Below are 72,089 nucleotides of genomic sequence, written 5' to 3'. Positions count from 1 at the left end.
TTTCGCTAAATCGTGGGTTTATTGACCAGCAAAGGATTATCAAAAACCTACAAAATGTCTTTAATAACCACATTCTTGTGAAGAATGCAGCGTTGCCAATGTGTGTGTAATTACACAAAATGTGTGCAATTTTGCCCTGTGTGTGCATTTTGTGTGTAATGCCAATCTGTGTGCATTTTGTGTGCATTTCGGTCAATTCAAAATTTTTATCATTTTTGATTTTTGCGAAGTTTCTTTCATTCAAATATTCATTGTTTCCATTTTTTTCTGGAAATTGTTTTTCAAAAACTACGAGTGCCAACATCTGACTACAGGGCGGCGCAATAAAACCTATCTTGTTTCTTTGGTACCCCACTTCTCGTTTTCCAGAAGCGGGTGTCACGACCGTTAGCTCACATCCCTAAGCAAAGCCGCTTTGTTCAAGCCAAGCAATAGGAATGAATGTTGACCCTTGATGTTGACCAAAACATGAAGTGCAGGGGGGGTAAGATTTTTTTTTTTTTTGTCTTCTCACCATTATCAGTAAAATGCCATTTTGCAAACAGATGAACGACAGAGTGAACGAGAGGGGTGGGAAATCTTTTATTGAACGAAGGACAAAAATAGAAAAAAAAAAGAGAAGTTAAATCTAAGATTCAACACTCTTTCTCTGACAATGGGCGGGAAGAATGTGACGGTTTTGCTATAATAATAATAATAATAATAATAATAATAATAATAATAATAATAATAATAATAATAATAATAATAATAATAATAATAATAATAATAATACAGGGTGGCCCAAAAGTAGGTAGGTTCAGTAAGAACAAGTAATAAAGAAACTAAGTCTGCTTGATGGATAACAATAAGAAATTATATAAAAAGCAATGAGTAGATCAGTACGAGGCTGTATACCTACTTTTGGACCACCCTGTATAATAGTAAATCATACGATGAATCTTTGAACAGTGGCTGGTCGATGTACGTATAGGTATGTGCATCATCAGACATAATATGCATATACATAGGTAGTTATGTATTGTACAATTTTGTGTGCAGTAGGGTGTGCCGATTTTTTTTTTTCAGATATTCAGGATTGAGTAGTTATCAAAAGTTATGCATTGGTACGAAATGAAGCCATGTCAAATATGTTGATTTTAAAACAATATTTAACCGGGCCCCCGTGGCCCTAAAGTGCCTAATTTTTTTGTTCAAATAAAATGATTTTAGGTAATAAGAACATTTTACCAGACAATCCTATTAATACATAGAACATGAAATACATGGTTTTAATATACGCAAATAACTATTAAGAGCTTAACTAACTTTGATAACTACCATATTAACACACGAAAAACCTTCGAATTGAGCCCAGCTCAGAACTCTCAAACTTTAAGAGAATATCACTTTTTCGCATCTGGATGCAAAATGCACAACACTGGCTTTCCGAAGGCGGCGCTTACATTGCTGAATTCAAATAAACTAGAAACGATATGGCTGCGAGCCTCTCTTCTTGTATTGTCTTGCCTTCGAATTAAGGATATGATTTTGAACAACTCAAAATGCAAAACGATCATTAACCCCATTAAGAAACAAGATACCTCCATTAAGAGCCAAATTAAAGAAATTTAAGAACGGTGCTCAGAAGTTATTTGATATTTTCTCTTGCAAATGCTGCGATAGATTAACCTGTAAGTGTAATAAATCAAATTAAACACCGCCGTGGGAGCTCACATTAGATCAGAGAAATCAGAGACAAATGACGAGTTGGAATGTAGATAAAGCAGAAACCCATAGGTTTAAAAGAAAGCATGACACACAGATCGATAATGATGCTGCGGTACAAAATACAAGAGGGTTACAATCGTTAGCCTCAATCCCGCACTTGGAACATACATTAAGTGCTTCCACCCCGAATTCAGACGATGAAGAGTTCGCATGGAGCTATCGTTTAGAGAATAAAATCTAAAGTAAACCTAAATAAACAATAATGAGCCCTAAACAAATGAGTACCGCAAAAGATTTAACAGATGTCTCGAATCGGTCGGCTGCTAAAATTGTATCCGCTGTTTTAGAAGATATTAATTTACTGAACAAAACTAACCCCGACAAAGTAGTAGATAAAGACAAAATCCGTAGGAAACTAGCAAAAAAGGAAAAAGAAAGAGAAAAAAGAAATCGTCTACAGTGTAAAGCTACTAATTTTAAGGGTCTATTTTGATGGCCGAAAATACCAAACTATAGATCTAATTGACAATTGCAGTAGGCAAAGCTCTAAACAATATGCAGATTATATCGATTTGACCGATTGGTCAGAAGTGACTGTAACGAAACTTCCGATTTTGGCTAACGTACCAACAGAAGAACTAACCGAAATGATTGTGGAAAAGAGGAGGTTTCACAGTTTGTCACGTTCCACTTCCACACACAGGCTTTGGAGAGGTGTGTAAAGGTAGTAACAGAATCTTCTTTAGAAGTATGCGGTACTGTTGCACGAGACGGTTATATTCGCGCAAAACTGGAAGCACGAAAGTATCTACCAAGCTTCGAACATAAATCTCAATATTTTGTTCCAAGATTCAACTTTAAGTAAGAGGAAGGTGGGTGGGAGGAACTCGCTGTGTAGCCATCTCCACGTGGTGAGTTCTGGGCTGGTTTGGTGTTTGTTGGTCAGTTTTTCAATCTTATCTTATGTATTTGTATCCATGCTATTATATCTACTAAACACCAATCATACGAAGACCTGCAGATCAGATCAGAACATTTAAAACCCTGGGGTCAAGTTAAAGTATTAGGAATCTTAACCAATTTTCTATACATACTTAAAATAATGGTATATATTTAAAAAAAAAAAAAACCTTCTCGGACCCGCAGGGCTTAGTGAAATATTTTTATCTGCCTCTGTTTTGGGGAAGAAACATAGCATTATACAACTTTTGCACGGTATTCAAACTTAATTTTCTGAAAACAAATATTTCAATCATATTTTCACTACTCACAACCATATTTTTGCAGCATTAACGTTCTTTCGGGCTCCCAGGGCCCGTTTAAATATCTTTTTATCCGGCTCTGTTTTGGCGAGGAAACATGACATTATAAATTTTGCACGGTACTGAAACTTAACTTTCTAAAAAATATATTTCAATAATATTTTCACTATTTACAACTATCTTTTATTTTTTAAAAAATAAACGTTCTTTAGGGCCCCCGGGGCGCGGTTAAATAACTTTTATTCCGGCTCTGTTTCAATGAAGAAACATAACATTATACAACTTTTGCATGATACTGAAACTTAACTTTTCAAAAATATCTTTTAATAATATTTTCATTGGTCGCTACTTTTCTTCAAAATTAACGTTCTTTGGGGCCCCCGGGGCCCGGTTAAATATCTTTTTATCCGGCTCTAGTTTGGTGAAGAAACATAACATAATATTATACAACTTTTGCACGGTACTCAAACTTAACTTTCTAAAAATATTTTTTAATAATATTTCCATTGGTCGCTACTGTTTGTTTTCAAAATTAGCGTTCTTTGAGGCCCCTGGGGCCCGGTTAAATATCTTTTTATCCGGCTCTATTTTGGTGAGGAAACATAATATAACATTTTACAACTTTTGCACAGTACTCATTCCTAATTTTCTTAAAAAAAAAAAAAAAAAAACGGCCGTTTTCGACCCACCCTAGTGTGCAGCCTCCTCCAGTTTGTGTGTAAAATTGTGCAATTTGGACGGAAGGTGTGTGTAATTTCGCATACCATGTCTGGCAACACTGTTCCTTTATGAGGGTAACAACTGCAGTAAGAGTAGAGTGTTTCGTTGTCTGCTAGCTGCTGTAATATGTCGACACTTAAAAATGCAAGCTGGCTACTAATAAGGACACGAATGTCTCATTTACTGACATTGCAATGGAGAAATCTCTACCCTGCACCGATATATGTAGCTCTTTGTTCAGTGGATGAGCTCTTACTGGTTAGCAGATTATAATTAGAGTAAATAACAATATTATTTATCCTGTACAACAAAGTCAGAATATCCGGCAAACGTAGTCGCAGACCAATAGTCGAAGTGAAGTAGCATTGGGGCACATCGGAGACTAATTTCACATTCTTTTATTTTATCGTGATATCAATTGCACATATTGTTAAATCTATATCGTGCCGCTAAGCATGCGGCATAATCATATAGAATTCAGGAAATAATCAAACCTCTAAGAGCGACTGTCTAACAATACTTACGAATAAGGCAACCCACATTATGCTTTATTTTTTGCTTAATTATGCTTTATATTTATTCAAATTATGCTTTATTATTAACTTCAATCATTGTTTAACATAAATTGTGTATAATGTATAATTTTACTATACATTAAATATTCTAAATATCTTCATCTATTTATTAATATTTTATGAAACGAATTTCTTTCGTACTTAATGAACTTTCGTTAGGAGGGAAGATAAACGGGCCCTCGGATTGTCGGTTCAAAAGTGACCACAACGTCTTCCTTACGTACCAAATACTGTTCCCTGAAAATTTCAGACCGTGGAAACTTCAAAAAGGTGAACAAAATTAGACAGGTTAGATAAAAGGGCTCGCAGATTTTGGGTACAAATATGATCTTAATATGTTCTTGAAGTCCCAGTGTTTGTAGAAAACTTCAGACCGCGGAAACCCCATTTGAGACCTAAGGAGAACATTGTTATCAGTTTCGAACCAAAACTCCGACGGTCCGTTTATCTACCCTGCCCATATATGGTAAATTCTAGTTTTTTTTTTTTTTTTTTGAGTTTCCGCGGTCTGAAATTTTCAGGAAATACTATTTAGGACCTAAAGAGCACGTCGTGGTCAATTTTGAACCGAAAATCCGAGGGCCCGTTTATCTTCCCTGCCCATATCTGGTAAATTCTATCCTAATTTTGGGCATCTTTTTTAAGTTTCCGCGGTGTGAAATTTTCAGGAAACATTATTTTGGACCTAAGGAAGACGTTGTGATCAATTTTGAACCGAAACTCCGAGGGCCCGCTTATTTTCCCTGCCCATATCTGGTAAATTCTACAGTAGTTTTGGGCATCTTTTTTATTTTTCCGCGGTCTAAAATTCTTAGGAAACCCCATTTGGGACCTAAGGAAGACGTTGTGTCCAATTTTGAACCTAAATTCCGAGGGCCCGTTTATCTTCCCTGCCCATATGTAGTAAATTCTATAGTAATTTTGGGCATGTTTTTGAAGTTTCCGCGGTCTGAAATTTTCAGGAAACACTATTTGGGACCTAAGGAAAACGTTATGATCAATTTTGAACCGAAAATCCGAGGGCCCGTTTATCTTCCCTCCTACCGAACTTTCTACTTAATGCACTTGTAAAGAGATATGCTTTACTCTAGTCAGTTCTTTTATCACTTATGTGCGCCTTAGAGGTGCATATATGCAGAAAAGGAAATTAAAAAATGTCACGAAAAGTGCTCAGGTTCAAGAGGTACACCTATGGAGTTCTTGTGCACTTTTTGTACATCTCGAATCATCATACATAACATCATAACATCATATAGTTACACTTAGAATTAAATTGTTGTTTATTCATTGTTGGCGGAAAGTTTTCTTCTTCTTTTTTTTCTTTTTTTCACTACTAAGGATTACACCGAAAAGTTTATAGAAATAAAAATAAGCTTTTCATTGTTGCATTGTTATTTTCCCAAATGTTTTGCATTGTAAATATTGGTTTTAAAAATATCAATATAGTATGTTTAACTTGCAGTTAAACAGAATTTTCCAGGAATTGTGCTATATATTTTAAATTGTGTTTTATGTTTTATTTTCCAAAATTATGCTTTATTATGCTTTTAAATTAGTTTCTTCTGGACCCTTTGACAACCACAGCCATGTTGAAGGTACCAACCATATGTGTAAATTGCTGTTATTCTCTTTATGGTTTTGGGTGGTTCTACTTATGAATATTCGGGGATTGCCCTGTTCATAGAGAAAATTTCTTTCGTTTTCTTTTTGTTATGGAATATTTTATATTTTTATGACCTCTGTTTTAATATTTAATGAATTTGTTTCGTAGAACTTATGTTCTATAGTTCCGTAGAATTTATATTCGATGTACCCTTTTTAGAAGTTCTATTCAAATATTTTTATGCTACAAGTAGCATATGTTGCCTATTAACCTTACCATCACGAGAACAAATAGACTCGACGCTGAATCCCAGTTAAAACTCAATATATCAAGCAGTAGTTATAGAAGGTCTCAGTTCAGAATTTATTATATCTAATATTAAATTTGTAAGTTTACTGACTACCACTTACTAAATTGTCATACTATAGGTATTGTATTTATGAAATATGAACAAAATTAAAGCAGGATTTTTGGATGATTTCGAAGAACACTCATTTCCAAAAGTAAACAGTGTCTTGTGAATTTTTAATGAGAATTGCCATAGCATATTGTACGGTTATTATTGGAGTACTTATTTATGAAATATTAGCAAAATTGCTTGATATGTTTTACGAAAAATTATCGAGAAAGCTTAACTCAAGAATAAATGTATGTTATTTTGTAAAAAACAAACCGTCTATTTACAAAATATATACAAAATAACTTCCGTTGTAGTTCAGGAAGTTTTGCCGAAAAAGTTCTACCCTCAAAGTTACAATTCCCAGTGTAGAGTTTTTCATGTTCAATCACTTAAACTACAATCTATTGTCATTAATTAAATATATACTTATGAAGATGAGAAAACTTTCCTGAGAAATAAAACTATAATTCCCCTTCGTAATTAATTATAGGTACAACATGTTCGTGTCTAACTATTATTCTCACCGAAATATTCCTGTGGGAGCACCACAACGTGATCTGCACTACTGAAAAAAATTAGCATTAAAATCATTTGAGATCTCTTTTTAACAAACAGCATAACAAGTCCGTATTTACATCAGCACAAAGGCAAGCAGGACCGTAGGGAAAAAGTTATTATTAACTACCGCTTCAGAACTTCTTTCATTATATATATATATATATATATATATATATATATATATATATATATATATATATATATATATATATATATATATGTGTGTGTGTGTGTGTGTGTGTGTGTGTGTGTGTGTGTGTTTGAAATATGAACAGAATCACTTGATATATTTTGAAAATCTTCAGAGAAAGCCGTCCCTTAACAGTAAGATTCCATTGTGGATTTTTTCCGGAGAATTGATTTACTTCTTATAGGGTCATCAAAGTAATATTTATTTATGAAGTATGAACAAACCTGATTCGTTTACAACAAAGTTGTTTCGAAAGAATCAATCATCAAGAGTAAATTATTCTTTGTTACTAGGAAAATTACTTATGTCATATTATATGGTAGTTAATGAAATATTTCTTTATAAAATATAACAAAATCATTACAGCCGTTTTAGGAAAATTGCACCAAAGAATTCCTTTTTTTGGGATGTATACACCAGATGTTAATCAGTTGATATTTCAAATACATTTTTTGTTTCCATTGAAATAAAACACTAAACTGCTGAACAAGACTGTACTACTCATAAAAAATAAACACCTTACATGTTAAGTTTCAATCTTCTAACCAAGGCCCTCATCAAACATACACTAAACCAATATACAATGCAACCATGTAATATGATTGCCACAAAAAAACTACCTGCTCCCTCATTGGTCGGAACAAATAGCCAATCAACGACGCCAGTTGAAGACAGCCTAATTCAATCACTGACTCCCAAATCTATGACGACTCGACCAATAAGAGAACATCTCAACTTAACGAGAAAAACATCATGAAGCAGCATTAGTATAAATCCCTGTTTGCCAATAAGCGTTTTCCATTCTTTATTAATACTCAAGCCTTTACTCCACTTCATAGGGTTCTTATCTCCTTCTTTTTCTATCTACCATACCTCCTTCCCTTTCCTAGGCAACATACTTTCTTCATATTCTAACACAATAACTTTCTCCCAGTACACCTTATGCCCTTTTTCCTTGACATGTTTGAATACAGCATTACTTCCTCTACTAGATTTTACATTACTCTTATGTTGGTTAATTCTTTCATTCAGCAATTTGCCCGTTACTCCAATATATTTCATATCACAATCTAAACATTTTATACAATATATAACACCTTTTTCTCCTTTTTCTTTCTATCTCCTCCTTTACTTCTTACTAAATATAACAACTTCCTACTGCCTTTTCAGTACACTCTCACACCCTGCTCTCTTAACATCTTTTTAACAACTTCTGTCTCCTCCCCTAACCCAATAATACCTTTTCGTATTACCTCTTTACCTTACTCCTCTTCTTCATCTTTCCTGGAACCCACAGAAGCTTTAAAAGTTTCCCTTCTACTATACCAATTCTCATATAACTGTTTTTAAAACTTTTTAATGTTCTCCTCTACATTTTTGTTACTAATGTTGGTGATTCTTGTCATCATATTTTTTATAAAGTTAGATTTTGTGCTTTGTGCACATTACCTTTTTTATTATAATAAATACCCGCATTGCATTCTTTCTGGTATCATTGTATTCTAATTCTCTTCCTTTCTTTACTCATCAAAATATCCAGATAACAAAGGCTCGGCTCGAATTCGGGTCGCGTTTTGAGTCGAGTCGAGCCAAAACGAACTAAATCCTGTGTGTAGTTTCAAGTACTCAACTTCAAGTATCCCGCATGGACAATATAATTATCAATGATACTACTACTACAACTACAACTTTATTATTATTCTTATTCTTATTATTATTATTATTATTATCATCATTATTATTATTATTATTATTATTATTATTATTATTATTATTATTATTAATAATAATAATAATAATAATAATAATAATAATAATAATAATAATAATATAACAACACTATATAACCATGAAAGATAGGCGGTTTGTGTCTGAATACTAAAAACTAGTTAACTGCCGATATCGGTCATCGAAAGGTCTTCAGGAAGCAAGGACGTCGTTCACGAGGTTCACGAGGTACGGAGGTGCAAGTATTATTTGGGCTGGAGCCAAAAATTGTTATAAGTTATAGAGTGCTGGCCACACATGTTCAAAACTGCTCGGTCCGGGTTTAGTGTAGTCAACTAGTCCGGCTAGGCTCAGAACCCATTCACTATCGAGCCGAACCAAGAAGTGAGCCTAGCGAACAGCTCATCCAACCGAGCCGGCTCGAGTTGTTCACTCAGTTGAACTAAGCGGAGCCGGTTGACAACACTACCCTGGTTGGGCTTCTACTTGGGCTCAAAAATTCGACGGTGCAGGTACCAGCTGGATGATAAGAATTATACTATATACTTATATTAGTGCTTACAATATCTGAGGCTGCCCGGTTATAAAAAAAAATCTATTGTCGACTCCTTATCGAGACTAGACGAGATGCAAGTAGTGTCCCCTGTCGTGAGCAACACTAAAAGTATTCCACATTACTTCTTACATTTTTCATTGCTTTCGCTTTCCAGTCTAATCAGGCTATGATTTCAAAACGAGCGAGCCATTTATCAAACTCGACTCGACTCTAAACTCGACCTCAGAAACAATTATCATTCTCGGAACTCGACTCGAGTAAATTATCTTTGATTCCTTTGAGTCTAATCGAGTTTTAGCTCGACTCGTGCCCATCGCTAAAGAAGAAGGTGGTTCAAACTTTGTAGAATGAGCAATAAAGCAAGAATAGCAAACATTGTTTCTTTAACATACCTCGTATGATGCACATTGGAGATACTTGATGCTAACTCAAAACTATAATTTATGTTTGACCACTAATAGATAATAGGATCAAATTCAAAATATGTTGATAAATTTTCTTCTCATGAATATGTTTTCACTGCATCACACATGTCTACATTCTTTCAGGCTTCGTATCTAGATAATCTAATTCATGAGAGCAAGTAAATGTTTACATAAAATTGGAAAAGAATGGAACTAACACAATATTTGAAGTTATATTTAAAGATTTAAGGAATTTTTTGAATATTGTGATGGAGAAATCGAAAATTAAATCTTTGAGCTTCTTGTACACATACAACACTTCAAAGAAAAGCTAAGAATCCACAAGGAGACCAATCCTTTTCCGCAGTTTTCCACCAGTTTCACTTAAAAAAATGAAATTAAATGAAATTTTTGAGATTTACGTCCCACGGTTATGCCGGTTAGGCTAAAGGAGACGGTGATGATGAGTAATGAATGAAATGGTTGAATGAAGAAAGTGGGAGGAAACGGGAGAACCCCGAGAAAACCCACGCACACGGTGTTTGTCCACCACAAAGTTCACTTGGCGGGGTCTGGGATCGAACCCGGAACCCCAAGCACCAGAGGTGAACGCTCTGCTACTGAGCCACCGCGGCCCCTATTTTATGATAGAAAAAGGCTATCTGAACGACATATCAATAGTGTAGCGAAATCTGAAGTGTATTTTCCGGCCATTTTGAGCGGCCATATTGGATATTGGAACTGAGAAAATTACTTTAAAACAGCAGGTATATCTTCTCACAGAATTAAGATAGGAACTTCTTTCTTGTGTCAAATTGATAGTAATAGATCATAGAAGTGAGAAAAGCTTGTAAAGTCCTGCAATGACGCCGTCATATTGAAATATGGTGGCTGTTCCCCCCAGAATTTCGTTATATTCGGTTTGTTACCTATAGAAATTGGCACATAACTATGAAACCTTAAAGATACCAGAAACTCATCCAAAATAAAAGTTGTAAAGTAGAATCTATTCTTTCCAATGATATCAAAATGGATTCGTTGTCTTAGAAATTAAACGAGCTAAACCATTTTATATGGTAAGAGTGTTGTGTTTTATATCATTGAAGTACGCAGGCTACATATTTTTTTCTTTAAATAAATGAAAGAAATTCTTCCTGAATTAATAAGAAGAATTTCTTGAACTATTGTTATAGATAAAAGTAATAATATTAGTAAAGTATATCACTGGACAACATCCCATGTGAGATCGTTGTTAGTTTTATTAAAAACCAAATCAATCCCTTGCTGAAATGCAACATTAGCGAATAAGACTGAGTTGCATTTTCCGGTAGATCAAATAGTCCTTATCCACATTGCAGAAGTTTACCTTAATATGTGAGTGTCACCGATTTTACATGATACGTGCTCTTATTGAGTTGAGTTGATTTCGAGTTTATTGTCCCTTTCAGCAGCGTGGCTATATGATACGGGAGCTACTGATTAACGTGGCATCCGAACCACATGAGCTCCTGCCGGGATTCAAATCCGGGTCTCCTAGCCAAAGGCGCGTACGCTAACCGGAGATCACGTGCTCTTGTGTTGGGAGGTCTATTTTGCGCACTCCCTGTGCAGATGCTTGCAACTATAGTTCGCGACGTCACTTCCTCATATGGATCTTATGGATGAAAATATGTATTGTAAAAGCGTTATCGAGTACTGAAATGCAAAAGCAATTAAATGACTAAACAAACTACAATAGGATTGCCGATCAGGTAAAATATCTAATTCATAGTGTTCAAAGCATTAGTAACATAAGAAATTACGATCTTGGAGAAACCGAAAGAACCTGCAGTTTTATTTATTTAGATATTTGTGTGTGTGTGTGTGTCTGTGTGTTTTGAAGTCATAATATAGAAACTGCCAAGTTATAAATATTCACCTCAGTCGAAGAAAATATTTTATTCAATTTTATACAATTAGCAACTGAATTGAGTGACGAATATATCAAACTCCAATGAAGAAGGAACAGCAAGTTCACTGGCAGCGGAAGATGCATCTGGGTCAACAGCAAGAGAGAGACTATCTCTGTAGAAGAACATGTAACAGTAGGACAAACACAGGATAAAGTTGATGTGGCTACAATTTAGGTCAATGCTGATTTTCTGCAGGTAAGGGAGATGGTGGAAACATGGAAGGGAAAAAAGACTTCATCAAGCAGAACGTCTAGACTGTGGATACAGTACATGCAAATGGTTAGTATTCTGAAACAGTCCATAACTGCTGAAAGAACGGGTGACTGGGATCTGTACATTAGATTCCTGAGAGAAATTATTCCATTCTTTGCTCCCGCAGGAAAACTTCTATGCAAAGACCATCCACATTCATTTGCAAGATATAGAAAACTTGCATAGCACAAACCTCTATGTACACTCCATAGGATTCAGGAAGGATTTTACGTTGTCCGACGTTCTGAGAAATACTAGTCAGGACTTCCAGCAGATCATTTCATCGGACAAGTCCTGATGAGAACCATAAAATCCAGCAGAAGCCTGACAAAAGAAAGGGGAATGACGGACTCTCAGGTAAATCTATAGGTGAAGTCAAAGACACCATATGTTGAATTTAACTGTGCCATGCAAGAGTTCACTGGGGTGAAGTACAACTGAATGGAGCAGCACAAAAAACTCAGGCCCAAAGTAGAAGGGATGCTGAAGACATAGTCAAGTTGTTAGAATATATGACAGAAAACCATTACAAGCGGATTCCTCGTTTCGAAGCATAACATCAGGTGTGCGTGCATCTAACAATGTAAATGCTGATCGAGCCTAAGAAGTACGAGAAGGATACTTCCTTCTATGTTTGGTAAAATCGTGCAATCTTATACCTTTAAACGAAGTGAACAACCCGTGACAATGGCAATGAAGAAACTCATAAAGCTTAATAAAGAAGTTGTGCAAATAGATGCCTGTCTCTTGTTTCAACAACTCGCCGTAATTGCAACTAGTAAAAAATACCAATAGAAGAACTCTTAAAGCACAAACTGTGCAACTATATAGCAGCACTACGTGATTCGATCCTCTTTCCACGACAGGCGAATAAATCAGTTCTTGCGGGTGCCTTGTGGACTTCAGTTAAAGAAACACAGCAAGTCAAACTTTTCAGTGGCGTTTACATTCTGGATGGAAGTGTTCTGTTACATCGTGTACCGTGGACTCAAGGCATTACGTTTTTGGATATTTGCAGGTATTATGCAGTGCACATTCAACACCATTATGGCAGTGCAATAATTGTTTTCGGTGGATATCCTGATGGTCCTTCTATAAAAGATATAACCCACACCAGAAGATATGGAAAGAATGGCAGCCCTGATGTCCTAATATCCCTTAACATCAACCTAATCATAAAAAAGAAAACTTCTTAGAAAACAAACTGAACAAACAACGGTTCATCCACATGCTCAATTCTCACCTAGAAGGTTAGTGTGTACACGTAAAAGGAGATGTGGATTTATTAATGGCACAGACTGCAGTGGAAGTTGCTTGCGAGAAGGATGTTATTGACTTTGCTGATGATACCGATTTACTGTTTCTTCTTTTGTCACCATACACATGCTGCCTGTAAGAATATTTTTTCATCCCAGAATAAGACAGGGAATGCGAAGTCCACATCAGTGGGATGTTCAAGCAATCCAAAGCAGCTTGGGAGTCAACGTTATTCAAAAGCTTCTGTTTGTATATGCCTTTCAAGGTTATGATTCTACGTCTCAGTTTATCGGCGTGAGCAAAGGGAAAGGTCTGAAAATACTAATGAAAGAAACAGCTTTATGCAAATATGCAGACGTTTTCAATGATCCATCAGCAACTACCAAAGATGTAGCAGCAGGTGAGAATGGAATAGTTGCAATATACAACGGTTCTCAATCAGACATTCTTGATGTGCTCCGATTAAACATTTCAAGGGGAAAGTTGTAAGAAATACTTTTTCAATTAAACCGCAGTGCCTTCCATTAACGTCAGCAGCAACCAAATTCCACAGTATGAAAGCTTACTACTAAACTCAAGTATGCAGGAGAAATGATCGGCTGCTACCAGCAGAATGGGGATGGTCCATTGACGATTGACAACTACTCCCAATGATAACAGATTTATCTCCCGTGTCTAAAGATGTATTGGAAATGTTCCATTGTAACAGTGAGACAGACTATTAATCAGGTCGTTGTTCTTGCGAAGCCATAATCTGGACTGTCACCTGCATGTGGAGAATGTAGGGCTTCAGCGTGCTAGAACAACCCACATGAGTACGACATACCGCATGAGTTCGAAGATGAAGATAAAATAACGATGATTTCCAGTAAGGATTAGAACATTTTATATAAGGAAAGTTTATTATTGACATTATGTTATAAACATACACTACCTTATTTACACCAACTGATCATTCATTTATTACTGGTATCTCTTTCTTTTTGTTAATTTCTTTGGCATTCAGTATATTTGGTTGATTCGATTCTGTACATTATATATATAGGTATGTGTGAAATTCTTAACTTGTTGATTTGATTTGAAACATTGTACAGAAGAATGTTGTGAAAAATAAAATCATTACGACTTTTACAATATTTATAGCGCTACCTTACATTACAGTGACACTCTTGCTACATAACATGGTCTAGCTCGTTTAGTTTCTAAGACAACGAATCCATTTCAATATCAATGGAAAGAGCAGATTCTACTCTACAACTTTTATTTTGGATGAATTTCCCGATATCTTTAACGGTTTCATAGTTATGTGCCAATTTCTATAGGTAACAAACCGAATATAACGAAATTCTGGGGGAACAGCCACCATATTTCAATATGACGGCGTCATTGCAGAACTTTACAAGCTTTCTTCACTTCTATGATCTATTACCATCAATTTGACACAAGAACGAAGTTCCTATCTTAATTCTGTGAGAAGATATACCTGCTGTTTCAAAGTAAGGTGTTCAGTTCCAATATCCAATATGGCTGCTCAAAATGGCGAGAAAATCCATGTCACATTTTGGTACACTTTCGATATATCGTTTAGATACCTTTTCTATACCATAAAATCGAAACAAAGTTTCTGTTACAATTTGTTCCGAGTCAAACCATATTTTGACTGGACTATTATTCTATTTAAAAAAATAAAATATTCTTTCTTTCTTTATAATTTGTTTGATATTAATTCCTGTATTGTCAATAAGTATGAAAGAAAAGTCTACAAACTACAAAAAATAACAACAATCGTTGAACACATATCTTACGCTACTTGATCCTAATTACATTTATTTATTTATTTCACCTGCTTTCGGAACACGGAAGTATTTCTCTGATACTCCCGGGAAGTCTTGACCCCAGGAATAGAAATCCCGCTTTAGATTATGTGCAGGAACTCAAGACTATGGGCGAGAAAACGAAATTAATGATACTATCAGGTACAAAAGTTGATTAATTTGTGCTCCGTGCTTATACACAAGAATCATGTTAACATGTTTTCGCAATATTGGAACTGATTAGTTTAAGATTATGATCCTTAATAGCATAAGACGTTTTGATATATTACTTTCTTCTCGATTTATAATTGCAAAGTCAAGAATTGAAATATGATTCGGCTATTCAATGACTCTCAACTTCAACAAAAACTACTTGTTTCACAAATGATTTATCATATTTCCTGTAGATATGTAATGCTAAAATTAAGCAACATATTAATTTTCTATTTCGCATTCATTATTTTATATAAGGTACTACGTCAATTTTTCACTGAAATTAATTCGTAAGGAAATTGACTGTTTCAAATTCTTGTCTGTATCATTATTCATTTTAAGGCCAATGTATTAAACGAAATACTGTACTTACAAAACCAAATAGATCAAGGGATATACTTTTCTGTAAATGTATAGTAATGACGATATTATATTAGTTAATTAATTGTGTTCATTATATGGCTAACTATATTTTAATTTGTCGTAATAACTATTTCAAATTTTATATATACACACACATATATAAATCGATTGATAAGTAGAAAGATAAAGAGAGTTGGAAATATATGCAATTGTATAAGTCATTACACATTTGATTTGATTAGTTGAACAGATTTTAGTGTCCCTCTCAGTGGAGAGCTTTATGATTCGGTAATGAGACGTGGTCTTACAGCATACCATGGGAACCGAAATGCTTTAGCTCCTCGGGAATCGAATCAAATCTTCCCTGCTGAAGACGCTTACACTACCATATAAGCACAAGGGAATTTCCAGCACATTTAAGTTATCATGTTTGACGAGATATGTGAATGTCAGTTGACAGAAGGGTTGAGACACGGCATCCTGCTTATACAATGCAACATTTTCCTAGGAAGTGCTTATTTTAATGTCAATATGGACGTATTCTTTAAAAGGAAATCTGATTGATTTAGACCACTTTGAATCTTAGAACCAGACTCTTCATATTGTATACACTATCTGAAACGTCCATTTATCGCACAGAAAGAATGCATTTATCGAAGGGTTTAACTTCTTCGAGAAATTTAACTTCTTCCCCTCTTGTTAGGGTATACGTCTTAGGGCTATCGCACACTGCGCCACTTCGTGTGTCAAAGACGCGCCACAGGCTGTGTCGTCTCGTCGCTGATATTCGACTCACACCCGCAACGTCACAGACGCTAGATCTAACCTCAGGTGTCGCGGAAATGTGACAATTTTTTAGCCAGAAGAAGGAACAGAACAGGAAAAAAGCAAGCTGTTGAAATTCCATTTTTTAAAGTTTTTTTAAACCAAAATGATTCATTTCTCTGCCAAGCTTGCTTACAAATCTTGGATTTCTCTATAGTGCAGGGGTAAAAGTGCGGGATCGCCGTCCCCCCACCTCCAAACGGCGTCATACAGTTCCTAAGAAATTACAATCGGAAAAGATAGGCAGGGGGACGGCGTGACGTCATGCCGCTACCTATCGTACCCCTACCTTTTCAGATCCACATTTACCCCTGCTATAGTGTATTGTTCCACTATACCTTATATATCCCAAATGGTACTTGGGGTATGCTTATCTTACAAATAGGTATCCTAATACTTTCATATAATGTTATATGTGGACAACAGCTCCTTTGTACTTTCTTTACTACATGTTGTGGGATTGAGAGACTTTCGGCCCGAGGCTGGGTTTTCTATCCCCCCCTCCCTCGTTGCTCTGTGAATTTGAATAAAGTAAGTAATTCATAATTTACTTGATCTCAGATTAGTAATATAACATTTAAAATAAAACCAGTGGATTACTATAAAAGAATTCAAATAAAATTTGACTGATTTATTCATAATACTAATTTTGTGTCCGTCTTTAATGGCAAAGTGCAAGCACATCCATAAGAAGTACGTCTGTAGCCAGACGTTTGCGGTTCCCCTTGAGCTGCGGACTAAATCTGGGGCCTAGTTAGTATATTACTAAATCCGCCACTGACTACATGAGATATTACCTTCATGCCTCGCGGCATCTCCTTATAAATTTCATTGTGGAGTGTTAGACATCAGTGTTATACTTAAGTACTTCCTATAGTGTACATATTGAACACACAGAACACATAAAACGTATTGAAATGTTATAAAATTACATATTGGCTTAGGAGATCGCAGTTCGTGAATATGTAAAATATATATTTGGGAATATCTGGTCATTTGTGATATTTTTCAAAGTCTAATTTGAAATAGTAAAGTGAAGCGTTAAACAATGTCGTTTTATATTGCAATTTCCACCAAACTGTTCCTACGGCTTAGAATGGAATTTTGAAAAATGAAAAAAAGAACAAAATGGCAACATACAGTGTATTTACCGATACAACTCTTCTCTTTCTCTTTTCTCCGATACGACTCATATGGCGTATCCATGAATCCACTATGGAATGCACAACACACTCTTCCCCATGCTCTCATCTTTTCAATTATATTGCTATAGGAATCACTGCTGAAGTTCCGTATATTACGTTGTGTCTGAATTACTGCAATGAAAGCGTCTGTCGAAGTGGCTTCCATTGATCTCATCTTTCAGAATGAGTGTCTGGTTGCTGAAAAGACAAGTTTTGGCGCTGTGGCGCGTCTTCAACACACGAAGTGTCGTGCTGTGTGAAAGGCTTTAATCAAATTGAGGTAATAAAGACCAAGATCGACTCAAGTGTGCTAAATATGTTCAAAAATTTGTCTTTATCAATTGAAACATTTCCTCATTTTGGCCACTTTACTAGTACAAAATGAGATATTAAGGTGTTTTGGGAATTGCCCCCTTAAAAGCGAAAAACGATGAAAACCCGTGGTCAATTGGTTTTAATATGGAGTTTATATACCAGGTTTCATCCCTGTCGTATGAGGAACTCGTGAAATTCTCTATTTCTGGTATAAATTTTAGACATCTCCCCCGATCAAGATATTCACTTTGATTAAGGGGATGTCTACCCATCATCAGGGGCTTCAGAATCTCCATAAGGTAACATGTAAAATTTAATTCATAAATATCTTACAAAATACTGCACTTAGAAACTTGAAATTTTCTATACGAATGCCAAAGAGCAATACAAAGGAGGTGGTTATATCAATTTCGAACTTAATGACTTAGATTAATTGTAATTATTACTTCCGTAATGACGGAATCACTATTCCAGGTAAAGATTCAAAGACCACTTTCATACTTCATAAATTACTACGGATGACATACTTTGAAGAACACATGCTGGGGAGGAATGCATTGTGGCAATTTGAGAAGCGAAACTCCTGTCTACCACCTCCTTTTTCATAATCATTTACGCCTTGAGCAGCCTTCGTTCCCACCCCTACCTCCAATTCCCTACTGAGTTCCTACAACTTTACGACGGCAACTATAGAATAAAGATAATGATCTTTGAAACCTCAGTATCGAACAGATGTTTCCGATTGCTTTTCTACATCTTTTGTTGCTTCAAGCAGACAGATTATCCGAACGGCTTTCACCTCTGCCACTGACAACAATAGTACTCTACCTAGGTTCTAGGTACAACCAAAGAAAGTCTAAATGCTTCTTATTTGCTTAATTGATTTGTTGTCTGGATGGATAGCTTTCTTTTCGTTTTATATTATTCATCACAGAAAACCACAAATGATGTTTCTGCGGTTAGAACGAATTAATTGTATGCAGGGGTGGCAAAAATAAAATTTTCCTTTTTTTAATAACTAGTTTGGTTTACCAAAACTCCTTTATATATTTACCATACCCGTGTATGCATGTCTGCCCGTGTGTGTAAAAAAATAAATAAATAAAATAAAGAACCACTTGCTGGATCATCACCAAATTTGGTCAAAATATAGAGTCAAGAGTCAGGAATTGAGTGTGTTATTAAAACCATGTGTTCAAACCGGAAGGGTTTAAATAAACCATTTCCGGTTTGATCATTGATCACCATAAATCGAAAACGGTAGTATGTAGTGATATCCAGTTTTGTGTTTTGTAAGAACACATTTAATCTCTATTATTAAAACTCTACCAAAACCGAAAATGATTCAAATTAACGATAACTTTTGGTTTCAATAAATAATGATCTACCTAAAGCAAAAACGGTAAAAAAATAAATATATATATATATAAATAGATGAAAGCGGTTTCCTTCAATCGAGTATTTCTCAAGCGTTTCAAATCTACCTTTCATCTCGTTTGACCTCCAATTGAAACCTGAAGTCGTAGAAATTAACCACTTCCGATTTCATTAATGACCTCCATAGTACAGGAATGGTAAAAGCGAGAAACGGTTTTTTACTTTCTATTCAGCGTTCTAAAAATAACTACTATCTTCAGTCTTAAGCCTATATTCAAACCAAAAAAGATGGAAATCAACCACTTCCGGTTTCAACGGTAATAGCTATAGAATAAAAACTGTAATAGACAACAAAAGTGATTTTCTGCAATCAATTAGGCGTCACAAGAATCTATTTCGTCTCTAGTCTAGTCTCTCTACTAAAACCGGAAGTGGTAGAAATCTACTACAATTTCCAGTTTCAATATTAGTTGTGAAAATATCGTATCACAGAAACCAAACTCCATTGCATGGTGTACACGTGGCACTGCTACTTGTTTTTGAACCATTTTCTTTACCTTATGGATAATCGTGGCCTCTATTTTTAAACCATAAAAAGTCAAACTGGATGTCATACGTAAACTAGTTGCCAGTTGAGCACAAATTATTTACTAGTCTGCCCATTTAGCACTGTTCAAGATTGACTAAGCCGAACCGAGTAGCGCGTCTGAACAAGGGATTGTGAGTTATGGAAACTAATATATAAAATTATTTGCATGAAGTTAAATCTACTTTAGATTTGTAATAAGGGATAATAAATTGTAAACATCTAAGATATTATTTGGTTCATACAGTTACAGTTAAGAAATAGATAAGAGCCTAAGATAGATTGGGTTAGAGCTAAGTTAGGGTAAAGCTGGAAGCATAAAACCTTCCATTATGCTATTCTATCACAACCAATAAGGTTACTTAATCTTCAGTAAAATTCGTAAGCGCTTACACATTTTTGTAATGAAAGTCTTGATTCTGAGCGAAAAGAGCTAGTTGATCTTTGACCTCGAGTTGGACCGGTTTGCGGTTATTAATAAAATATTTATTTAACAAAGTTGTCTGGGTCATGATTTTTTAGAAAATCGAAACTTATTTCCAAGAGTAAACTACCCAGTGGATTCTTTGTAGGACAAATGAGTTACACTATACTGTTAGGTTACAAACAGAATGGCCTGATTTTTTTGAATCGTCAGAAAAGAACAGGCCAAGACTGAAATACTTTTTTTTTCTAAATAACTTATAACACAGTATAGGGTTGTAAATACAATTGATGTATGAAACATAAACAAAATCTGTCGGAGACGTTTAAGAGAAAATCTTTTCCCCCCTAATTTTCATCCTTCAGGAAACTACTATTATTTTTAGATGTACAAGAAAATGCAACCCCTTTCCTGGAGAATCCTGAAAAACTGACACACTTCTTATATCCACTAGAATCTAGGCTGAAAATATAACTTACCCAACATTTCTCTCTCTAGTTATTTCTTTTTTGTACCATTACAACCAACTTTCTGCGGACTATATCTCTGAAATAACGCATTTGCGAACCAAGATTGGTCTATAGGCTTTTTCACAATTACGTGTGAGGATTCACTTCCCAAAGTTATTTCCTAACACCATGTGTATATATTACACTCACTTACTTTCGAGTAACAAGAACTAGAAATGTTCGAACCCCTAGTTCCACTCATATTTATGACCATAGTCTGAAACATTATAAAATCGCCCACGTAGCCTAAATTATGGTGACATTACTGCGTCCGTCCTTTATTAGCTTGGTTGGCTTTGTGGGTTTAGAGTTTAGTTTCCTTTTCTGTACCAGTGTTGTAAGAGACTGGAGATTACGGAGCCTTCAGTGGGATCCGTATCCTTAGTAAGGTATTGAAATTTCAAGGCTCTTCCACCGGGTATCGAACCCGAGATTCGTGCTCCACAATGTGCGAGCTAGGCACTATACCAACGGGAAGAGCTGCTGTATTTTTGAAATGTTACTTACGTATATTTATTCACATTCAATTTGGTTCCTGGGGTTCAGTCCATCGTTTCTGTTAAGTGGATCTTGAAGTAAAGTCGATTTTTTCATTACTTCCTGAAAATTTGAATAATGTTGCCAGGAAGCGGAAGTAACTACCCGCCACAAATTTCAAATCCTGGTCACTAGACTAGAGGGAATTATGTATTTTGTATTCATGTGAATGTCTCATACAAACTTAGTGCTGCAAAAGAACGCTAAATTTTAGCCATGAACTGTATCGAACTGTTGATCCTACTACCCAAAGTATATTTTTTTTACAGTTTAGGCAGTGCTATTATGAAGTTGGAACTAACTAATGCAGCAGCAGAAAATCGTAAGAAGCAAGGAGTTCAAATTGTCGTGTTCTTTCTTTCTGGCATTTACCAGAAAATCTACCTGCTCTACAGAAAGGAAGGAAACAAATAGGATGAGGGTGGCACCCCGGGGCGTTCTACCACACCCATTGGAAAAGGACTTGAGAGGGGGAGGGAAATCCCTGCCTGGCAGCAGCACATCTGTTCGTGAAGACCAAATTGGAGCAGATACTTTCAACCACTATGTAATATATAGTCCACTACAATGTTACCGAAAAAAGTTCATTACTCGCAATTTACGTTATTAAGCGTGACATTCAAACAACTACTTAATTTCTATTGATTTTCTCTATTCATATGGAAAATTATATGTTGTTACGTGCCACATTTCGTTAGATATTCACGAAGTAAAATTTACATGTTATCTGATGGGAACTGAGAAACCAGTGGTAAAAGGTATAAGATCCCCTTAAAATAACATGACAAAATCCCGACCTCAGTTAAGTGCTAACTAACTCAAAAATGCATATCAAACGAATCGTCTTTCTTCCGTAATTGTAAGAGATATATAACATTTATGACATTTTTATCTACAAAGAAAAAAGAAAGTAAAGTTACATCTTCAAATTAGAGTTTTTAAGAAGGATTGAGACACATGTCAACTCGTTTATAGTGAGTAGTATTGGCGGCTCCAAATGGCTACAATGGTACGTCCGTATTCCTTATTATTGCCCGGATTCCGATGCAACATGAAAGCAGAATATGAGCAAAATGTTAGTAAATGGAGACATGTTAATTATTAAATGGCATTCATTAATTTAAATTGTATGAATCTTATGGACTTCTTTTGTAAATTCAATTATTAACCTAAAATCTTTAACATGCATAAACAATTCAACATAAATGAAGAAAAATTAAGTAAATCTTGTGGCTCCGGCGCCAAAACAGAAAGTTAGTTTTGTTCGTGTTAGAGTATAAGATTGATGGTAATATTTTTGAAAGGAGAAGAGAAATCAATGATTCAGGGATAATAGTTTATCATAAGTTGACAATCGTCTTTCAGAAGACATATTGAAAAAGAATGTTGTATGTAACAAATTGTATCATATACATTTTGTTATAACATATACAAACAAAATATCAATAAAACCATTAAAAATTTTGTTGGAGGGATCATTTATTTTAGTAATGTATACACAAGCTGCAAAACTTAGAAAATTCGTATGTTAGTTGCACAGTATAATTAAAATTCTAAGAAAAATATCATACAAGAATTCAAAATTCAGAAAGTATAATACAATATATGCTGGAAATGAAATTCACGAGGTGATTTTAGTATATAAGCGATCAATCGATGAACCGAAAATCAGGAAGTTCCAAATGATTGAAATTCAATGTGAAAAGAAGTAGGTTATTTACTTACGTGGAAATACTGTAGGTTTGCTTTTGTAATAAATTGTACTTTAATCATGTGAGTTGATAATGGTATTGTAATATACAGAGTGTCCTCATGAAACCTCCATGATTCGTGATACAAAAGCTAACTATTTTTCTTTTGCCCGTTTTTCGTAAGGGAAAAAGAGATAATGAAATGTAACTTACCACAATAATAGATAATGCTATTCTACACTCGAAAATATGAATCGGAAGAATTTTCAGTGTTGTCATTCATAGAAATTACAATGTGGCCAGAATATGAATTACCCAAAAGTCAGGTTAAGGCAGCGACTAAACAAATAAACTCAACAGTAATTGATGACATATCATGTTGTCTTGGTTACTTGTTAACTACTTTTTAAATAATATTTGTATTTATTTTCTAATAAACTGTACAAAATAAATAATTTTGTAATAAACAGTACAAAATAAATACAAGTATTATTTAAAAAGTGAATTGTTCGTGAATATGTCAGAGATAGCAAGAAAGTGAATGTGTGGTGTGCTTTGGGACGCGACAGAATTATTTGACCATTTTTCTTCTTTTAGCACACAATAACTTGTCCCGTTTATCTGGACATGCTTAAGCACTTTGCTTTTCCACAGCCACTCCCTTTGCAACCAAACGTGATATTCCAACAGGATGGTGCACCACCGCGCAGGTATTTAGATATTCGTAGAGCTTTAGACCGAACGTTTCCACAGCGATGGATTGGACGCGATGGACCCACTCCTTGGCCACCGCGATCTCCCAATATAACAACTATGGATTTTTTCCTATTGGGCTATGTCAAAGATAGAGTCCATTCCACACCTGTACGTGATATTCGTGCTCTTTGTCACAAAATTGAAGAAGCCATCAATTCGATCACACCGGACATGCTATGTAACACATGGCGGGAGACTGAATATCGACTGGACATTCTGAGAGCTACTAACGGGGTCCATACAGAAGTGCATATATAGACAAATAAAACTGTTTGATTTGCTCTTCAAGATGCCGCAAACCGTTACTCTCTGGCACTAATAGTTAACATGCAATTAATATTTGTTATCAGGGAGATTTCATTTCGATACCCTGTATAAAAGATGGTGTGAAACTACGTGGTCGATTTTCAACCTGTATAGATATAGGAGGCGCTGCTTTCCTTATCGTATGCGCTGCTCACAAATCCTGAAACTGTTGGTGGAGGAATTTATATACCACATTTCATCTCCCTAACTTCATGGGCTACTGAAATATTCCACAGTATTGTTGATGTAATTTTTGATCAAGGTCTACAATCTTGGGGATACCCATTTTAAAGGAAGTAAGATGATAAAAACGCAATTCTAAGCAAAATATCATGTTCAAAAATTCATGTCAAAGTATTCACTCGTATTCCGGTGATAATGAGCCAAACTCTCACTCGATGTCACTTTATATATTGAGAAAATATATTGAAATTGCCCCCTTCCTCTGTTAACGGTGAAATTTCCTAAGAAAAAGTCCTGCAGCAAGTATCCACGTCTTTTAACGAGAAGCTTATTACCAGAATACATCGCCAATATGAGGGGCTCGTGAGAAACTATAATTTTAAAACTAACTCCCAATACCTTAGGATACTCATTTTAAAGAAAAAGATTTTTTAAAAAAACGGCCCAACGACAGTGCTATGTTTAGGAATTCATTTCAAACGGCTGGTCTGTCTTACTGCGATGACAAGAGAGACAATACTAATTTGAATGTTAAGACAAAGGTGCATAGAAATTGTTCTCTTCCTCCTTAAAACTGTAATTTTTAGAACGTTGGGACTAATATCTGCTTATTTTTAACAAGGAATTCATGTACCAGGTTTCGTGTCCCTAACTTGAGGAGTTCATAAGAAATTAAGTTTTTGACATAAATTTTGAACTTCCCTCTGTCCGGTGCATGGAGTCCCTGGTTCGATCCCAGCTCGCGCCAAGTGAACTTTGTGGTGGACAAACATCGTATGGATGGGTTTTCTCGGGGTTCTCCTGTTTCCTCCCACTTTCTTCATTCCACCATTTCATTCATTTCTCATGATCACCGCCTCCTTTAGCCTAGCTGGCATAACGTGGGAAGTAAAACTTAAAGATTTCCATTTTAACAAAAGAAAACATGATAAAATCCCAGTACAAAGTAAGTATTAGCTATATTAAAAAGTCATTTGAAGCGGTTCATCTATTTTCTCATTATGATGAAGAGATAATGTGTTTCTCATTTCTATAATATAGATAGGACCCGATAGTTAATTCCATCTTGACCCTTTACATTCCAGTTCGCCACTGGTCAAATAGTCAATCATTGCCGGTTGACTCGTGTGATAGAAGCTGGTTTACATTTGCTTCAATTAAAAAAAAAAAAGAAAAAAAGATACTATATGTATTTTTATTCAATCTTTACTTAAGACCTCATTCTTTTATACTATAGAAATCTAATGTAAACACTTACCTAGATCGAGATACTTCAGAACATGAATTGAAGTCTTCCACCGGCAACGTTGCGGAATTTCTGGACGCCAAAAATAACAGTACATTATTTTTCCACCCGAAAGAAAGTTACGTAAGGTATGAGAAGAATGTAAATTTATAGCATTCTGTTTTATGTTATTGTTTAAGTACGCTAATCAGTAGAAATGTATTTATACGTGAGTGTTATGTATTACACATAACACGAAATTTCTTTGTTTTCATGTATGGAATAAATGAAGGTTATGGGAGTTTTTAAATTTTATTAACAATAATGTAGATAACTATGTATTGTGTTGCTGTGAAAAGATTTAAAATCGATCCCTTTGTATATTTAAGCGCTATTATATATTGATTTCATTTAGCCATTAGAATAAATGTTTAAAAGAAGTCTTAAAACATTAACGACAGCATTATGTTCAAATTATAATGATACAAATGTTTCCGCATCCCTATCTAAAGTTTTTGTTTTCAATTGTGTTATTTTCTTTGTATTTCGTATTCCCACAGACATGTGCAGAAAAAAAAAGACACACACACGAGTATGTTTTGAGGCGTGTTGAATTAACGGTAGATCCCACACCTATGTTGTGAAAGGTCCTTGGATCGATTCGAGGCCACGGGAATTGGTAGTGAATAAATCGAATCTGCGGATTTTCACGAAGTACTTTCTAATTTTCATTCCATCAATTCATTTCCATTAATCACTCATTCTCTTTAATTTAGAAGAGATAACCAGGAGACGCAAAACTACAAATTTCGTCTCTTTTTATTTCATCAAGACACTATATGTACACTGTAAAAAATCAGGTGTTGAAACAACACAAAATGACTACTACTTTAGCGTGTTACTTGTGTGTTAATTCAGACCAAGCACATCGCCTTCGAGCATATCAAAAATAACTCGTTAATACCTAAGAGAATTTGCGTTGGTATTTATCGTTTAATCTGAGCAAAACTTTGCGAAATATATTTGGAACTTATGCCAAGTTACGGAAAATGTTCTATGTTTTCTGTAATCGGTCACAATAATATTATGTAAACCTGTGTATCGTCTGACAACAGTTACACAGGCAACAGTTCTGCCATCTTCTGTTCATACATACTAAGACGCAAGAATGACATATAAAGAAATCAGATGAAATCACTGCTATCTGTGTAACTGTTGTCAGATGATTCACAGGTTTACAACAATATTATTCTGACCAAATACAGAAAAAACAGAACATTATTCGTTCCTTGGCATAAGCGCCAAATATATTTCGCAAAGCTTTTGCTTATACCAAACAATAAAAAAAAAAAAAAATGCAAACAATCACAGCCAGTAACGAGGTATTTCTGATATGCTCTGAAGGCGATATACTCGGTGTTGAATTGACACATAAGTAACACACTAAAGTGGTAGTCATTTTGTGTTGTTTCAACACCTCATTTTTTGCTGTGTACACTAACTTAGATATCATTTTAGCAGAACTATCATTACGGGGTAAAAAAGGGTGTAGCGAAGAGAGAGCATTCGTGTGGAGCTCTCAGTGATTTCTAAATAATAATAATAATAATAATAATAATAATAATAATAATAATAATAATAATAATAATAATAATAATAATAATAATAATAATAATAACAATAAATCCCTATAATATCTCTCACAGAATACATAAAAAGCCACAACAATATTCCAAGAACTATTCACTAGTTTTTGGCACATAATATGGAACTACTCACCGATACCAAGCCATACTACTAATACCAGTCAAGTCAATACTTGAAAACGATAAATAACCACAAACTCTAGTGGGATCGAGAAATCATAACGGATGTAACGGTACCTGCAAACAGACCCGACATCACTATTATCAATAAAATGGTCCAAGAAGTAACCCTCATAGATGTAGCAGTACCGTTGATTCATAACACACGTACAACATTCAGTACGAAAATAAGCAAACATAAAGAAATGGCAAAAGAAATTTTTAAAAAAGTTATGGAAATATCAAAAAGTCACAGTAAGACCAATCATTATTTCAAATACAACAATTGTCCCTAAGGTACTGTGACACAACGGGAACAGACAAACGCAAATCTACAAAAATCACTAATACTAGACACCTGTCACATGGTTAGGAAGTTCTTTGGAGAAGAACTCTTCAAATAATTTGCACTCGTCAGAGACGATCGTCAGATTACTAAGCTGAAACCGGTTTAAACAGAGGTACAGCAATAATAATAATAATAATAATAATAATAATAATAATAATAATAATAATAATAATAGTAATAATTTATGAGAACGGATTTCTGAAACTAATGAAAGATATAATACAATACTAATGCTTGCTTGATAGCCTTGCAAGCAATGACTCAAAAAGATATATAAAACTATATACTAATGCAGTGATTTTCCATTATAATTAATTTATATAGGCCACATGAATACAATTGGTTTGAACATAGTTTTTTATTTTATTTTATTTTTATCAATGCAAAGAGTACTGTCTGAAAATAAAGCATTATTCATTTATTATTTATTTCTAAATATTTCATATACAAAGGGCTCAATTCGTGACTTTTGAAATTCAGAACTATGAGAATGCATTTATAGCCGTAAGATAAGTTGGGCAGATAACTTGAAAATGCAACGCAATCTGAATTTCTTAGGTAAATTACAATACTTCAAATTATCTAAGAAAATTAAGGGATAGTGAGCTAAAATCGAAATCTGAACTTGTAACTCAACTTTATTCTGAGACTGTGAGTAAGTAGCTATACGACCGAGGTTCAAATAGTATTTATACATATTGTCTCTGACAAGGGAACAGAGGGGACTCGTCTCCCAAAATTGTATGTAAGAGTAAACATATATGAAGCTGAAAAGTACTTCTATCGGAGAATTAATGAATCAGAAAGAAAATAATAACGTTATGTACGTTAAATGAAATATATTTTGAGTGACGTGAAATAAAGGGAGTAAAACAAGAAAGGTAAAGAAAGACCACAAGAATTAGATAGTATTAAAACGAAGAACTTATCATCTAAGATCACTAATGACTTTAAGTGACCTATAGTCGTTTTCAGGCAACCTGATAGGAAACTTCCCTACCTCCCACCACTTGCCACTGCAGAAGGGGAAAGCAAGGAGGGAAGTTTTTCTAACAGACACAATCGTGTAAACTTTAAATTCGTATGTCAATTCGGTCGCAACTGATGTTGAGAAAGCACCGCTGTTCTTTTTAGCTATCAACCCGGAGTAACAAACAATTATTGATTTAATGTTTATAATTAAGAAAAGTATTGCTTATTATTTACATACCAAAATTTATCCTACTGTAAAATATTTTATTTGTCTTAACAAATATCGAAGACATTAAAATCAAGAAGATCTCAATTCGCCCATTATTTTGAATGAATGTTGAAGTTGATCCTTAACACGAATAGAAGAACGGGAGCTGAGGAGTTTCGAAAATAAGATATTAATAAAAATATTTGGAGCGGACAAGGCAAATATTCAGGTGAATTAAAACGCTATACAAGCTATTATTTCATAACAACTACAGGCCAGCGAGTATTATACGCGTGGAAATAGTAAAGTTAATACGTATAAGATAAGCATGACACGTTGCTTGTATGGGAAATACGCACTAAGTCACCAAGTCCCATTCAAATAGTCTAGGAGAAAAGACTATTAGCTGGGTGAAGGTGAAGACTTCTGGACAATGTAAAGCAGGATCTTGGAACGATGGTTAATAACATTGTACATTGAATTTTCACAGGTTAAAATCTAATGGAAAAGTTTGTTTCTGCTGCGATAAGCCTCAGATCTCTTTAATAATTGAACGAACTCTTTCTTTCTTATACACTAATCAACTCTTGTTACAACATTAGAGTAGTCGCTAACGCTCTCGCCTTCGGTGCGAGCGGTTCCGGGTTTGATTCCCGGTGGGGGCACTTGCTGGAAAAAGTATAAATGCTTTTTTAGGCAAGCTATCCTGAATGAGGTTTTCCTGGGTTTTCTTCATTCACACCAGGCAAATGTTGGAGTGGTATCTCACTTATAGGTCCCAGGCCGCTTCTTTCCTTCCCCAATCCTTTCTTTCTTTCCTTCCCCAGATAGTGTGCTCGCCGAGGGGCATCATCCCTCATCCATGACGGGTTAAATGGCGTAAATGCCGAAAGCCCAGAAATCTAAATCTAAAATCCTAAATCCTACATTAGATTACCCTATAGGCCATAACCGTCTCTTGCAAGTTAATTACTGCAAATGATTATGCCTATTAATGGAGACCAATAATCTTTCAAAGACAATAAAAAGTATTTTTTCTCCAAGAGTCGGTCAGCAAACAAACATTATTATTGGAATACTATTATCAGTATATATATATATTTATACATATATATACAGGGTGTCTCACCTAACTTTGCGACCTCAAATGACAAAAAAAATTGACAATTTCCCAAATGACAAAAAATTTGACAAAATGTAGTTAGGGAAATGTACCCATGCCAGGGGCCAAAAAACTTCTGTAAACAATAAGTGAAACCATTATGGGTTTCACCATTACCATTATGGGTGAAACCATTTTGCGATTACAGCGTCATCTATTACAATAATGAAAATTACTTTAAGTAAAAGTTGCTTAGTTTTCATCGTAAAATCAGAACCTGCAATAAAAATAGGAGGTTTCCATTTGAATTTTTCAAGTTGGCCCCTGGGACCCTATGACGGGACCCCTGGAGGCACTTGTCGTTTACAGAATTTTATAGGCCTTTGACATTGGTACATTCTTACGTAAATAGATTTGTCATATTTTTGACATTTGGGAAATATTTCAGGTCGCAAAGTTATGTGAGACACCCTGTATATATATTTCTTCTTGTTCTTTTTAATGTAAGAATATTTGTTTATAAGAGAGGAAATGAGAAGTTTTTTTTTTTTTTTCTTTATCATTTCAGGTTCTACTGTTATCATCTTAACCCTCTGATACTTTAGCCATACATATTGTACTTAGGTTTCGATTTTATATTATTATGAAATTATTGTAACAATCCAGTAACTACCTATTCAATTACCAATCCTGCCATCACGTGCCATTCCAACATTATGCCAGAACCCCGACTGTCAAAAGAAGAAAAATAAGCAATGCAACTGTTCAATAAAATGTAAATTATAATAACACGTATATTATTGACGTGTTCTGATTGGAATAGAGTTCCAATGAAAAATGTAGTCAAATATGAAAGTAGAAAGCAACAAGATAAATACCAGAAGGTTTAAGGATGGGAAAGGACAGAAGACTTGTTTGACATTTCGAAGAAAAATACATCAATTGAAGGAAAGTAAACACAGGAACTAACTACCTGAGCAAGCAAAAACAACTAAAGGACCATGGGTTATAGAAGAAAATTTGGAATAATTATTGGAAGAAAAGTATAGAATTAAAGTTGCACTAATAAATGTAAAATTGTCTGTAAAGGTGAATTGAGAATTGAGAAGAGAATTCGATACAGACGTAAAGAGAACAAGAAGAATTCAAAAGGAAGGAAAATTTTGAATAACGAGTACAGAGGGAAATTTAGGAGAAGTGGAAAGTAGCAAGGGTAAACTATTACGACAGTGTAGAAATTTAGGATGGAAATGCATCTTTAACGAATGAAATGCAGTTTGAAGCAGAAGGAAAGGATATATTGATGAGTTATATGACAGAAAGAATAAACTGTCTGTTTTGGATATTAAAAAGGAAAACGAAATAAACAAAATACCAAAAAGTTGCCATACCAAGGAGAAAATTCAAGAACATACAGGAAACTGAAGAATCAACAAGTAGATAATAAATCTATTGTATTTCTTAAAAATTCAGATGAGAAAAAAGGAAATATATAAGAAGAATTTTTATCCAAATGAAGAGAGAGTCATAATAAAAATTCTTACAAAGAGTTAATTAACTAAAATAGAAAATAAATAAAATATATATGAGAACTGAATGTATGGAATATATATATGAATATGAAATATGTATGAAATCAACACGAACTTAAGGACACACAACAAGAATTCACGAATGTGACATAAAGTTGGTACACAAAAAGAAGGCGATGGAATCTACTGCTCTTCTCTATACGTTATGTTCTGAACATGTTGCAAAACATACAGTAGTGTCTTAATATGAAGTGTAACTACCTAAATGGCTACAAAACTGTAAGGGATCAGAGTGACCACTGATTCGTGGGAAGAGTTCTTTAATTGTTTTAATTTTCGTATCTTCATTTCTGTACTCGTTTAGTTATGGTTTTCTGTTATTTCTCAATTCAGAGACCACTACTTCCAAGGATAGCACCTACACTTTACCATAGGCTGCAATCCATTTTTACACCTAGGAATGAACTTTGAACTGATTGATTAAAAGGTGACAAGTGGTATCACTTACTCATTACGTACTATGTGAATAAACCGGTGAACTGTGTCTATCAACTTACTAGCAATTTCTTTCAGCTCTTCCTGTAGCAATCTTCTAAGTTAATACTTCAAAGAGAACTTTATTATTTTGAGTACGTCAAAGAGAGAGCTAGATTCTACTTGTAGTTTCCAAACATGCCAGTATAGTTTTCCATTATATTGATCTTGTCTGATCCGTTCAAGGCACTTTGAACATGGTACCTAACGAGCAATAACACATGTCATATACCTACGTGACCCATATGCACCATGGCATATTTCATGTTGGTTACGTATAGATTTATATGATCAAGTGTAGATTTGCATACTCAGGGAAATCACGGAAATCCTTAAGCAACAAGGAACCTTTGAGAGAAATTAACACTGGAATTGTTGGCTAGAGGTCATTGTCATAACTAGAGCAACATGAAGGATATTTTTCATACAGCTGTGCGTAGTTACACAACACTACAAAGAGACAACTTAATATTTCCAATTCCTTGCTTCGTACGTATTGCGCATTGCTGAAATATCGTAGATTTGGCAGCGTAAGTATGACTTCCTGTATGTGGTCATAGACCACTAGCGCGACAGTTGTCCAGTTCGAAGTAATGTTTTGGAATTTATTTTCTTAATTTAGTTTTGAACAGACCTAGCTCCGAAAGCACACACGTTTCCTTACAGGTCCATATACAGTTGGTTTTCTTATTTTCATAGGTCTAGTTCTAATAGGACTAGTTCTTTAACACCCTACACTTTAGTCACAATCACTTATAAAATGCCCACTTCCAGTGGAATCAACTAACAGTGAGGTGAAGCATGATTCATAAATGTTCATATTATTATTATTTGCTTTCTTCGTAAATGGTGACAGACCTTAAAATTGAACTATGAGTTCACTATGAAAACTTAAAAGAGTACGAAGATATGACTAGCTTAACGTTTAACTAAATAGAGAAACCAAAGTAACTAGAGAAGTGATGTGAACAAGTGCGTAGGGTAAAAGCACCAGTGGCCGTCACTGCACCAGCAGTCGTCGTTTACGAGGTAAAATCCCTGAAATAAGGAAAGCATGTGAGATTAAAAGTTCATATATACACTGCTAGCTTCGCTACACTCTTTCTCAAAATGTCTGGAGAAAAGTAGCTAAGTGTGTAATGAAACAACGTGCAGGAGAGTGTTCACTTATGTAAAAGCGTAAGCGAACCATTTAAGCTTTCGGTCACTTATCAATTGCGATACTCTAGTTTTTATTAATCTCATTGATTGAACCTCAGATATAATATACATAGAATATGTTTGTCGTGTCAGATTTTATATCTACGAGCAATTTTATCAATTAATGGGTGTGGCGACTACTGAATCGCATTTTACTTACTTGTACTAGAGTTCGCCACACCTAATGACTATTGAATCATACTGTTTATCCTAAAGGAACCAATAGTCACAGGAAAAAAAAACACTGTTAACACAGCTTTCGCCCGCTTTATTAAAACTGTGAATCTTGCCCTGTGCTAGTTACACCTAGAGTGCTAAATCCTGGGATACAGAGGGAATTCCCCTACTAAATATTTTTGGAAGAAAATTTCTCCACAAGAAGCCTGCTGGGGGGGGGGGGGAGAATATAGTGAAATAATGTCAGAAGTTTGCAAAATAATTACAGTAGCTTGTTCATATGTAATTAACGTGTATTTCATATCTAATTAATGGGTAATTAGTGGTTAGCGATATAATTCCATTTTTTACTCTCCAGGCAGTCTTTGCCTACCTCGATTGTCATGATTTCTTACCCTGGTTATATGAGCACGGACGTAGTCAAGGAGTTGGCCCGTGGGGTCTAGTATCCCCGAAAAAATACTACTTATAGGAGATTGGTTAGCAATTTTCCCATTAATTTTAAAGGTGGCAACAATTGAATCCTATGGATTTTCCATATTTCGATCGAACGATTGATAGTTTCAAATATCAAAACATCTATATCAAAATTTTTATCGACACATTCGATGTTTTGATATTTCTATACTTTCGATATTTTGCAATTGTATTTCGATATTTCAATATATCGAACAAGTTTCGATATTTTATCGATATTGGTTACCGATATGTAAATCCGGATATCGCAAAACCCTACCAAATCTCCTCCGAAATGACATTTTTGGCTACGAGACGAGACGAGACGAGACATAATTTTTGTTATGAAATTCGACACGCGACAGAGCTCTTTCAACACAAACAGATACAGTTTATTCTTCAGTGCTTAAAGTGAAGTGTAGTTATTAAAGTTATTATTTTATATTATACCCTTAAGGTTAAAGTAATTAACTTTATAATTTTTCTTTCTAAAATTACTCTTAAAAATTACGTAAAACATTTTTATTTTTTTGAGTGCTAAAAGTGGTGTACACTTCTTAAGCTTAGTACTTTATTGTCCATTCTTAACTTTATACTGATAAACAGTTAGTTTTTGAATAAATTATGTGGAGTTATGTGAGTGACGAACACTGGTACAAAACCAGACGACCACTGGAACATTTCTATTTTAATGTGACGACTACTGGTGTAATAAAAATGTATTATTTTTTTTCTTCAACGGCTATTCGACTTTGAATTCTAACTACATGGTCATGTACAGGAAGGATCAGTGTGTTCTTCCAACTACGGTACAGTTCCGAAAGAGTCATGATGCTCACAGAAGAGACAAAAGAGTAATTTTTCAATGTTAAAGTGACGACCACTTGTGCTTTTACCCTACTCACTTGGACAAAATACTCATTACAGTAAATACGAAATTACTTTTTTCAAATCACACATAAAACATGTGGTATTTATTTAATACTTTTAATGTATAGTGTGCAATTACATACATATATTTTTTGCGAAAAATATAGTAAAATACTTTTTGATATGAGCATCTTACAATTCATAGGTACGTAGATGAACGAAATAAGTAACGAAGTTTATATATATATATATATATACATATATATATATTTCAATAAGGACAAATAAACCAAGCAACCAACCAAGAAAACAAACCAAAGAATTAATCGACAGTTAATTGTCTGAAGCTCCCCTCCATACCAAACACTTCACTGTACGTCTTGGCTTTATCTGGACGCTTACTTTCGTCTGACTTTTTTCTTCCGAATTCCATTAGCCAGTCACGATTTTCAATCAGCACCTTGTACCATTCTTCTGCAAGTAATTTGAATAGAAGTTTTATTTAATTGTGTGAGTTATCTTACAATCAGTACTCAATATCGTGTAGATGCAGATTTCACAATTTACACTTCAACTTTCGAATATTCCTATTATATGTATAAAGTATATAGATGATAGATGAAGATTTTTTTGCTACAACTCAAACATCAACCGACTAGGTACAGATCAACGTTTCATTTCAGGATCTTATAAAGGTAGCTCTATCGTGTGTGACATAACGCATTTTTTCTCAGTTAGCATCTTAATTGTATTCTCACCAACTTAAAATGTTCTACTGACCATAAAATATTGTCCAGTATGAACCTTCGCAAACCATTTGTCACTAGTTCGAACATTCGTCACTAGCAGCTAACACATAGATACTTTTCTTACAATTTCGTTGCACTTTTGTTTTTCTGAAATAATAAAGTATGTTATGACGAAAATGTTTTTTTTTTTTTTTGTACCAACTTCATTAATAAGATTTCCGCATGAGACATATATTACAAGTTAGACAACCGCATAATACCAATTTAAATAAGTTATGTTAATATGCACATCAATATTTTTATTAAATGATCTTTAAAAAAATACAGCTAAGGGTTGGTAAAATCTAGTCAACTCAGTGCATTTAACTTCTTCGATAATAAGAGTGACAAAGTTAGAAAATTTGTTTGGATTAGTAATATAAGTTTAATCTAAATTATATATCTTATTTAACTACATTTCCATTTGTCACCAAGGTTTAGATTTTTTCACTTCTTCTATTTTACTATTGATGTTAGTAGTAGTAATGTTAATAAGTACAACAATGCAGTGTAGCGTATATTAATATCAAATATTAAATGACAGTTCCCATGGAAAGTTTGTGACATTAATTAGTATAACAGCTCACAGGTTTCAAATTATTTAAAGAGCGCTTCGTGTTGTAAATCATATACATATCGAACTGTCATGAAAATCGTAATGGTACGTTCTACGATTGCGGTAATATATATTAATTACGTTTGTTATGTATATGCTGTCTTAGCAGAATAAGCGTAACGCGAATATTCTGTATTGAAAATAGACTTATATTCAATATCTTGAATACTACAGTATTATGATTGCAATAGTGATTGTTTGAAACATTATATTATGTTGAGAAATTATTCTAATACACTGTGTTAAAGTAGCAGAATGACAAACATCAACTATCATTCTCCAATTCCAAGACGAAGCTACCAAATGACGTTCTGTCAATTTGCCAATCTTAGAAATATATTTATTTGGCATGGGAGACCAATGATCGATTCCCGGCGAATGCTCATGTAGTTCGAATCTCACGTTAAGCTATAATAGTATGTATCATGTAACATCTACGATGAGAAGAAAACTAAACTGAAAATCATATCAAATCGAAATATGTAGGAGCTCGTACTTAGCAATTATAAGTTAAATAAAACACGCTTACCATTTAATTCCTTCAAGGAAACTTCTTCGCCACCCATTTCTTTTGGAAATAATTCCCTGGGAACAATCTTGAACATTTCTTCATCATCTCCGAACATTTTTATCTAACAAAAGCATACAAAAGTTATGTTCTTTGTGTTTAGATTTTACAGGAAGTTATATTGTAAATATTTTTATTTATTAATAACCGTAGGCTATTTCCACATTATTTGCATATTTAGCTCAATGACCAACATGTTAAGCTGTATACCATTATCACCAGGTAGCGAGGTATTTTATTTACCACATACATAGTGTTAAGACGATAAATATTTTATAATTAAATTGATGTAGTTTGAAATTATTGTTAATTTTTGAAATTTAATTTCAGTCTTATTTTCGTTTATAAAATATGTGCTAATATAACATTATGTGTATACTTTAGATTCTATGCATACAGTACTAAAAACATACGGGCAATAATGTTATGTAACAAATTTGTTAACATACTTTCGACGGACAATGCAAATATAAAAAAATGACATTATTTTGTGTCATCATGTTTGAATCGAAGTTAAGAGAATTTGGTTGATTAAGATCTTTCAAGATCTAGAACACACGTGTGTAAAAATTGACCCAAGTGCTAAAACCGTATCTCCAAAATATCAGCAGTTTTGGTCGTATAAAAACTTAAATTTATTTATCAAAAAAGGAAGATTTTACCAGGAGTGAAATAAAAAACTATTAAAGGTAAAAAAATATTATACTAGTTCCTAAACCAGCAACAATAAGAAATACAACCATCTACTGTCTCTAAAAGTGCAAATCTCCGATGCTTAAGCTAAACATCTCCCATAAAACAACCAAGGTATATGTTACAACCAAATACTGTGCTAACACGATTCATGTACTCAATTTACACACGAAATAATTTCATACTAAGTTCAAATTACACAACAACACATAACACACCAAATTAATAAATTATCTAAATACAAGTAATCAAACTCAACATCTTCTTTATCATTTCTAAGTGGGCTCTGTTTAGCCCTTAATCAATACAGCCGATGGTAAAAAATCCCCCTTACCTATTACAATATATATGCATTAACTGTATCGTTAATTAAGGTTAATCAATGCTAACTAAAACAATCTAAAAAAGCTCTAAATACTCTACATTGTTTACTCAATATTCAATTTAAAACAAAACAACCCAAATTGGCATGGTGGAGATGCTGGGTAATGATTTTTATATTTGGAATTGTTACTAAGGCGTAAACCTCACAGCTTAAGATGAGAAGATGGAATAAAAAGGAAGATAGTAATTTCATAAGTACATTGAACACAGATCGATGTTTATCCCATAGGGCCCCTTTCCATTATACGTTGAGGGCCAGGTGAACTTTGTTCTTTCTAATCAATCGATTCCTTTGAAGTATAAGTCGTTGTTCAAATTCTAAAAGCATTATCAGTTTCAAAATTGAAAAACACATAATGAATCTTTTACTTGATAATGATACGCGTATTTCTTGACTGAACACAGTTTTTAAATTGTAAGTAGATAACGTCCCATAGTCTTTTCGTATTCATCTGCTATTCCATTGTGTTGAAATATCAAATTCTTGCTTGATGCCGGTAAACCTTTCTAAGTCGGTTTACTTCCATTACTTCAAATAAATTCGGGAAGAGCCCAATAAAATTTGTTATGTACTTTAACCCACAAACAAATTGTCCGTGAAGTAGTACATCTTGCTCTCTTAGATCTGATACATTTCCTAGAAAAATAATCTTACTAAACTTTGAGATGTGTTTTTGTACGATAAGACATTTCTATGAGATATAACAAACTTAGTTCATGGTTCTAATTTAGGTCAAATTTAGTTCATGAGCATATTCATTCCGTTGGAAATCTTATAGTGTTTTAATTTTGTAAATCGCAATCAAGAAAATATTTCATTCTTCTTCATCTATTTGATTGTTTGCACACAGAACATTATTTCGTATAACATTTTAAGTTTTATAAACCATTTAAAGTTTAGTATGATCATTCCACGAAGGCTTCATTCTGAGTGTATCACGTTAGTGAATGCTTTATAGGAATTCCATGTTAGTTTTAATGCTCTTGGAAGTTTTTAACAGTAAATGACACACTGTTTTCAGTAACGATTATTTGAAACCAACTTATTCCATGGAAATATGTTATTTGATTATCATTTGGTACTTTCAGTGATATAAACTTCTCAAGCCACCAATTTGAAAACATGTTAATCAATAAGAGAAATTTTCTCTACGACTAGTGAAAACATCCAAATACTGTATATTCGCTTCCACAGATTTCTTAGATTTAATAGATGAATGAAATTTGTTCAATGCTGAAATGAAATTTATACATACCTCAACAAATGATATAGGGCGCACGTCTTTGTCTTAATTGTTTGAAATCTTATGTGACGTTCATGTAAGATACGTACTTGTATAACGCAGAAATGCAATTGTGCGCGTACAATAATCAATAATTATTGTGTATAGACACCAAAATACTCAATAATGCTCAAACTTCAAGTGATATATTCTTGGAATAAACATACATTAAAAGAAATATTTGTGAATACTTTATATTTTCTTGGCCAACGACTAAGTATCCATTGTCTAACGCCTAATATACCATGTAGTGGTGTTAGACACAAGAGATGCTTGATATAGTTTCCACAAAATATTCTGATTTCTGCAAATTGGAAATTTATTCTGGGAATGATAGTCGCCTATGTCCACATGCGCCTATTTTAGAAGGAATTCACTGATATGAAGTCGCTGATATCACAGCCTCTTACAATGTAACTCAGGTCCGTTACTAAACAACATTCAATTTGAATTTTTGTTAAGGCATGAAAAATTCTAATGAAACCAGTCCGTTGGCGTAGACTAAATAACAATTTATGCAAAAATGCAAAATTAGGAAGATTTTAATGTTGGAACTCAAGTTTCCATAGTCCGAAAAGTTTTAGCATTTTGACACGAGATGGCATAAATGAATCAAAATTCAATGTGTGCGTCGCAACGAGTCAGGATTAACGCCGTTTTACACCTGACAGTTGAAGCTAGTAAATATGCAAAACGTTTTCCGATTATAATAAAATGTAACATATCGATATTATGCCGTGAATATATGCGAGCTCTCCGCAAACAGCGCAATATTTTACAATTTTATTTCGATAAAGACTCAAATGCCGCGCAGCCTTACTAACAAAATTTTTGCTTTTTACGGGAAAGAAATGTTTTAAAAACCTAAAGCTTAATATGGTTCAGTAACTTTGGTTCTTGAAATATCGATGCCTAAAATGCTACTCACTGTTAAGCTTTTAAAACGCATGAAAGTATCTTTCTAAGAGGATTTGGATAGTGTTAGTAGGTTTAAATATAATTATCGTAAATTATCTACGTAGAATCATACTGGACCAGTAATCAAAACACTTATTCTTCCCTTTACTTCATATGTTTGATCTTCAATCTCAATAATTTCTTGGAATCGCTCACATTTCATATATTTATGTAACATTCCCAATCTTTGTCCTTACGACATATATTCAGAATCTTCAATCCATCATGTTTATCTCAGCAACCACTTGGTTTATATAACAACCACAGACAACCAACCTTACGATACACAGCATATGTACTCTACCGTGACACTTCTTGCAAAGGGGTCAATCCATCTGAAGTGGTCCAAAGATGGTGAAAATGGTTGCTCAAATTCGAGTGTGATGAACCTTGTCTATGAGAAGTTCAATAAGACTATTCACGTTGTCGTATGTACAAGTGTTCCTGAATGGCGGCAATCTTTATTATCGGTGGAGTGGGATTTTATGGATTTCAAGCGTGTACAAAACCTACAGTTGCTGAGGAGTTACGAATCAGACAAACACGAAACAAAAACGAATGTTTACAGGAGAGACTGAGTATACGGAGAATATACATTCTTGCTTCTAAATAAATATACAGGGTTGCAAAAAATACATAAATACACCTGTAAAAGTACAAAAAAATGGCAGTTTTAAAGGGGATGTATATTGGAACGGCATAAAGTAGGAGTTCATAAGTTTTGTGCTGAATACTATTGTATATAAAGAGTCTGCAGGAATATCCACAGGTATGATACTACTGGTGCCGTAGATTTATGGGGGTCCGAAAGTTGGAGTTTGTGATTTTGATGCCATTTTTGGGGCGTAATATCTTAGGAGAGCAATGTGATGAAAATTGCTGCTTAGGTCACAAAATAATTCTGTACGTAAAAATACTGTTGCAAAAAGGTCAAGACTGATATTACATGGAGCAAAAAGTAAGGACATGGTAAAAACTCAAAGAAAACACTGCATGACAATGATCGTAGTCCGGAAAAATGTAAATGCTAGATCTAAAGAAGTACGCATGATCAGCAATTAGACCCTGTTTCGTTTGTGTTCAGTTATGGAGAAGTTTCCAAGTGGCGCTTTTCATCTTTTTAGCTCTATGGTCATAGTCGTTCTATATGGGAGAGGCGATTATGTATCCAATTGTAACCACGACACCCATCGTCGAACTGGACTGCGGTATTAGAGCACTCAATGTATTAGCAAAGTGTAATTGAAATCCAACCCCACTTAAGGAAGTTAATGTGTTCAGAAGGTTGCGTTATACCTTGAATGGCATAAATATATATAAATAAAACCAAAATTAGTAGGGTTCGAATACCCGGAGATCCAAAATTTTAACATGTTTAAATTTTAATTTCAATCCATACATTGTATTATATGCAATATCTTCTGTGAAGAAGGGAAGATATGTACGAATGACGAAAATGACGGAAAATTTGAGTAGTTCCATGCATGAAGACAAAGGTTTACAAACTTACTTCTTTCAATAGTTCCAGATTTGATATTTTCAGTTAATTTAAAGTATTTTCTTCCTCATATATGATAAGTATTTTTTTTATGAAAAAAGGAGAAAACTAATTGACACGACACTGTATTGAAATATTTACAAATATCAAAATTTGATGTTTGCCATAATTTTAAAAGAAGTTAGCTTTCCATGGCAAGAATTTAGGATTTTAAAGAAAATACGTACTTTTCTATTTTTATCAATCTTTTTAAATATAAATTAAAATTATGTTAGTGCAAATCATCAGCACTCATTTGAATATGGAATTCCAGTATTTGTCACATGTAGCATAACATGCACCTAGCTATTATACCAAAAACACCGGTGCCTGTGACAGATGTAAGAATGGACGAGGTGGGCCATTGAGCAGAAGTAACTGACGAGCGACATATATGCCAAGATCTAAATGCAGTGGAAATTCTCCCTAAAATACACGAATTAAGTTCATCTGTATTTGAAGAAAACAGCAAATTGTTTTAGGAAGCTTCATCCTTTGAAAGAGCAAATGTGTTCATCTACTGCTAGGTTCTCTTCTATAGAAATGGTTTTTTTTTTTTTTTTTTTTTTTTTTTTTTTTTTTTTGCTTTTTCTTCCGTAAAACCTATGACAAAGCGCTGCAAAAGATGCATTTACTGCTCAATGTTCCCAGTGTGACACGAACACCTAACTTTCTTGTTAAATTATTTGCAAATAATTACAACAAACTATTGTGAATTGAAGTAAATAGTACAGTAAAAATAGGTATGTTACCTCTCTTGGTCAGAAATATTAACTTCTAGAAAATAGATACCGCAATTTTTTGCCGTTGTGCAATGAACTCAACTCCTGGCATTGGAACGATTTCTGCTCTCCCGTTTAAAGATTTGCCTCAATGAGTAATAATAGTTAAAAACTATACGTGTTGGAAACAAAATACCTGGATATGCTAGAAATGACACTATATGCTGTAAAAAGTTAATTGATACTATCAGCCGAATCAGTTGTGACATACAAAACTGTCATGTATAGCTGTATAACAGTTGCACATATTATCCATTCTAAAGGGAAAGAGCAAGTGATTCAAACTTTCAGTATCAAGTCCCGTATCTTGAAAGATGTAGAAATTCACCTCCCTAAGTTTAGTGATATTTTATGCTGGCAGATAGAGGCATATATACACGCACAACTTAAGAACAATTGCAAGTTCTTATTTATTGCAATTGTTCTTATTTATACTGTACCTTCTCTTTTACTTTTGTTGGTACCAGTTTAAACATAAAATTCATGATCTGCATATGCGATGGATTAAAGTTGAAACAAATCAAGTACTTGTACCTTTCAGGATAACCATTCTGCAATAGAAAATAAATAAATAAATAATTTCCATATGATACTTCTAAACAGAAAGGAACATGTCAGTGCGTTACGCTAACTTCTAATAGTAAACAGTTGCTCTAATAGTTTTGCTGTTTCTACTGTTGGCAGCCTGTCAGTAGTGTGTAGAAAATTTGGTGAGTTATAAGTATTGTGGCAATTTAATTGCTACTTTATAAATATGTTGATTTAAAATGGGACCACTAATATTTGCATATACATTATGACACTTTTCTTGTAAATTAAACTTACCGTTTCTATTTAATTATTTTACAATGAATAGTGATGATTAAGGCCTGGATTTATATGACATTTCATATTTTTATTATGGTATCTTTTCTATGTGCTAAATTATATATAAACTCATTTCTGACTCTTACGAACACGAAAATGCCATTTCAAATTTCTCATATGAATTTATATTTGAACAATATTTTAGGTTTAAGTTACATTTGAGCCCAGTTGATATAAAAGCTAATTTTAGTCATATTTTAGACATTTCACGTGTTGCTCGGAAATATAAGATACTTTTCAATTTAATGGAAATAAGTCTAGTTAGAAACAATTGATGTCTATAGTGGCAAGGGTAATTCGCCAACCATACTGCTTGGTTATTGGTAACATTGTATTAGGACAAACTGTACTACGTGGGAAGCAGTAGAACGGACGTGTTCAATGAACTAAGCAAACGGGGACAGTGTAAAATAGGTCATCTCTCTGATTTTCAAGGTGGGAACAAACTGTTGGCACTTGATCGTGTGGTGAGAGCATGGCAAAAATGTTAAGTGTATTCGGTGTGTAGCAAATCAGAGTAATAATTCTGCAATATATCAGGTTATTGGCCGTTGCGTTTCACGGGTCTTCTCTGATTGAAAGTTGAGAATCACGTGATTTATTGGTAGAATTTTTTTTTATTAGAAGCGAGTGACGTAGTATGAGTCCAGAATATTGAATCTTGGTCTTGGTCATGTGGAATGAGGTGGGATTTTTAAAATCAGGATCCATGAGTCCTGGTCATGTGCTATGACAAGAGATTTTTTTAAATCAGGGATTACGTTTCCTGAGTATCAGCCTGCTCAGATCGAACAAAAGATTTGGACGTATTGTATGTAAGTTTTAGGGTCATCGTTTTCTTAGATGATAGATATTTTTTTACCGATGTTCGTGTCTTTTGAATGGGTATCTTACGAATTGTGTTATAACATATGTTACATCCATAGGGTGCGTAGTGTCCCTGTTTCTTAAATTGAAATTGCCAAATATCTACACGAGGAAAAGCTTCTTGTCTTCAACCTTCTTTTATATTTGGGAGGAGTTAATGATTTTGTCATTTCTGAGATTCCTAATGGAAATAGTCTATCAAAAATGTACACTATGCTTTATTTCTTTGGAAAGGATGCATGATATTGTCAATTTTGGTTGCCAAAGGTTGAGTCATATATTGCAATAGATGTATCTCTTAAAATAATTTGGCAGTGTATAGGACCAATTTAAATTAATTGCATTCACCCAAACTAGGAAGGTGGATACTTTAAGAATCACATCTAGCTTAATATTTGTGAAGTTCCCTGATATGGACTCTTTCTTAAACATTTTGGGTATAAGGACATCGTATTATCTTTTACTGAATTTTGATTGGTTGATTTTATTATTTATACTGGATTTCCAATAGTGAAAATGTAGGTACATAGTTCATTTTGACATATGTACTCCCTACATCTGAGGTTACAGGTTGGGTTCCTGGTAGAAGTTCTTTAATTTGGGTCCACGTTATGATTTGAGTTCATGTCATGAAATGACAATAAAAGTTCACGTTGGTTTTGAAATGATAATAAACTTCGAATTCTCTAATGGTTGTATGCTAGTGTACAAGCTTTTGATACCGAAGATCCAGGTTGGATTTCCATTAGGCACTCTCATTGTTTGGGTCTAAAGTTAAGATTTAAATTAATACCACATATAGCATAAGTGTTTAAGAGTAGCGGATGCATCTGTAGTGAAGAAGGCTCTGTTTCGAGTTCCGACAGGAGCTCTCCTAGTGTAAATGCCTGTTAAGGTTCAGCCTCATATCTCATAGCCTCGGTTCAGGTTGGGTAAAATTATAAATCAATTAATCAAAAAATTATTATTTCTTTTTAGACAATGAATGAAATAAAATGAACTCTTTATCTTCTTATACTTCATAAAATTAGATATCAAACTAACACATCACATTTTAATATTCGGGGTTGTGTTTTTATATGGGTCATTCCATGTCAAATCACCTAGAGCAATGTGCTTCAATGTCTCAGATAACTCTTCAAATTTTTCGCATACTAATTAAAGTATACTAAATTATTTTTTTCCGATCTTTTGGATGAGAAATGGTTCGGGAAGAAATTTTTGAAAAATGTGAAATATGGCTTTCCGGCACTCAGCATCGTGGAACTAAAATTACCGTATCTTCTTTATTTTTCAAGTAATTAAGCTTATTCATGTGTCAAATAAAAGTTTAATGTTTGCTCTTTCAACAGATGCTAAACTTTGCCAAAGGTTGAACTGCCAAACATTAATGGGCATACAAGTCATATTTTAGGTTTTCTTTTTTATAAATTGTGCCATTGCTCAAAAGTTACAACTATGAAACTTCAGAAACCTTTCTCATACATTTATCTTCACACATACATGATATTGTTAAAAATGCAAAGGGTGTTTTTTGTATTTTTGTAATTACTATTTTTATGTATTTTACATGTACGCAAGGTTTTGTTACGTATTGTGTCATTGCTCGTAAGTTACAACTATGAAACTTTTGAAGCTTTTTTTTTATAGAATCACCTTAGCACATGCATGATATAGTTAAAATATAAAAAGGGTGCTTTTGGTATTTTTGTAATTATTATTTTTGTACTTCAGAGTGCAATTCATGAATCGCTCTGGGCCTTCTATTTTCTACTGGCCAAAAAATGACTTTTGTTGGGAACGTTTTGAAAATATCATCTGGGAAGTTTCTGTTCCATCTCTTACAAGCTAATCAAACCGGACATAACGCAATTGAAAGCAAAATTACAAAATACATCGTATCATCAGTGAAAACAACGAGCTGTAAAATATATTACACAACATTTTGTATGTAAATCTGTGTAATTCTGAGAAGTATTACCGATATGTATGTTTATTGTTTTCATCTATGTACATCAGTTTATTATTTCTTGTTTTTGTTGATAGGTTTTGTAATAATAACTCAACCCCTTACATTGGTAGGCCTATATTTTCCATTCACAAAAACACAAAAGTATTACAAAAAAGGCTTCCCATTTTATTATTTAACCATACCAAGTAAATGAAAACTAATCCTATAAATCGTTAAAATGTTTGATAGTTGTAAGCAATGGTACAATTGGGTAAAAAAGAAAGGCAGAATTAAAGTACAAAATAATTATGATAATACCAAAGCTGCACATTACACCAGTTTTATTTTTAAGCATACCTAATATTCACTAACTAGGGATGATTCCATACCGGGACCAAGTACCTGGGGAAAACCTATATATCGTCTGAAAGTTATTACCATGAGAAGTACGAAACCGTTTTCAAATCACCGGCAAAACCGCAACCTGGCCTTTTAAAGGGCCCATTTGTTGCTGTATTTGACACTGTGTATAGCGTATTCCACAGATGTAAAAATGAACGCGTAAGGGCCTGAGCCCATCATGTTCCTTTTTGGCTGATTGCTAGAACGTGACTCGGGCAAGAGTTTGATAATATTACTTTGCATCTAGACGTACCCATTTGGTCAGTGTTGCCAACGGGTTTTAAATACAATGTGACAGATGGTTTCTGTACCACTAAATGTATACCCATGAAACGTAGCATGAACATCATTCGTTATTACAGAAAATATACTGTGGACGTATTTCTCTCCCAAGGACTCCCGTTTGTCAGTGTTACCAACCAATCGTAGAAATGAGAAGGTGTTAAACAGGTTCCGTAGAATAAGATATTTATATGCCAAGATGAGCAGAAACATCACACGACACTATAACAAAAAGACGTTGAGTGTGACCGTCTTCCAACCATTCTATGCTGTCAGTGTTGTCAATCCAGTGTAAACAGTTGAGTTGAGTTGATTTTTAGTTTAGCGTCCCTTTCATCAGCGAGGCTATATGAGACGTGGACCTACTGATTAATGTGGAATCCGAACCACATGAGATCCCGCTGGGAATGGAACCCGGAGCTCCCACGCCACAGGCGCGTACGCTAACCGCTTAGCCATGAGGGAGCTCGCAAGTGTAAATATCATAATGTTGCAAATCGCGTGCGTGCCATTGAAAGAATATAGAACAAATGTGACAGAAGCAGTATTGTACAATTGAAAACATAGTGTAAGCCTCATTGTCTTCCAAGCACCTCAGTTTGGCAGTGTTGCCAACCAATGCGAACATTTAAAATTTTGCCATGCTAAACCATGCGAAGAAGTCTGTAGCATGGCGGACATAATTATACTGTGACATGGTCCCAACAACTGTATGTTTGCTGTTGCGTCGAATGATGTTTATGCCAAATTTTGTCCCTATGTATGCAATAGGCAGACAACCTTTCGAGAACATGTATTTTACAACATTCGAAACGCTGATAACATGGGTGCTTGTGGGTTCACACTAACATACTACAAATCTAGTATGGGTCACAGTCTAATTATGTCCGTTATGCTGTAAACTCCATGCGAAAACCTTGAATGTTCGCATTGGTTGGCAACACTGCCAAATAGGGTGTTTGGGAGACAGTTAAGCTCACACTAGGTCTTCAATTGTTCAACACTGCTTCTGTCACATTTGTTCTATATTCTTTCCATGGCACGCACGCCATTTGCAACATTATGATGTTTACACTTGTTTGACAACACTGAGAGCCTAGAATGGTTGGGAGAATGTCACACTCAACGTCTTTTTGTTATAGTGTCGTGTGATGTTTTTGCCAAGCTTGGTGTACAAACATCCTATCGGACGAAGCCTGTTTTACATCTAATTTCTACAATTGGTTGGTAACACTGACAAACGGGAGTCCGTGGGAGAGAAATACGTCCACAGTATATTTTCTGTAGTGACAAATGCTAATTAAACATAAGTTTCTTACAAGGCTGTTTATATTCTTTATTATAAATTAACGAGAATTGTTACAGTTTCGGAAGTATATCACTTCCTTTTTCAGACTACTACTCCAACTGAAATCATAGATAACATAACATAATTTGTTATCTCTACCAATCAAGAATCATTTTTTTCCTTTTTCATTAAAATTCAAAATATATTCCGAAACTGTAACAATTCTCGTTAATTTATAATAAAGAATATAAACAGCCTTGTAAGAAACTTATGTTTAATTTGTGTTTAAGATGGACACAAGGCCTTTTTATAAAAGTATATAAGTGACAAATGATGTTCATGCCACGTTTCATGCATATACATCCAGTGGTACAGAAACCATCTGCCACATTGTATTTAAAACCCGTTGGCAACACTGACCAAATGGGTACGTCCATGGTGAAAAGACTACAAGGTGGTTGCATGCGCATGTCGCCTGGAGCGCTGTCGTGGCTGTGACGTCATGTGGTTTGCAAGAGACAACGGGAAAAGGCGCGCCACCAAGTGGAAATTAAGTGACAAGTGGAAATTCTTTGTTCTGTTAAATGATACCGAGAACGCCTAACTGTGCAGTGTACGGCTGTAGTAATTATTACAGAAAAACTAAGGGAACTAATATAAAATACTTTAGATTTCTTCACAAAGAGGGGGAATGTCTCCAGAAATTGATTTTAGCTTGCAGGCGACAGGACAAAATAAACCTAAAATACGGTAAGTTTTACATAAAAATAGTAAATAAATGCAATGTTAAATGAAATTATAAAAAGCGATTCCATTATGTAGTTCCTTTTTAGTATTAATAGTATGGAATAATAGTATATAGGGCTACAGTAGCTTGTGTTGATTCTGCATATAAAAATCCAATAGTGCGATTTAAAAAGACGAACTTTGAGGCAAGACCCGGATTCGAAATCATGAGAGAGAGGGGGGCAGCGACAGAGGTGATCATTTCTATCATCGTTTCCTTCTACATAAGATATTGAGACAAAATTTTCCCCACAAAGGCAAGCATGTAACTCGAGAAGGGGGCACGATATGGAGTTACGCATATGGAGAGCATTGAACGCGTAGATCCCATTTCATTCTGGAGGTCTGCATTCCCTATAGCCTCGGTGCTAAAACGGGACGTTGCACTTCAAATTAACTAACGAATGGAAGGTTCGTAATAACGATTAACGGTTACAAAGATATATAACAACATATTCGATCAAGAGGATAAAGTATCCACCTACCATGTCAGGACGACATTGTCGGGACATTTTTACACTCAGATTTTGAAATTTTTGTTCATTTGAATCATAACTTTGGATAATTACATATACATATTTAACCCCCCCCCCCAGAATTAAAAAAATAAGAATGACTGCAGTAAATTTAAAAATATGGTAGATTCTCAACCAATCAAAGAAGCACTGTGGCTCAGTGGCAGAAGGCTCACCTCTGGTGCAAGGGGTACTGGTCCGCTTCTCGGTCAAATGAATTTCTGGTAGACAACATCGTGTCCGTGAGTTTCTCGGGGTACTCCCGCATTCTCATTCCACCAAATTCCATATAATCATTCACTTACATTTATCTTTCGTCTTCTTTAGTCCACGGAACAGAAAAGAGAAAACTTACCAAGAAAATTAAGAAAATAATGTGATTTTATGGTTTATATGTTTTTTAGTCTAGCTGTAACACCCAAACATCGTCTTCACCTACGCCTAGTACTTTGTTTCTTGCTTGAGATAGTCATGTTGTTGCAATTTTATTTGTTAAATTTTGACACTAATATTCAAAAACTGTCAATTTCACCAAACCTCTTGTTCAAATACAAATTCTAGAAATAAGCAATCAGCGATTTCCAATAAGATTATTTTTTTTATAAATCAAAAATAAAAACGATGTTTAAAATATTAAATACGTGTGCCCTGCTCAATAAAGTTTCTAACCTCTACCCTGAGATTGGGCAGCGTGGCTCAGTGGTAGAGCGTTCACCTCTGGTGCTTGGGGTCCCGGGTTCGATCCCAGCCCCCGCCAAGTGAACTTTGTGGTGGACAAACACCGCGTGCGTGGGTTTCCTCGGGTTCTCCTGTTTCCTCCCACTTTCTTCATTCCACCATTTCATTCATTACTCATTATCACCGTCTCCTTTAGCCTAATCGGCATAAGCGTGGGCAGTGGCGTATTTACGATTTTGTTTCGGGAGGGGCTTTGCTAACTTTCGGGGGGGGCTTTGCCTAAAAAATATGAAAATTCTGCAAGATATTTCATTTACTTTACTATATTAAGTAAGATTTCGGGGGGGGGGGCTTAAGCCCGGAAGCCACCCCCCTAAATACGCCACTGAGCGTGGGACGTAAAACTCAAAGACTTCATTTCATTTTTTTTTTCTCCCCTGAGATTCTGATGAAACTTACGTGGGAGCAACCTCTTAAAAAAAACTGTCCAAGCATAACGAAAATATACGTACGTGTATCTCTGTTTACGAAAACCATGAATTTTCCCTTGAGATATTCTCAAAATTTATATGGGGTCATCAGTAAAAAATTCTCTTTCAAGCAAAATAATAATAACAGTAAATCGAAACCGATCAATGTTACAAAAATATACTTGAGCATACATAAATATATAATAATGAAATGCATTAACGACACACTGTGTTATAGATTATTCAGGCCTATACATACTGGAGTGTATTACTTCAGATGTTTAAAAAAGAAAAGAAAGAAAAAGCAGAAAATGTAGTGAGTAATATTGGCTTGTTCAAGCTTCAAAGTTGTTTAATATGAACTGATATTATTGCTGATATTAATTGTTTCTTTTGCTATTGTAAATATCTTCCTTTTAATTCACTTAGCTTAAACATTGATTACATTACGTTCATATAATTATTGTTTGTACTGAAATTTTTACTTCGTTGAAGATCACTATAAATAGAAGAGAAGTTTGCGTGTAAGATACCAGCGAGCAAGTGCTTGTTAAAAGTTCATCTGACTCTCGTTGGCCACGTCTGCGACCAATATCACGTCATGCGTCAGAGCGACAAGAATGTAGCACTGCATTGCATCCACCTTGGAGTCTTTCCACCATGGGTACGTCTAGGTGCAAAATGATATTATCAAACTCTTGCCCGAGTCAATTCTAGCAATGAACCAAAAGGGAACATGATGGGCTCAGGCGTTTACGCGTGACGCATCGTAATATTCATTCTTATTTCTGTGGAATATGCCATAAACAGGGTCACATAAACCGACAAATGGGCCCCTTAAAAGGTCAGGTTGCGGGTTTGCCCATAATTTGAAAACGGTTTCGTACTTCTCATGGTAAGAACTTTCAGACGATATGTAGGTTTTCCCCAGGTACTTGGTCCCGGTATGGAATCATCCCTAGTAAGATGATTATTTGAAAAAGTTTTAAAGTGTGATAGTTGCTTCTTCAGAGTAGGGATGGCAAAATTTTCTGGAATTGGAAATTTCACTTCCCGAATTTCGGAAAAATTCCGGAATTGAGAAAAAACCTGGAATGCGGAAGAAAAACCTGGAATTTTTTAAACATAGGAATTTCTTCGAATTACGTAATTTTTCCAAAATCGGGATTTTTCCGAATTCCAAATTTTTCAGATTCTACTTTCTGGAATCCGGAAAGTATAAGTTCCGAAATTGGATATTCCTGCTTCAGAGGAAAGACATATTCTGTTAACAGCACTAAAACTGCACATTTCTAAACACTTAAAATACAAATACAAATAATAATAATAATAATAATAATAATAATAATAATAATAATAATAATAATAATAATAATAATAATAATAAATTGCAAAAATACCAAAAGCACAATTTTTATTTTACAACCATATCATGTACGTGCTAAAATGATTCTATAAAAAAAGATTCAAAAGTTTCATAGTTGTAACTTATAAACAATGACGCTATTTGCAACAAAACCTAAAACTGTATATTTCAGTACATGTAAAATTTAAAAAATTACAAAAATACCAAAAAGTACCATTTTTATTTTTAAACCTTATCGTGTGTGTACTAAGATGATTCTATAAAAAAGCTTCAAAAGTTTCATAGTTCAAACTTTAAGCAATGATACAATTTGTAACAAAAAAATGTATATTTCCTTACATGAAAAATAAATAAATACAAAAATACCAAAAGCACCGTTTTTTATTTTTTAACAATATCATTTATGTGCTAAGATGATTCTATAAAAAAAAAGATTCAAAAGTTTCATAGTTGTAACTTAAGAGCCATGACATAATACGTAACAAAACCTAAATCTGTATATTTCCGTACATGTAAAACACATATAAAATAGTAATTACAAAAATACAAAGAACACTTTACTTTCAACCATATCATGTATGCGTTAAGATGAATGTACAAAAAAGTTTCAAAAGTTTTATAGTTGTAACTTTTGAGCAATGGCACAATTTGTAAAAACCCATAAAATTTGATTTGTATGCCCATTAATGATTGACAGTGTAACCTTTTGCAAAGTTCCTTAGAGTCTGTTAAAAGAGCAAACACTAAGCTTTTATTTCACACTTGAATGTGCCCAATAACTTAAACAATAAGGAAGTTATGGTAATTTTTAGTTCCATGATAGGTCTACTGAGTGCCGGAAAGTGGAATTGGGGCCAAATTCACATTTTTCAAAAATTTCTCTCCAGCCCATTTCTCATCCAAACAATCTTAAAAAAATAATTTAGCACAATTTCATTGGTATTTATGTATGAAAAAATTTGAAGAGAATCTGGGACATTGAAGCACGGTACTGTTTTAAAATTAGGTGATTTAATATGAAATGATCCCTATGAGTTATTTATATAAGTCCAGCTTGCTTATGACTTTAAGCGAAAACAACTATCGCAGTCAGTGTTAATTGTAGTTGTTGCAAGAAAATCTTAAGAGTTTCATTTGATGCGGTTGACAAAATATGTAGTTAAAGAGCAGTAAATGATTTTTTCAATGAGCTCCAATCATGTGTTTAAAACAAATTCGTAATTGACAAGAACTTCTGTAACATGTTAGTAATACAATGAAAACTTGTATTCCACGATTCACATCGATGTGTACTACATTCTTAAGTACATGAATTATTTTCAATGTCAATTTCTATTGAAATAGACTAAATTATTATAATGAATACTAGTATATGTATAAAGTGGATAGTTTCAGTACTAGGGCTGTCCAAAATCGCAAGAAAAGCAAAATTTCAACAGGACCTATTTCGATTTCCAGAAACTGTGGATGGTGGTTCTTATCAGCGTAAATGAAGCCACGGATACACAATCCAAAAGTGCATATTTCATCAATTGTCAATAGATGTAGAGTAGAGGGTATTCCCTACATGATGTAATTCTCAGATATGTTCTCAATAGAGTTTTCAGATTTACCCTGATTTCAAGGAGGGTCCAAAGTAGGCAGGAGGTAAGCCTTGACTACAATGAGCATAAAATGCTTCGGAGGGAAGTGTTAGGAACCGGCAGCTCCATGTTTTAAAGTGAATAACGTGTGATAATACGTATTTCTTCAATTTATATTTCATGTTTTCTTCACTCATAAGCGTGAAAGAAAACATTGCAGCAAGCGTTTTCCCGAGTACAAGAGACCGTGCTGCTGACGATCCTTAGCACTTCCAGCATCGCGTCAGAGGATTCCGTGTTCACTGTTGTCAAACCTTATCGTTTGTCTACTTTGGACCAATCATAAAGTCAGAGCATATCTCAAAATTCGGTTGATGGCATGTCTGAGAATTTCACCCTGCACCGAATATTCTGTACACCCATTGAGCACTAATGAAATATGCATTTTTGGATTGCGTATGCGTGATTTCCTTTACGCTGATAAGGATCACAATCCCAGTCTCTCGAATTCAAAATAGGGCCTTTTGAAATTTGGCTTCTTCGCGATTTTGGAAAGCCCTAGCTCTGAAAATATGCCTTTTTCGCCATAGGTCCATATGAACTTTTTTCTCTTATTTTGATGTGAGTAATCAACTCTTACAATTTGTCGGTATAGTACATTAACACCCGATATATATATATATATCGGGTGAGTCAAATATAGGATTTATAAGTACTGGAAATTTTATCTGAAACAGGACCAACTTAGGTGGTCATCTTGAAAATGGTGCCTCATATCAAAAATTGTTTCCTACAAAAATTGTTCAATTTTCCAAGCTCTTTCGAACGAGGTATCACTCGACCTATGTTACCATTTTAAAATTTCACGTACACCCCCTTCCCCAAATGGGGGCTTGGGAAACCTCATTTTTAGGCCCCTCTGTATTGTATATTGACTCTTAATATTTTTCTTATTTGATGTATAGTTCGCGAGATATTGGCTTGTAACACTTATTTTGAAATACCCTATATATATATACTTTTTATTTTCCATTTTTCAAATCTCATGTTCATTTTTCGTTGTGTGTTATGCTTTTTTTATTTCAAAATAAGAAATGTTTAAGTTATCATTTAAGTGATCATTGCATTATGTTTTAATTTTAAGCTAAAAAATAATTTCTACTTAATCACTGTACGAGCCCGTTCTTATAGTTTGTTTTATTCTCAGCAGAAGATTACCGAAATATACGTTTAGAAGCAGTGAAATTTTAAAAAAGTATATTTTACATACCAGAGTGCAAAATAAATATTTCTTTAGTAAAGGTAATGAAACTTTCTGAAGATGTGAGAATGTTAAAGTTGAGAAATCCATAATGGTAATCAGTCCTTTCCGCAATATTCCCAGTTCGTATAGTAGGTCCAGAACCATAAGTGATAAATTACAACACAGCACAGGATCGAAAAGAGCTATGTCATCTGTTAGTTTATGGATGGTAACACAGTAGCCGTCTGGCGTTAACTTCCGCAGTGGCACTATCAAACTGAAACGAGAAGAGGACGTTAGAACATTTCATTTGGACAACGGAAAAGTCATTGAGATAGTCAGAGTCTTTGTTATTGGTGTCTACAGAGGTAATTAAATCAGAACTTTTCAAATAAGTGCAGAAATGTTATTAAAGTCAACCTACCCGCTCACTATAACATACTCATATGCTCATGTTATTGAGTTTTTAGTGTATTCAAAGTCAGATAAAATGTTACATAAATAAATTAAAGAATAACTGTAATTAATAAAGTTATCCATCATGTTAAGCTGTAGGTTTATGTTTCATATATGTATATCCGCAGTGCTGAAAGCTGTGGTAAATTGAAATTAAACCAACAATAACGTTATGCAATGCGCGGGGCTATCGCACACTATACTGCTTCGTGCCTTGAAGACGCGCCACAGGCTGTCTCGTCGCGCGTCTGATATTCGACACACACCTGCGACGCCATAGACGCTAGATCTTCATGTGTCGCGGGAATGTGACTCTGTTTTTAGCCAGAACAAGATTGGATTCAAACGAGGAATGTTTCTTCTGTGAATTTGAATAAATTAAGTAATTCATAATTTACTGGATCTGAGATTAATAATACAATATTTAAAGTAAAACCAATAAGTTAATATAAATTGAACTCAAATAAAAGTTGACAGATTTATTCATCACAGTATGAATAGTTTTCTAATGTTGTGCCCGTCTTGAACGACAAAGTGCAGGCACATCCGTAAAGAGTGCGTATGTCACCTGGAGTTTGCGGTTCCCCTTGAGCCGCGAACTAAATCCAGGGCCTAATCTGTATATATTGCAAAAACCGTTACTGACTACGTGAGGTATTACCTTCATGCCTCGCGGCCTCTCCTTATTAACCCCTTTCTGCATGATTTTTTTCTTTTAGCGAAAAAAATTAGTATTGGAAATCCTCATATGGGAACTTGAAAAATGAATTAATACTTGAATTTTAGATTTTTCACTTAATTCCGACGAGAAATAAGTAAGTGACAAACATACATACAACTCACCATATGTGACATACAACTCACAAAGAACATGCCAGATAACACCAAAATCTCTTATTCATACACGTCAATATCCTGCACAACAGACAAAACAGTCATTTGATGCCTTTGATAAATCACAAAAAAGCTAAAGTGTAGAAAGGGTATGTGCCATATATGGCATGGCATGCGGTAAGGGGTTAATTTCAATATGGAGTGCCACGAAGTATCAGTGTTATGCCTAAGTGCTTATAAAACATTATTTTTCATATTTTCGTACAATATATACCTAGGTATGTTAAAAGCACAGTGTCACGAAGGTCCCGCGCCCCATCCATTGCTGTAACAAATATGAATTCTCCATTACCCCTCAACAAGACTGTTACAGAAAATTAAAAAAAAAAATGTGATGCGTATCCGACAGATGAAGTGTCATAGTGTGCGAAGGGCTAAAATAATTGTTTTTACATAGAGTATTATGAGCATCTGTGCTTCATGGTCTATATGTGTAGTCACGACAGTAGTTTTGCTTCAGGTTTTCAATTGGGGTACGGTGGAAGATTCTGCGGTGCAGCTGCCTCATCAGCCTAAAATTTCTCCCTGATTCACGACTACTCTTGGTTATTCCCTTACCACTACACTTCCTTTGAAAAACGTCAGTGGGTGTCTCTACCTGCAACATCAACTGAATCAAGATACTGTAGGAATAAAATATTCAGTGCATTTCTGAGAAAATTTTCTATAAAGGTGAGATGTGATATCCCTATTCGAATTTAATGAATTTTAGCCTAAGTATCTTGCGCGATGCGAATATTGTACGAATGGTATAGCCCCAATTATTAGCTATAGTGTTCAAAAATAAAATTTTCTTTGTAAGTTACAATAACGGACGTTACAATTGTATTCAGCCCATTTGAAAACAGCATATTTTGTATACAAAAATATGCATCTCTGAGTATACAAAACTATACTTTTTCTTTATGTCATACTGGGTTAATATTTAAAGTTTTTAGTTCACAATCAACTATTGATGCATAAGGATTTTAAAGGATCACTTTTAGAATTGGCAATTGCTTTAACTATCACTTTGAGTAATACTGGTTTACTCATATGAGTTAAAATATTAGATTCATGATAGCATCTGAAAATATCAAAACTGCAACTTAATTGTGACCCTGAGCTCCATAAACAAAATCTCATGCAATAAGTATTGAACTCATCTAAGACAACAAAAAAAGTCATTGTAATCTAAATCAAATGATTCCTCATGGCCGTTCCAAACACAAAATTACTGGCTTCGTTGCTTTCACGATAAAACATTTTAGGTCATGTAAAAGTGCGTTCCTTATTTTTCTTATATTGTCTTTATTCATTTGCACAACACATGAGCAATTCATCATTCGATCTTAGAAATGAAATATTAGAAGGTAATCGATATATCATATAGTGGGCAATGCAACTGGAACTCGACTATTTCCATCTGTTATCAATTGATATAAAACGTTATTTATCCAATCTGACCAATTTATTTATCCAATTTGTGAGAACGTAGAACTGTGGGAAATTTGCGGATTTAGAATTTCTCTCATTATTAGCACTTACGCAGATAAAGTGATGCAACGGAAAAAAAATCTTCCAGTTTCATGTTCCACGATTTTGCCCTCCAGCTTGGAAGAATATTTTAGTGTTTTGCGCGTGATCGAATAACTGCAGCAGCGAATGAGTCTAGTGGATAAACTGAAATTTTAAAATAATTCAGTTTAATGATCCATGATAATGCTTGTGAGCTAAAGGAGACAAGTGGTTCATTATATTTAATAATTTTGGAAGAATCGATACAATGAATATTGTGGAGAATGGGAGTAACACCAGAGAGAAAAAAACATGGAGATGATCTTCTCCATCACAAATTCATTTGTACTGGGATCGAAAGTGGGATCCTTTCTGTTAACGTGAGCGATCTACCAAGAGTCACTATACACTCATCCTCCATCTCTGCCTTAGAGACAAAAGATTGTGGGCAACACATGGGAGGCGATGACACATAAAAGCAATAAATATGGTTATGTAACAACACGTTGAAAATGGCAGTGGTTAGTAGCAGAAATCTTGAAAAACCAGGACAAATGAACTTTCAAAACAGACATGTCAAAGACAACCATTGTACAGAAGTGCGTTTACAGGCAGCCCACAAGAAACACAGTATGGACTATTCAAATATGCAAAATGAAACCTGTGAACCGAATCCGATCTCCACACACCGTCTTAACTCCATGAGATTCCTTCTTGTTACGTCTCTGACTTGTTTAGTGAAGCTACTTACTTTCCTAGATTTAAACAAATAACATTGTTACAGATTTCTGGTTCTAGAAGAATTAAAAAATTAGGAAAAGATTGTATTCTCGAGATGTAAAATCCACATGAATAACAGTATTCTTTATATTTTACAGTTTTTGCTCTGTTTCGATTAATATTGAACTCACAAATGGTATATTTCTAATACTTCCTGTTGTAATAGAGGGAAAAAAGGTGAAAATGAAATCTATTCTTCATAATATCAAATACATCTTTCTCGCTTTTAAAGGGGAGATACAGTAGCTCAGTAGTAAAGCATTTACCTCTGGTGTGTGGGGTCCGTGTCGATCTCCGCCCAAGTGAATTTGTAGTGAACATCATCTTGCCCGTTGGTTTTCTCTCACATTCTCATTCATTTGCATAATTCATTCGCTCCCATTAGCCTAAAGGGCATCATTATAGATATTAAACTAAAATAATATTCTATAAGACTTTCATTAGTTATGTAAAGCAGTCTGGAAGTTTAAAAATATGGCATAGACAATAAGTGTACACTACTTATACTTGGAGAAGTCCTAAAAATACGAAAATGTCTATAATTATAATGGTAAAGAGAAAGTTCGAAATTAATGTTTGCCACAGTTCTTTAACTTCGGAATTAATGCTTGTTTCAGTTCTTTGACTTAATTTCTACATAATAATGCAAAGAAAGATCAGTATCACTTACTTGTGCTCCATGTTCATCTTTAACTTTACATCAAGTAGGTCTCGGGCGTTGAACAAACTAGGCATCAATCCTCGCATTGTCAAATTGTTGTCTAGTTTCGTCTTTGTTTTCTCAAGCTTATACTTTGATTGTCTAAGGAATGTTAGCAGAAAATTGTCACCTAAAACAGAATGCAATAACATTGCTTTATTTAACGAATTTACAATAAATTATTTTACATTGAGTAACATCCTTATTATACTACTTGCCAACTAGACAACGAATACTGCGTAGAAGTGAATCGTGAACAGATGCAAATCTAGGTATATCTTTCTCTAATATTTGTAATTTTGTCATCAAAGAATTATATTCAGTTGTGTTTGTATTTATGAATCAGCAGATAAGAACATAATACGAATGAAATTCAGTGGTCTTATTCGAAGAAAAACACATTTTTAACTACATTTTATAATATGTTTTGACATTTGTTCTAGATACAACCAACTGTAAATTATATTCCTCTCCTTTCTTGTTGTGTTGCATTTTCTTAACTGTAGTAAATTACGGTAGTTTACCATATTTATCTAAAATTATAATTTAAAATTTAATACTCTTCTAATATTCTATCGTCTAGATATTTTAGATTAATATTCAAATTCTTCACATATCTCACTAACACAAACCCCCTATTAGTCTGAATATTATTCCATACCAACAGAGCAATCAACTCGAATTCTTTGTTCTGTGTCATCAAATAATCTCAACCTCACTATCTACTTATTGTGAACGTTAACTATCTACTTACTTAGATCATTTGGTAAATGTGGTTGTTTCTTTAACCATTGTCTGATGTGTTCAAGATCCTTTCTCACTTGTTCCGTATCCTCACCAATTTCCTTCAGAAGACTAAGCTGTTGCGATTCTGGTAATAGTTCTGGATACATAGTTGTATAATTACTAACTCCAGTCCTGCAAAAATTCATAAAGAAAATTACAATTAATGTTTTTGTTAATACGTGAAAAGCTTCGAAGACTAAGCATTAAATAAAATGGTATTTAAAAGATTTAGTAAATGCAATGTGAATAAGAAATATTAATGGGTGCAACTTGACCTGAATTTGAAACAATAAATCCTTAAAGTGGTGCTTAACAATGTAGTAGTACAGAAGATAATATATATTTTCCGAATATAAAAATATTATCCACATGTTGTCGAATGTGTTAGCTTAAAACATAAAATACTTTTAGCGATAAGTGGATTCTCCCATCAAAATAGGAGATAGTAAATAATTAATCATATAATTAAGTTTATACTTGTGACATCAATGGAATAGACTTGTACTAAATAAACCATGTTGTACTTCAGAATTGAATATTTAACTATTTGTTTTCAAATCGTGTAAGGAATACGTAAAATACATGAAATGTACTTTATTTTTAGTAAACTACTGTCTGTTTAAAAAGTAGACCTTCTTGCTTACATCTATGTAAATAAAACCGTGCTTGCTAAAATGCATTATGCCCATGATATTGCAGTCTCCCTATGCATATTTATGTTTAATCATAACTTGGTGTTTAGTTTCCCTTTTGTCAACTTTTGATATCATTGGCTGAGACCGTTCTGACGAGCGAATCAGCATTGAGATCCAGTTTCTGGGATTCTGACATATTTAGATGCAACTCCTTGTTTTTACAGTGTCTGATGAAGCCCACATATTCAGTTAGTTGGGGAACTGTTACACAGTTATTTTTGTTTTTAATAATAAGCATTACTTTGTTCACTGATTTGATTTCTAGTATAAATAACATTTAAGGTTATTTCAACTTTATAAGAATACCTCTTATGAAAAACAATCTCAAATCTAACAAAGAGTCCAATGTATAGAAGTAAACATTTGGGATAGGATATGAAGATAACGAGGAAATAAATTTAGCCTCTATATTTATACACATGGTCGTTTGTTGAAATAAAATCACATTTTAACAGATTAGTTAAGTCAGAAACCAAACACATGGTAAAAATGTATTACCCACATATATATTTTTGGAATTCGCATACCAGGAGAAAGTTAGATTAACTAAATTTATGTAATTATAAAGGTAACCAAGAAAGTTCAGCCGCTTATTGTGGAGGTCTGTGTTCTCTTGGCTCTCACACCGTGAGTTCAATGCGAATGGAGATAAGGCGAAGACCAGTTGTGTGGGTATATCCAACATACTATCCTGTTGTGACAGTTCAGTTACACCGTGAACTTGCGTAAGGACAGAGTGAACATGGCATCTCCAAAGAGCATCATAAGGGGGTGTATGCTGTACGAGCTGAAACTGGGATCAAACGCCACTGCAATGGGTCGGAAGATATGCCATACTTTCTTTGGTGAAGGTGTCGGGACTACGCGGACAGTGCATCGGTAGTTAACAGGTTTAAGGGCGGTGATGAAACAACTCGAAGACGCACCACTTGCCGGAACACCAATACATGTACAGATTGAAGATCTTCAGGAAGCAATTGAAGCGAAGTGGTCAGACAGATGAGGAACTGAGACTACAATTCAGTCTGAGCGGAGAAACCATTCGGCAGCACCTCCATCAACTTGGGAAGCACTAGAAGTTGGGAAGATGAGGCCCACATGATTTGACTCCGGACCAGAAGGCAAAGCGAGCAGACACCTGTGTTGCTTTGCTGAATCGTCTGACTCGTCGGTGCCATAGACTTTTTATGAACTGAGACAAACAATAAATCGGGCGCAAAGAGGGGTACTTGTAAGAACGCTGGATGTAATAAAAAACCATGTCAGTGGAGGCTCTACAGGTACTGGCTCAGGAAGAACCAATACATTTCCAGGTACAAAGACAGGCTTATGAAATGTGGACGAAAAATAACGAAATTACAAAAATTTTAGAAATACAAGGACAAATTCCAAATAACGAAACAGTTATATAAAATTATTGAAAGGAAATTGCAACAGGAATGGGAAAGCTCAAGTAAAGGACAGAAACTAAAAGAATACATACCGACGATACAAATAAGGAAAGAGGTGCCAAACCTAAATAAAGAGACTATGGAGACTCTTTCTGGCCATGGTCCTTTTAAGTCATATTTATATAGGATCACAATAGAAGAAAATCAGACATGCATCTGCGGAATGGCCGAGACACCCGAACATGTAACATGGACTAGGGAAGATATAGAGGAAGGCGTTGTACCTTTGAAACAATGTACCTTTGAACACCTGTGCTTTTCTCGAATTGAGAGCTATCTAGGTGCAGTGATTAAAATTCATTTGGAAGAATAAATGAAAAAGGGCACTACAAACGCGATTGGCTGTTGTTTACTGAGTGTTGTGGCGAGTAATCTTCCTTTTAATTTTTCACCCCAAAAAGGAAGATTTTTTGTAGTTACCGTTGGAGTTTCTTGCTCTTCGGTTTTCGCAACTCGTGATATTTATTTTTCCAAACTTGGGATAGTATCATTCTTGAGTACAATAGTATTTATAGTTTTAACTTCTGTGCATTATTTAAGCTAATGGAGAACTTTTTTTTCGTAATGCTGACCCTCTTGTACCTATGAACATTAAAGCATCGTGTACCTTTGAACAATAAATAATACTGTTTAAAGGCACACGATGTAAGTAGTTAAAACAATTTGAAATATTTTATATGGGTTAAGTTAGATTATGAAGTTATTAGTTATAATTTTAAGTAGTTTCTAAGTATTCGTTTCTTTTTACATTTGTGTCAGGTAAAAAGCCGAGAAGTAAGACAGGTAAAAATGAGAGCCCATTGATCCTGAAGCTATGAATACAGCTGTTGTTGCCGTAACTGCGTCTCCGAAAAGACGAATCTCTTTTCGTGAAACGTGCAGGATATACAAAGTAAAGTTAGTTGCTCTTCATAAACATGTGACAATATACTTAAAGTCTGGAACTTCGAAACTTTTTCATACAGTGCTAGATACGATACAAATAGGGTGTTTTCTGAGAGTGAAGAGAGAGAACTTGCAGAGTACCTGGAGACATATGCAAAGATGGTTTAAGCAAAAAAAAAAAAAAGTATCAAAAAGAGAATTAGCTTACAATTTTGCCGTTGCTAAGAGGACGAATGACAGAACTCAGTGGGATCTGAACGAAATTGCAGGTGAGGAGTAGATGCGCTTGTTTCTGAAAAGACAGAAACAGGAACTTTCATTGAGGGAGCCAGGAGCAACTAGTCTTGTACGATCCGCAAGCTTTAATCATGAAAACGTAAACTGCTTCTTCGAAACTTTAACAGGGGTTCTACGTAGTTACGCACGGTTTGGTGCTGATTGCCACGACAGGCGCTAATTGCTAATATCAAATGCTGGCTGGCACGACGGCGTGCTGACTGCCACGCACCTGAGAGAAAATGTATTTGGAAAGAGCGGAATTAATTCCTCATACTAAATTTATTAATCATTATAAATTTAGTATGAGTCACAGTAAATCTAGGTGGCATCCAGTAAGTTAAAATATTGCTCACTAAGTGGAACGACATACGCTTGGACGTTTATAAAGGGACTGTCTTTTCTGTTATATGTACAATTTGCACATTTGTTTGTTTAAATTAATTGTTTTATTGTATTATTTAATAGATCAGTATATAGTAAAATTAGTGTATTTATTCACCCTAATAATGTTTTCCTATAGTCACTGGAAAGGCTATTGAAACAATGCTAGGAGGACAGTTCTTGGCATAAACCAAAACAATTCCACGTCTAAGGAACTAGACTTTCCGGAGCATCATCTTCGCTTCGAAGACGAAACTTCCTTTCTGCGGTACGATAGATTAGAACAAGATAAACGGATTTTGTGTTTTGGATATGATGATCTGAAGCCAGCGCTGACAAGGGAAGTTCACGAGAAAGCACTCGCCTGCAGAGAAACTAAGCATGCAATTTGAAAGACTAATTCATACTGATTACAACAGGTAATAAAATTCCTGTACGGTTGAGAACAGATATTCAGCTTGGAAGTTTATATGAGAAAGTGAGTGGATGCACATTGAAACGCGGAGTGGAGAAGCCTCATGGTTTGAGCATGCTGCTGCTTGATCACTGGGGTCCATTCACAGACAAATTGTCCATTACAAGTTGCATGACGGATGGCAAAGACGTAATGGTTGAGAAGATACCAAAGAACTGCGCACGATTTGTATAACCACTTGATGTGGTTGGATTCCGATCAATCAAAGATTAAGGCAGGAGATTTGTACATGGTATGAAACTTCATCCGGACATTATGATGTATCAACGAAAGAATCAAATAAAGTTCGTGTCCATACGAATGAGTTCCGATTACCGCGATACATTGGATTGTTTCAGTTTGGTTTCAGGTAGGTCACGAACAAATTATAGGCCTATACATTTTGAATCACTTGTCGAATTTGCTTTCTGCTTTGGTTCTGCGAACTGTTTCCTTGACGGATAAAACGCAATTACACATATAAAATGTTCATGGTGCAAGGAAGTATTTTGTCTGCGTCGTTTGTTCATAGAACAGAAGAACAACAATGATCAATTTTCATCTCTAACTTATGATTATTGTGAACAATATAATGACTAATTGTATCTAACAAATCCGTTAGTTATTGCGAAACAGTTTTTTCTGTTACTTCCGATAGCTTTCAATTCTTATGTCAATATTTGTTGCTAATTATGTTGTATTTAACGCGTTTAAATGCACCTACTCTCTTCTCATATAAACTTCCAAGTTGAATATCTCGAACAGTTCTCAACCGTACAGAAATTTTATTAGCTTGTTGTCTGAAAGCGAGTGCTTTCTTCTGAACTTCCCTTGTGAGGGACAGCCAGCAGTGTTTTTTTGATGGAACTTTCAAGAGCTGCTCGAAACAATTTGCTAAGCTGTACACAGTTCATGCTGACATTGGGAGTTCAAGTGAGAACACATAAATTATACCAATTTTGTACCAATCGTACCGCACCCTGACAAAACTGAAAGTACATACAGAGACCTGTTTACGTTTGTTAGGAGTTCGTCTGAACAACACGATCCTAAAGTTCATCATGTTTCGTTTATGCTTCTTGGCGTCCGGTAATGTTACATCTAGCAACTTTCTCTCAGGCTCGAGGCAGTCAGCACACCATCATGGCAACCAGCACCTTGACATTGGCAATCAGCGCTAGTCGTGGCAATTAGCACCAATAATTGGCTGTGACAGCCAGCACCCGTGGCAATCAGCACACCACCGTTACGTACCAATCTCAAAAGATTGGATATATAATGTAGACCGAAACAGGCTTATCAACAGTTCAGAAGTATTGTATCCCATAAAGAAATGAAGGAAGTCTGCGCACCAACTTCAGCTGAACATGGAAAACAGTGACAATGATAGCGGAAGTAAATGCCTTCGGTAACCACGTACCACCTATGTTGATTTTTCCCAGGGTAAATCTAAAACATTTTAAGCTAAAGAGGGCACTTAGTGGGACGATTGGAGCGGCAAATCCTAGTGGTTGGACAAATGAAAATTGTTTTCCTCAGTTTTTAGACCATTTCACCAGTCATACAAAGCCAACAAAATATCAACGAATTCTGGATGCCTTGAACGACGAATATCATCTTAGTTTGCAAGCAATTGAAGGCGAATGAGAAGTTGGGACAATAATGGTGACACTGCCTCCACATACCTGAAGCAAGTTACAGCCATTGGACAAAACTGTGTTTGTACCATACAAAGCGGTAGATACATGGCATCTAAACAACCCTGGAAAGACATTTGACATTTATGGAATTGCTAAGATTGTAGGGTAAGGTTATGTTAAGAGTTGTTTATGCTGAACTTTATTGTTCACAAGTTTTTGTTAGAACTTCTCTTCCATTTTGAATTAAATTAATATACATTTCAATTCTGACAAACTTTTTATAGCTAAACTTTTTATTCCAATTTAGAACTATTAATATTTATGGCTTTTTATATTATTGCCGCAGAAACGTTGTAATTATCACTTTGTTCAAAGGTACAAGAGGGTCTGTTCAATAGTGCACGACCATAATGTACCTGTGAACAAAACGGATATGATCTTATTATATCTTATAAGAGCCACTGTAATTATGTAACACGTTTATAAATCATCCTATCTGATAGCAAATATACGACAAAAATGGAGGGAAAATGCTGAATATTAGCACCAAAATTTCGAAAACTCTAAAAGTGTTCACAGGTACAACGCCTTCCCCTAATAAATATCAGAAACGAACTCAGAAATGATACACGGGGAAACACCAGACAGGATAAAATAAATCTACAGAAGTTCCAAAAATTGATAAAACACATAGTGGGAAACATGTGGAATAGAATAATTGAAAACAGAAGAAGGAGAGAACAGAACACAAACTAGATTTAGAGAAAATGTATCATATAAAATTATGTTTACAAATAATAAATAAAAAGTTCCTGGAATGAAAACCGGGATAGAAAGACGCTACCTTCGTTTTGTTCAGTGTTTAGTGTCAGTGCTAGTGGCATATTATAATTTGTGTGTCTTAAATATGAATGTTTGGTGCGATCTCAAGAAATAAACAAAATAATAATAACATAAAAAGAAATAATAAAAGACAGGAAAAACTCAGAAAAAACGTATACAAACCAATATTTGTTACGCACTGTGTGTCTTCTTGCTATATTGTTTTTAATGTATATCTTTTTAGTTTACTTTCAGGTGGCGGTAGAGGAAGCAGCCCAAAATAGTGCAATGAAAATTTTAATGAATGACAAATTAAAAAATTATCTTATGTATATATGTATCATTCTTTTACAAGGTTGTCCGTTTTTGTAAAAAATAATAAATATGAAAGTAAATAAAAAAGAAAAAGGAACATTAAAGGGCATGGTTTAAAGTATTAGATGCCATGCTAGAAAATATACCCCACCTCAACCTGCTAAGAAATAATAGCCCGAAAAAGATAGAGATAAACGAAAATAAAAGTAAATGAGAGAAAATAAAGGCACAGCCAAAGTTGCGACTGCCCTATAATAAGTCCAAAAGTAATTGGCAACGACAGGGGAATGCGGAGGCCTTAAATAAAAAAGAAAAAAATATTTCGTCTGAGGAAGGAGCCTTTGTGCACAGGGTGTTGACATGTAATGAGAAGTGAGTCCTGTACGAAGCTCAATAGGGCCATTATCATTGGTTAGCTCCCCATGAACCGTATTAATTACGCATATATTTGAAATTTTATATCCATAAAAGGAAAATAGCAAAACAAATCAAGTTTTCAGAAATAAATATTCGAATCCTAGTGAACATTTACCAAATTTGGTTGTTTTGGCAATTTCCCAAATTGAAGGAGTCAGCCAATGTTCTCCTCCCGAAATTTAAGAGGGATGTGTAAATGTGTTCATGTCTTAAGGAGATTGGACATCTGTATTTAACTGTATAATCAAATAACACTATAAAGCTTCATCGAAGGGGTATAAAGTAGGTCAAATACCACCCAAATTTATTTTTGGCAATTGTTTTCACCTGTAAAAGGGAACTAGATGGACCAACTAAATTCACAGATATGAACTCTACACTTTCATTACAAATTTTTAGTTTTGACAATTTCCAAAATTTAATATTTCTTCGTATGCACACGTTCCAAAATTTATTGAATGGGCAAACGTATCCCCCCCCGTATCTCCCTATTTACTGCTGTACTATGACCTTTGTATCAGTAACCCCGCCGCGCAAAACTGACACCAAACCTGTCAATACTAATGCTTTATACAGTACATTCAGCGACATTATGAATATTCGTTACTAGCGAGATTTCGTCCCGCGAGTTTGAATGCTATAGTTTTGTGTTAAGCAAGATTTCATTACTCGTGATTCTGGACGGTGAGGTTTGACCAAGGGAAGATTCGAGTGCAAGGTTTTGTACTCAAACCGAAACCGTAATATTAGGGCATAAAACCGTTAACACAGAACACATTCTGAGAGGTCTGTGTATCAGCTACATCCCAACGATGCACAGTTCTTGCTTTGACAAAATCGACTGAACGAAGGGTTGACCGTTAATTGGATCGTTGGTCTCCACATTTTCTGAATAGCTTTTTTTGGACCAAAAAGATTTGTTATTATGTGCTGACGTCATGACATTGTTTTATTCAATAATCTTATAGAACACCATGTGAAACTGTCAATGGGGGGTTTCAAAGGTAGTTTTAGGATAATTTATCTCTAAAAAAATAAATAAAGTAACATTCCATCTTATAAGGTAATGAAACAACATGATATTGTCCTTGAAAAGGAGGGAAAATTGAAACCAATAACTAAGTAGCTAACTCTATGGCCTATGAAACCCGGAGGTTGAATGCTGTGTTCGCAAAAATTCTCCATTGACATCTATCTTCAGCCGACTGGATCCAGTTTCTATTTTCTATTCCTATTTCTGAGAGAACCACCTTAATATTATCCTCTCATCTTCACCTAGGTCTTACTAATGGTCATCTCCCGATTGGACTTCCAATTGAAACTTGGAAAGTGTTTCTACTTTATTCCTTTCCGACAACATGACTGCCCTTCTGACCCTTCTAAATTTGATGATCCTAACAATGTTTGGTAAATGGAAAAAAATTATGCTACTATTAATACCAAATATTAATATCAATATCTTACTGTGGTATTAATAACAATTGTATTAATATTAACTATAGAAGATAGGAAATATGTTTCTGATAACCAAAAATGTCACAAGGGATATATTGCTATATTCTATCTTAAGATGTGAATTTTAAAATCAAAAATAAATGAAAAAACATACTGAAAAGGAAACAGGTAAGAACATATAGGACAAAACAGAACAAAGTGAAACGTAATAAATACAATCATAAATGTAACTATTATGAAACCGCTGGTCTTACAGGAGCATATCTAGAGATTTGTAGGCTCCTGGCAAAAATTTAGGCTGACTCTTTTACTGCTTTCTCTAACTAACAACTAAAATACTTAGAAATTTTATAAATATTGATTTCTTTATATTCCATATACTAGAAATATTCAATTCTAAATGATGTTTATATAATAACGTAGTAATCTATAACCTTTTATATTCTTAAATTTCTAACAATTTACTTTGACTTCAATAAAGTTGTCTATTACTTCCTACCTAGCCATAAACTGTTCGATGCACTCCTTTCAATCTTTCTTTGCTCATGGCATAAGAGAGAGAGAGAGAGGTTCCTTTTAAGTTTGGAAAATATGAGCTTCACATTCGCAGTTAGTATGTCCATGGGATGACAAGACAAATAATTTTCGTGCCGAGATAGGAAACAGGAAAGAGGCCTTCGAACAAAACCAAATATACTTTCAGAGACGAGGGTGTACTTTCATTGCGTAGCATATATTTTGAGACGAGAAAATCCCAAATCAAGTCTTGTGGGCAGGACTTCTCTCAAGTCTAACAGAAATGGCCAAACACAACATCAAACTTGTATATGCTTCTAAAAATTATGAATAAAACGAAGCGATTTTTACTGTAAGAAGAGAAATTAGTTCATTTATTGTTGTAAGTTGAAAGATCTCGTACCTAAGTGTCGACACCGCATATTTAAAATTTCAAGCAAAATGCTGAACAGATATATTTGTTGTATGTTTCTACGAATTAGTCAGATTTTGTTAGAAAATAAATCACTTACATTTTGCACTGATTAGGTTCTAGCACTCTAAAGCTTGATGTACTTCATTCAGGGTATTGAAAAGAGATTGTATTTTGCTGACGTGTTTTTCTGAAATTTAGCCTCTACTAATAAATAACACTAGTTAACAAAGGTTTTGTTACATGAAAGAAAATACCTGTTCTTAAAGGAACGTTTTGCGCTGAATTCGAATATGCACTCGGTTTTTCTCCATCGCGTACGATTTTCCCGTAACAGAGGGATTTTCGGGAAAATCCTTCAAAAATTTCCCTTTTTGTTTATTTTACACCCCAAGATCTTGTCCCCTTGCATATACTAACATAGAAATTATACCTAAGTATACTTTGATTCATATTTAACAAACCCTCCAAATTTCGTAATAATCGCTTTATTCTTTCTAGAGAAATAAATATGTTTGTATGTATACTGTGTGTACTGTTTATTGCACCTTATAGTAATGCTTTCAGATCTCTTAAGTTGAGGTAAAACGTTTTGCTTTATTACCACAAACACATATATAAAATATAATACAATATAATTTACAAGTGTGACAATTTACAATAAACAATAACACAAATGTACCAAAAGGTCATGAAAAGACAATCAAAACTATCACAATATATGAAACTTCCATTGGGTTACAAAAACGTACACTACTTCCTTCTTTTGTAAGAAATGTTGCATTCTCTAACAAGACTCCAACAATAGTCCCCCATCATTGAAGGATCCCATCGTCCCTGGTACCTTTTCTCCATTGCCATTATATCTTGGTGGAATATTTCCCCCTGTTCGTCGCTGAGAGCACCTAGGTTAGCAGGAAAGAAGCTGAGGTGGGAGTGCAAAAAGTGGATTTTTAAAGACATCCTACAACCCAACTCTTTGTATTTCTGTATCATGTCCTGTACGATTTCTGTGTAACTCTCAGCTTTGTTATTGCCCAGAAAGTTGCGCACAACACACTTAAATGCTGTCCAGGCAGCTAGCTCAGCACTGTTTAACTTGCTGCCAAAGCTATCACCAAGCATTAATTTCCTAATTTGGGGACCAATAAACACTCCCGCTGAAATCTTAGCATCACTCAGGTTAGGGAACTTATCTCGCAAATACTTGAAACCTTCACCAGCTGTGTCCATGGCTTTGACAAAGTTTTTCATAAGTCCTAACTTGATATGAAGTGGCGGTAGTAATATCTTATTAGGATCTACCAAAGGAGCGTATTTGACGTTGCATTCTCCAGGTACGTAATTCACTCTAGGTTCCCATTCCTTCACTTCATAATGTTTGTCATCAGCTCGGCTATCCCATAAACATAAAAAACATTGGTACTTCGTGTAACCGCACTGCAGTCCTAATAAAATACCAACTACCTTGGAGAATTGTATATATATATATATATGTATTAAGATATACATATACTGTACGTTTAAAAAAATATAGTTGGAAGTACATTCTATTTTTATACACGTTTCTAATTTACAGAGAGCAATACAAGTGTGTTGTTGACTATTGTAAATATTCATTTTTATGTCTGTGTTTGTAGTAATAAAGCAAATCGTTTTTACCCCAACTCAGGAGATCTGAAAGCATTACTATCAGGTGCAATAAACAGTGCACACAGTATACATACAAATATATTTATTTCTCTAGAAAGAACAAAGCGATTTTTACGAAACTTTTAGGGTTTATTAAATATAAATCAAGGTATACTTAGGTATAATTTCTATGTTACTATATGTAAGGGGACAGGAGCTAGGGGAATAAAATATCTGAAAAAGGGAAATTTTTGAGGGAATTTCCCGAAAATCCCTCTGTTACGGGAAAACTATACGTGATGGAGAGAAATCGAGTGCATATTCGAATTCAGCGCAAAAAGTTCCTTTAAGATCAGGTGATTTTTCTCATGTAACAAACAAAAAGTTTAAATTTGTTAACTAGTGTAATTTAAGAGCTCAAAAGCAAAACAAGTAACAGCTATTTTCAAAAAGGGATTTAAACTACTCGCTGAGCAAAACAATACGTTTATTGTAAAAATTATTAACGTATAACCGTTTCAATAAATAACCATTTTGGCTTTATCAGAAACTATCTGATAGTGTCTGATGAAGCCAAAGTGAATAGTTGGCGAAACTGTTACACATTAATAATTTTTACAATAAACATATTGCTTTGCTGAATTAGTAGTGTAAATCAGATTTAAGTCTACTAAAGCAACGCTTGTGTACCATGAAAATAATCTTAAAAGGTTACTACTGGCTCATTTACTTCATTTACTACTGGCTCAATACACTTTCATTTACTTTCTACTTGTGTAGGTTTCATATTTTGGCAGACAACGTTAGATCGTTTAATTTATACAACAATGAAAATCTACATTTGATTAGAAAAGTTATGTGTTAGCATTATAACCTTTGGATTTTACTCTATATTGTTAATGCCATAGCTGAGAGTGCTGTAATAACATATGTAATGAGAGCATTTTGAGATGTAATTATGAAAGTGGCAAAATGATAAACCTCAGAGAATATTTAAGACTACCCTAAGTTTTTAAGTTTTGATTGGGGATTCCAG

At 34.4% G+C, this 72,089-nt stretch overlaps 1 protein-coding gene across 1 annotated transcript; it reads right to left on the bottom strand.

The window, feature by feature from the left end:
• Positions 1-35,002: 35,002 nt before the first annotated feature.
• Positions 35,003-65,618, bottom strand: LOC145692332 (retinol-binding protein pinta-like). The gene is made up of 8 exons (XM_081767628.1): positions 65,530-65,618; positions 59,668-59,831; positions 58,884-59,043; positions 54,614-54,863; positions 42,729-42,839; positions 41,822-41,932; positions 36,614-36,716; positions 35,003-35,154 (listed from the first exon to the last, which is right to left on the bottom strand). The coding sequence occupies exons 1-8, from the start codon at positions 65,616-65,618 to the stop codon at positions 35,003-35,005; spliced, it is 1,140 nt and encodes a 379-aa protein (XP_081623754.1).
• Positions 65,619-72,089: the final 6,471 nt, after the last annotated feature.

This window comes from Thermobia domestica, chromosome 8 (assembly GCF_964235325.1).
Source record: "Thermobia domestica chromosome 8, izTheDome1.hap1.1, whole genome shotgun sequence".
Classification (NCBI taxonomy): domain Eukaryota; kingdom Metazoa; phylum Arthropoda; class Insecta; order Zygentoma; family Lepismatidae; genus Thermobia; species Thermobia domestica.
The sequence above is the reverse complement of the archived record's forward strand: the minus strand, read 5'-3'. Positions and strand labels throughout refer to the sequence as shown.

Coding starts and splice junctions, on each gene's coding strand:
- LOC145692332 (XM_081767628.1), bottom strand. CDS start 65,618: ATGTCTTTCCAGGGTTGTTTAGATGCCATGTATCTACCGCTTTGTATG. Junction 59,044..59,667: donor ACATTTACCAAATGATCTAA/GTAAGTAGATAG, acceptor ATTCTGTTTTAG/GTGACAATTTTCTGCTAACA. Junction 54,864..58,883: donor AAGATGAACATGGAGCACAA/GTAAGTGATACT, acceptor TTCTCGTTTCAG/TTTGATAGTGCCACTGCGGA.